General features: G+C 40.8%; 1 protein-coding gene across 1 annotated transcript; it reads right to left on the bottom strand.

Annotated features, from left to right (window-relative positions):
* Positions 1-38819: 38819 nt before the first annotated feature.
* On the bottom strand, positions 38820-67055 carry LOC309708638 (uncharacterized protein; the record flags this gene model as incomplete). The annotated part of the gene is made up of 3 exons (XM_082536866.1): positions 67038-67055; positions 38880-40066; positions 38820-38841 (listed from the first exon to the last, which is right to left on the bottom strand). Exons 2-3 carry the CDS (start codon positions 40028-40030, stop codon positions 38820-38822), a joined length of 1173 nt encoding a protein of 390 aa, XP_082392992.1. The 5' UTR covers positions 40031-40066; positions 67038-67055.
* Positions 67056-72089: the final 5034 nt, after the last annotated feature.

The raw sequence follows: 72089 nt of genomic DNA, 5'->3' as shown, positions 1-72089 counted from the left end.
GGCCCCGGGATGAACATCAGTGGAAGAAGCTGCACCCATCTCTCCCAGACATCCCTGATGGGAGCAAGTTTGTCAGACCTCGGTCTGGTCTCTCTGTTGTCAAATCTGAGGACTCTTGAATCAAAATGATATCAAATGTGTGAAGTGACATCGTTGCCCAGAAAATGTTTCTGCCTGTCGATGCATCCCATAGACGATCAGTGGCCTCATTGCAGCATCTGTACACTCCAGCAAGAACAATGAAAGCATCCAGGTATTCCTCATCATGTCGCCATTGACTTTTTTTCCTTCAAGGTTTATCATAGTAATGATGATTCTTTCTAGTGACAATGGCATAAATATCTCAAAACATCTCTTGATGTCACTGACTTTGGTCAGAGCAAACCTTGTGATTCCAGGGGTCATTTTGATGACATTTGCAGCAGCTGCCCTGCCATGTACATCATGAGGTACTGAGCTCCAAAAGATCTTACCATTTTTGGACTTGAATCTTTCAGCAGGAGTAGCTTCAGCACCAGCGACCTCCACCTCTGATCAGATGTGTCTGTGTCTTCTGGATGATAGTCCACATTGCCTTCCTCCGTAGAAACCTGCCCATCTGAATCGCTATGCTGCTCTGTGTCCTCTCCTTCATTTTCACCAAAAATATGATCCAGAACTTAGCTCACTGTGAATCTTCTTCTCATTTTTTGTATGCTGCAAATTGTAAATGTGCACTCTGGAAGTCAAATGGCCACTCAAATAGTGAATTCACCTCACATGCCCGTGTTTATTTTGTTTTGTTTTTGTGCAGGTATACTGCAAAAAACATGCAAAATAAGAATCCCCTAAAGCTCATATGATTAGGAGAGGCGCTTGCTGTAAGTGTTTTAGCTGACAGTGCACTTATGATTTCAGTTTTGGCTTTAATTATTGCTTTATACTCATAATATTATACCTGGGTCGAAACCGACCCTAACAACACAAAGGTCATAATTTCAACTAGGGCATTTTATAATTTAGTGAAAATAATTTTTTTTATTTTATTTTGTAGAAATAGAGGTTCCTGACAAAGTCAAAAAGCCTTGATACAATAAACAAATGTATGTGATTTTTTTATGCATTTGAAATTTAAAATGGGTCGGTGCCGACCTTAACACGAGAGGAGGGTTAAACTCTCTTGACATTCTTATGCTGTCCTCCGTAGCTCATAAAGTCTTTGTATGTAGATACACACAAAAACACACAGAAAATAGCAGCTCTGAAGTTTTAGAGTAAATTTACTTTAATACTCTAATATATGCGTGCACACATCTGCGCACACATGCCACACACATTGTTGGGTTACCATTAAGAGTGCTTACTGAAGCAGTACCCCGGTGGAGAGAGAATTCAGAAGGATTCTCTAGTGAATAGTGAGAGATTCTGGTCTCATTCAGCAGACAAATGAAGCGTGAGCAGTCTGAAGGGCACACATGCACACTTATACACACTTAGACACACATTCATTCCTACATTGAGCAGATAGACACACATACTTCTTGCAAAGCTGGATGTATATACACACACACAGGCCAGTGCTCAGTGCACTGTGACACCCAGCGAAGGAATGGAGCTGAAGAGAACTTCCTAATGGATATGAGGCAGCCAGCTGTGTTAGCTAAGGCATGAGAGGAAAGAAGACAAGGCAAGCGCATGGGCCTGATGCGATCTAACATGAACACACACACACACACACACAGGCCACACACACATTAAGCACCTGTTCACGTCTTGACAGCAAGCAGAAGTTGTTATGTCTTTCAAACTCTTCCAGAAAACGTTCACTGATTGATTGGGAATATACTTCACAAACACTTCAAGCTGCTAAAATAACAGCTGGGGGAGTGAGACCTGCTCCAGAAAGGAGGACGTATTAAAAAGAGATGAGAGATGAAAGTGAATGGAGACAGCTCTTTAATGCTTTTTTTTACATCCCTCCTGAGATCTGGGAGCGTGCGTGTGTGTGTCTGTTTGTGTGTGTAGGTGTGTGTGTGTGTGTGTATTTTTGTGAGAGTATAGAAAGTTCCCTGAAAGATAAAGAGCATTGTTTGAGATGTGCTCTTGTTATGCTGTGCGCTGTATTCTCAGACTTCTCACACTCACTGAAACTCCCACTGCTCTTTCAATATAATTGAAGCCTGCGCTCATAGACGCTGTGACGTGTGATGTTATCAACATGGAGTGGAAGAATGATATATTATTTTCAAATGGATTCAATATTGTGGTTTTTGTCATCTTTACAATTTCATCAGCATCATGAAAAGTATGAAACTAGCATATGAAGTTAAAATGAAGCTGGAGGCAATAAATAAAACATCTGTTGCTGCCAGGGATTTTTCTATACTACTGATCAGTCACTGTATGCTTTGGAATTGATCGGAGCATCCATAAAATCCACATAGGATCCACCTTTGAAGGTCTAGGTTGTTTTTTCCCCTTTTTGGGGATTTGTCTGTGTTTTTTTTTTTTTATTCCAGTCATAAAAAAGAACAACTGAGCATGTAGTTATTCATGAAAATCCTTTTTTTGATAGAAAATCTAAAGTTGAAAGATGAATGAAAAGATACAAGTACACTTTGTGATGAGTAATTAGAACCTGTTTTAATTTGGAGCAAGACTCTTCAGTACCAAACAAATTCACTTAATACACAAAATGCCCATGGTTTGAGACCAGGAGGAGACTTGTCATAAAGACATCTGCACTTAAAAAACATCATCTGTTGAATGAACGTACTTTTATCATGTCACCATCTAAAAGTTTGCTTGACATATTTTGATGATGTTCTATGAAGATGACATGCATTCATCAGTTAAATATCGTAAAATTACGTAGCTTTAATATATTAACCTTCAATTGAGTCCAAATATTTGGCTTTAATGAATCTAACAAAATATTTGTTAATGCACTCAGCATCAATCAAATACCTCAGAGCAACAAAACACTGCAACTCTTATATACTTTGTGTAACAAATGTCAGTCTTGTTGAATAAACTAATACATGGATAGAAAATATTCAAAATATCAATCTTGTCATTTCACTTAGATTCATTTATTTAGATAACAAAGTTTGCCACAGAGAAATTACATGATTAACACATTAAAAGTTAACACATTCAATTTCTGTAATTGGCAACTGTGCTGTCATAGATTTGTATAGACGATACATACTGGCAAAACAAAATACCCAGCTGTTTCCATTTTTGTTCTCTGTTCTGTGGAGAGGTGAAGTTAAGTGCTAAAAAGGGGTGAATCCAAATGAAATAACATGAACAACCTCTCTGTGTGCAGAAATCTGTATGACTTAAGTTTCAGGTAAAATCTCAATCAGTCTGATAAGAGTCAGAAGTAGGGAGGAAGAGTGAGAGAGAATGAGAAAGAATCCCCCTTGGCTTCAACAAACCTTTATCCTTTATCCTTTATTCTTTACCCTCAAATACTGTCTTTTTCAAAGTTCAAACACCTGGCAGTGATTCTTACATTCTGATTCATTCCTCCATCATATTCCCCCCTTGGTCTCATCCTCTTCCTTCTTTCCTTCCTTCCTCTCATCTGACCGCATTCTCTTTTCAATTTTACCTTCCTTATCCTGGTTGAGTCATTGTTTTTTCAACCTTTTTCTTTGTTCCCCTGCTCAGCAAGTCACTTTTTTCTGCTTTCCTTTTGTTTTTTTAACCTCAACCTTCACTTCATTTTTTTCTTTGACTCCTTTTTTCCCACTTAGCAAACCCAATATTGTTACATCAACTTCTGAACTCAACCCATCTTTATCATCCTCCTTTTCTCTGGTGATTTTTTTTTCATCTAAAGTTAGCATGTGCTAATCAGGATGAAGCAGTTTGAGTAGAAAACAGGGTGCACATGGGCACATGTATAAACACACATGCACGCACACAGATTTAGATACAATACTTGCACTCACACACTCACAAACATGAGATAAAGGAGTGAGAGTTAGAGCCTAGAGGTTGCCTGGAGCTGTTTCCCAATCAGCGCCACTGGGGAGAACAAGAGAGACCTTCGGTGTCTGCACTGGGAAGTCTGAGTGGGCTTCAGACAAACATACGAGCGTGCACACATATACAAACACACATGCATACCTCAACCTCTACAAATAGAGTCTTCTTCTGAAGAACACATTAAAAAAACGTATGACATCTGAGGGTGTCTCTGATCAAACAGGAAACAGTCTGTTGTGACTCATGCACATTCATACACATGGAACAGCCTCTAAATTCCTGTTTGAAATACAGATTTGCATTACACACAGTGCAATGAGGCTTTGAACTGAAGCAGCTAATTACATTTTCAAATAATATATTTTCATGTGCACAGTTTTCTTCTACTAAAAAGGATTGCAAAATGTAAAAACAGAGAAAATAGTCTTGACATCACTACAGAAAGGATGGCCAGGTTGTGAACCCACGTGAAATATTTTTTCAGAAATGTTAACTATGCTTTGATATATATGAAAGAAACTCATACTAAAACTTGCCATATAAAGTTTGCTCAGATTTTTGTTCCTTCTTCTTGACTGAGGTAGTTTGTGATCTATGCTAAAAAAACAAAACAAAAAACCCTAAATATAGATTTTAAGGTTACAGGCAACATTAAACACACATGTATACTGGACTTTGAATGTAAATCTATCTTGTGTACTGACAGTACACCTTGTGTGTCCATTGTAATTAAGAGAGTGGGTAATGGATAGACAATATCCATTTGATAGAGGAGGCCAAGTGGGTATGTCTGGTACGGTCGTAATGCACAGTTTCAAGATTGCTGAATACCAAACACAGCATATCAACACAAACACCTCATTCCAGCTGTCGAGCACGATGGTGCAGGGGTGAGAATCTGGGCTTGTTTTGGAGCCATAGAACTTGGGCACCTCATAGTCATTAAGTCAATGATAAACTCTTAAGCATTATAGAGTAAAATCTGAGGCCATCTCAGCAACAATTGGAAATAAATTATCTGAATTTCAGGAGTGGGACCACGCCTCCAAACAAGCCCCTTCTGGGTCTTTTCTCTATATGACCCCTAACCCAGCTCAATTCTTGATCAAGCCTTTCGCATCATGTTTTTATTATTATTGTCTGAAACTGTTGTCTGATGTTGTATTTTGCCAAGTTGTTTGCTGGAGATGTAAGAGGTTAGAATAAAAAAAGGTTTTAATGTCCAGTGTTCTTGATGTTATGACGCTACAGTGCAGGCAGTGCAGACTGTTCTGATAATGCAGGGACATTTCTGTGACTTCTGAAGTGTCTGTTTATTTGTATTTGTTCTGTAAATAGACATTAACAACATTAGCTAATGTAGGCTATTGGCATATCGCTAGGTTCCAACCAAGCTGATTTACTTACTTTATTCTTTTAGGTTTTTTTCCATGCCTATTCTGGTCTTATTGGGCTTCATTGTTTGTTTACAGTACAGCTCCAGTTCCAGGTGTGAGCACGCTAAAAGGATGTTACTTGTCAATGTCCAGCAGCAGCCTGTATTCAGTTAGAATATTGATATAAATTGATATGGATGAGTTTATGCCGTTATTAGGCTGTAGATTATGTTTCACTGTTATTTACTTTAACTTTCTGGTAACAGCACAAATACTGAGAGACGGGGACAGAGAGGGAGACAGAAAGAAACAAAGCAGGGTGACGGCAGCAAAAAGAGTAAGGTGTTATACTGATATCAAATGTTAATCCCCAACTCTTATAATATTCTTTTTTGTTATTTTCTAGTTGGATACAATGAGTTTGACTATGACTGTTAGAGCAAAGAAGGAGTGAGGAAGATGGAGAGAGACAGAGAGGACAGACAATTTGTACAAGAGCAGGAAGAGCAAGGTGAGCAAATGGGAACCTAGTAAAGGTAGGTGAATAAACAATTGTTTTTCAAAACAATTATTTTTCATGGATGCTTTATGCGTCTTTCTGTAACCCGCTGAAAAAAATGCCAGTGGATATTGTAAAGAACATATTAATATGAATGGCAGAATTTTACTGGATTCATATCACTCTAAAGACACATTGAAAAGGCCACTGCATTGATGTGACAGACTACAAATCTATTCCCCACTCTTGGATTTGGGTACATGATGCTGTGTGCTGAGTCTGCAGAGTAACAGGGTGGTTGTAAAGGCAACACTCTTACCAATTTGTTTCTTGTCCAGGTGTTTGAAGCAGTAGGGTGATTTTCCACCTTACATTACTTCATAAAATTCTAAGCAACATGACTGAGCCTTTGCTACAGGTTTGATAACCAAAGGCTCCACCAAAACAAATGTATCATATTTGCAAAAACAGCATATTCCTTTAATATTAATTACAAGATAGTGTACATATGACATTACAATGGGGGGGGTGAGCTCTACTCAAAATTTGAACCTAGATTAGGAACGTAAGGTATTAATAACATATATTTATTAATTAAAATCACTGATATTCCCAGTGCATAGTCCAAGTTACCACACATTAACCAAGCTAAAAGGCTGCCGGTAACTACTGCACAGATTACGAAAAGACACTGCAAGACACCAAGTACTTTACATTTGTATTTTACAGTGGCTGAACCTGGAATCAATGCCACAGAGTACAGACTACTCAGCATTAGTCATTGTGTGCATCCAAGCAGCATTTAATGCAGTACTGTTGCAGCTGTAAAGACAGATGGCGAGTGTGTAAGGGTTCACTGTAGCATTGCGCCATGAAGTAGTTCTACTGAGTAGGATCAGATAGAAAAATAAATCATGACCATTAAGGAGCATGAACTAAATCCCCAAGGTAAAAGTGGTGTAGTATTCAAACACAGGTTTTGCAGACTTTGCAAACAATGAAAAAAAATCACAAGGGGGATAAACTCGTTTAGTTATGTGCAGTATAGAAGTTTAATCTGCTGAGGTGAGGTGAGGTGAGGCAAGTCAACACATCCATCTAGAATTTTCAGAACCAAGTCACACCAGATTCTGACTATTAGCCACTAAGGAACCTGCTCCTTTAAAAATAATGTGTGCGGAAATGGGCCAAACTATAAATAAGATATAATTTGTATACATGCTGCAAAACAGCAAAGTGCGATTGAAACGAATTCAAACACCAGGTTCGTTTAAAGCAGAGTGAGTAATGTTTCAAATTTTTTTTACACTAACAGATGTCAGATGCTTACTGAAACATGAACTGCTGGTTGTAGGTCAAGAGCAGTCTGTTTAGGGAATGCTAAGAGTTATTTATTTATTTTTAAAGTACAGTATGAATATCCAGTATCCAATTTGATTTAGCTGCTTGACACACTACTAAGCATTGTGTCATGCTGTGGCAAAAGGATGTTTTTTAGTAAAAGCATCTGTTGTGATCTATGAGAATTAGACATGAAGTGGAACTAGCTTAGAAATAATGAAATTACAGGCAGCCAAATGACCAGTTAACCTCCTAGGACCTGGCGTCCACATATGTGGACATCACATTTTGGGTTATTTAGACTAAAATACTCAATTTTGCTCTACAAGGGCCTGATATCCACTTACGAGGACATTATACTGCCACTGTTCTATCAAACTTTTAAACGAATATCCTCATATGTGGCTCTCAGTTTTATTAGAAACAAAAATAAGGTTAAATAAAATCTGGTAATTCTTTGTTTTTACATTCATCGGGTCCCAATGTGTCCAAATATCAAAGAGAAATTAAAAATGCATGCTGTGAAAGAGTTCGGGTCCTAGGAGGTTAAAGCAGCCAGTTTGTGAGTATTACCTTGATTTATGATTACGAGACTGTTGGACATTCAAACCGAATGTGTGAGACCAAAAAAAAAGCATTTTATATTTTTTTTCAATAAACCCTAACCCTACACAACATGGTAACACCTGCAGCTGTTCATTAAAATGAAAATAAAAAGAAATTGCTGATTAAAAAAATAATAAATGCTCTTAGATTTCTTTTAAACTATAGGAAATCATAAAAAAAAAAAAATCAGAAGAATCAGCATAAAGCTCCGCCACTACAAATCTAATCAGAAAGATTCGACTTGTTTCCAAGGCCTTTCACAGTTTGAGAGTTTTAACACCTGCTGTTGCATTCTTTCAGAAATCAGTGAAATCCTTGAGTCAGCATTGATTTCTTTTTCCCAGGGAACAGGATGACAAAATGTAATATTCAGTTATAAAACATATTTGGTAAATTATTATGGATGAATCTAAAAAAATGTTTTAATACAACATTTCTATGAGGAATATAAACCATGCAATTTCACTCATTTTAGTAAGATGGCATTTTTAAAAGGCAGTGCTATAGGTAGCAAGTGAGTGTAAGTGAAATTGTAATACCCAGGTTGTTTTCAACTGGCTCCCTGTGCCAAATCTATTTTATATTATTTTTGTTATTCGGGTTTTTCTGTTGTTTAAATCCCCAAATAACAAAAAGGGCTGTTGTAGATATTGTAAAACTACATAAAGTGCAACTTAAGCAGAAAAAATTATAATGATATACTGCTTGAATCTTGAAAAATACTGTGATACAAATGTCTGACAATATAAATGCGCACATCCCTCCCTTTTATGTGCCTTTTTCCAAACAGATTCCGTGCTGCAGCAATTTCGGGCCATTCTGACTTTGAAAATGTGACCTTTAAAAATGTATTTGGACAATAAATGTAATCTCTCAAATGGCAGATCAGCATGTGAAGATGCATTGCTTCTCCAAGTTTCATCAAAAGTACACCAGAGTAAGATATCTCCTGAGATGTCATATATGATTGATGAGAACAATGAAAGACAGCTATCTTGGCCTTTTGTATTCTGCGCTATACAAATCTATTGTATGACGATGGAAAAATACTTGGATACAAGACCTTCTAGAAAGTATGTTAATGCCACTTGCATGATGGAATGAGAAAACTATGTTGACCTAAAAAAGAAAAAAGAAAAACACTTGTTAACACCAAAGTGCTGTGTCAGCACAGTGGGTTTTCTGGACAAAATGTTTAATTCATGTGTTGAGTTTGCCATTTCATTTCCCTGTACTCCCCTGAGTTACCTTACCTGCTGCCTACCTGGGATGTGGTTTTTCAGTGCACCATGAGCTGGTCGATGCCTCTATCACTGTTTTCACATTTTTGTTTGGTGCAGTGCTCTTGGGACTGTGTAGCCCAAGCAGTGGATTCCATAACTCACCTTTTTCTTTTTCAGAGCAAATTTACTACACACAAACATGCAAAGACCTAAATCTGCAAGTTATCTATGTCCTCTATTATATCCTTTTGAATGATTCCTCTTTTTCTTCTGATCTTACAGTGTGACTGCAATCATGTATTGCATTTCCAGAAATAAAATATTACAATATAGAAAAACACATAGCTAAGAAAGCAAAAAAGCTGCACTTCACTTGGGATTTGAGGACAGATTTAAAGTCTTAGCCAGTGTAAATCTTGCCGTAAAATTATGTTAATCTCCCTCCGAGAACAGAAAGAAGCTTGATCCTAAAAAATGCATTTCATTATTTCTATTTTTTTTCCTTTTTTTTTTTGGAGAGATGAAATATGAGATGGATGAAGTTTTTACTGAAAATGGAATAATGGCATCTCGAAAGGCCAATACACACAAAAGGTTGAATTTTTGTGAACAGAATACAGTACCAACTCCTGATTATGGGTTTTGGAGAAAGGATGATTTTCTGTAAAGTTTCAAAGTTCTGTTAGAGAGCCGTTCAAGCCAAGGCAAAAGTATTAACGGTACTATTCCTCTCTAAGCTTAAACTGATTTGGGCTGCTTGGAGAGTTTTCAGATAGATCTGTAAAGTGTGTAGGCATGCAGATCACAATATAGACTGATGCCATCTTGGAAGACTTGGCTTTTGCACTACATTTGCTCTTCTTTCATGGTATTGAAGACAGGCTTCACAGCTGTCAGGAGAGAACACCACTGATTTTGCCAGTGACAACAGGTGCTTTAAATATTAATTTATATATCTTACACAATTGTTCTTCCATGTCTGTCATAACTATGCCACTTTTATTGAGTGTCACTGAGTATCTTTTTCTCTTCACATTTGAATTGGATCCACTCATAACCATTCTGGCTGTTATTCCTAATACTTACAATATAATGCTTTTTTTACGATAAGACCGATCATTATTATTGTGCCCACTTGCAACCTCAATTAAATTTAGAGGCCGTTTTGTCCTGGCTTTAAAGAGCCTCTGACTTCCTCCAGAGGCTAAATCCCATAAACCACTATGACCCATTGACATCATAACATTAAGCCGCCAGGCAAAGCGATGTCAGACAATCCCTGTGAGGAGGCAAAATGAACGTATGTCTCTATGAATTTGTGTTTGGCTTCATGTAAGTTTCGTAAAGCTATCACCATCATCACTTGACACTGAGGTGTTATGATGACAGGCGATAATTGCATTTTGTATTTCTGTGAGAGGAACCCAAAAAGAGATTTAGATTTAGCATTTGCTGACATAAGGAGTATATCAGTGTTTGAAAGTAGGAAAGTAGGATACAGTTTATCACTGTAAGTCTCACCATTGTTCTATAATCACCAATGGGAGGAATATTGCAGCAGCGCTGCTGCTACTTTTTCACTTTTCCTCGACAATAAAGCACAGGTCTGACTAGGCAAGAGCAAAATCTGTTGTGACAATATAAAGTATATATTATAAAATATAGAGGCAATGAAATAAAGGACTTTTATTAATTTTCAAAAGCATACGTCCATTTACAAGGAGGTTTCAGCAAAGGTATGTGCAAAGGCAACAATGTCTCTCTCCTTCTCTCTCTCTGTCTCTCACACAGTATGCACACAGTACTGCACTTACTGGTAGTAAGTGTTACACATAGCACACAGATGTATTTAAAAATCATAAAAATCACTTAAAAATCAAGTTCTTTGTTCAACAGTAAGCTGGATTTGCATTTCCAGATTTTAAACCTTTAATAGTGGATCAAAAGCAATCAAATGGTTGAGTATAACAGAAAAAAATAGGAATAACAATTAAGTCCTCCCTTTCAGCTCAAACATTTCCAGGTTCCAGTCAAAAAATGCAAAGGCACATGTCACTGCTTTTAAGCTAGCTGTAGAGACTAAATAACCAACTTTATGACAGTAGATAGAAAGGTCAGCTCTGTGTGGTAAAACAGATTAACTACTATGATTAAAATAACCAGTACAGTGTGACTACGGGCACTGATTTTGATCCTTTTGGTGGTTCATAGTACAGCATTCAGGTCCAGTCATAACAATGCATCTTAACTGTCTTATGTGGTGCATAGATGAAACAGCTATTGCATATGAGAGCATACTTGATACAAAACAAGAGGAATATCTCTTATTTACCTACTTGTTGAACAGTTACTTTAGTATTTAAACAGATTTTTGAGGGTTTGAACTGCTATTTGCAATACTAAATTCATATGCTTTGGTATATTATCAGGGTTGACTTTCATAGCAAAGCACAAGCAAATATTTTCTGTTGCTGCAGTATAAGAAAATGTATTTATTTATTTCAGACTGGAAAAAATGAACAAAATAAAGCATCAACAATAGGGTTAAAACAAACTATGTGTCTTTCTCCGATTTGGGTGGATAATGGTTTGTAAAATATCATACATTTTCAGAAAGGTGCTCATTTTCAGGTACACAATCAACATTAGAGTAATCTTTTTCAAGACCTATCCACAAGGTTGTGTTGTCCAAAGCTATCTAAAGCGTATCAGGGAGAAAAAATAAGTGAAAACATAGAGAGAAAAACATTACAGTAAAGCCTGAAAATAACTGTCTGAACTAATACAAGCTCGACTAAAATAATTAGGTATCATATTTTTTGCAGTTGAAAATGTGGATTACAAAAAGAAAGACAAAGGTCTGTCTGCACAATGCTTTAAAGACATTATCTCATGGTTATTACTCTGTTGTGATAATATTTTAATCTTATTTTTCCTATATTTCTTACTACAGTAAAAACTATACTGTGCCAAAACCACCAATGTCTAGGATTCCCTGATGACATGTCAGGTCAGGGATTTTTGTGTGTGTTCTGTGCTTTGTGTAATGTATAGGCTGAAAAAAACCATGTCATCAATATACCACCCCAGACCTGGGGGCCAGCAAGCCAGGGATTAGCCCCAGGAACAAAAGACAAAAACACCAACGTGTTTCTGTGATGCTCACAGCAAGGGATTAGAAGGTTCCCACTGACAGGATTAAAACAATACCAACTGTTTTCTCTGTCCTTTTACACCAACCGTTTGCTTGTTACATTAACAGATATTGTTTTTCTGTGCTCTCCCTCTGTTTGAAGCTTTTTTTTCTGCTCGTTTTATCCCTTTCCTGCTTTTTAGTGGTTAACCTGTGTTTTGGCCTTTTCCCTCCTCTGGCAGGATTATGTCAATCCCACTTAATCCTGAAATTCTACCTTAATGCATCTGAATAGTCCCCTCACTTTATCATTTTATAGAAAGCATTTGTATCAAGCAGTACAAGTGGTTTTAATGAAACTAATGTTTTCAGTTGAACAGTTATTTTAAGTCTACCAAAACTCACAACTTATAATAAAACAGACCAGTGAACCAGGAAGCCCTGTGATAAAATTAAAGAAAGTGCATGGGTGTTAATCTGAATACTCCTCTCCCCATTCATTTTGTGAATGACAATGAAAGAATATGTTGAGGGCTTTGTATGACAGAACCAATATAATCAGCTGAATTCACCAGGCATACTGGAACTAATTGAGTCAGTCAAAACCGATTACCTTTCAACCCAGAACACCAAAGAAATGGCCAGAGAAAAATTGGACAATTACTGTCATGGAAGAGCTCAAACTGAAAGTATTAAGCACGGGGGAAAAAAAGAATAAAAATCTGTCATGAATCAGCTGCGGCCACGTCATGGAAATAAATGACTGATGGACTTCCTTCCCAAAATGTAGTATATATTATAAGATTTAAACAGTATGCCCTGGGCACACTTTAATGCAAAAGTAAAGTATAGACAAGAGCTTGGGCTTATTATTATTTTCTCACAGTAAGATCCAGATGTAATTAACCACTAAAAAGATTGAGTGATAGAGTTACAATCAGTGTGACAGCCAGAGATGATAGCGAATGTTGACACAGCTGATATGTGGAGATGAGACGACTGGGCTGTGACCACACTGATTGGTCTGATGTAATTGGAATGTTGACAAAAATAAACACCGGTTCTGGAGGGCACAAATTATTCTAAAACGCTAGCCTGCCAGGCAAAAGTAATCACACCCGAGCAAACCTCAGAGCTATCAATAATCACCCCCAACCCTAACAAAACATCCATCCTCTGAAAACTTCCAAACAGAGATGTTTACATACAGATAAGCCCGCATGAAAACCCCCCTGCCAAAAACAAAAACAACTTTATACAAGACTGCTATTATAAGAATAACCAAACAGTCAGTGTAATCAGACAAAGATCAACCTCCAAGGCAGGAGTAATCAAACATGGAATGCCTAGAGGGCTACAACGGCAATAATCAAAACGGATAATGCCATCCGAGTGTTTTCACTGTCAGGCCGGTGAGGTAATTATATGACGAGAATGAAGATATTCCACCTTTCAGGAGTTGTTGCAGAGTAGATACAAGTCAGCCACACTTTGGGGATTGGTTACTGAATGTGACAAAACTTTAAGTGACGCATCTTATTCTGTAGAAAATCCTAAATCTCCTAGCTACATTCATGAAAAAAGTTGCCTTTTGCACTGCAATAATCTTATCTAATGTATCTGTTCATCAAGCTGTCATTCAATTGCCTATTTTTTGACCTTCAAATCTATCATTCTTCAGATTGACACTTCTGATGAGCCATGGGGGGCATTCACTGGTGTCAGACAGATTCTTTCTGACAACCCAGCACTAGTGGGCATGTCCAATCTCTTGTTCCCAAAGAAGGGCAATGGAAATACAGAAGGAAACTGGTGTTGAAATGCTCCCACCTCTATTCCATTTTTTGTGATTAACTTTGTGCTTCATTGCTTTGATTATTAATGTAGATTTTTGTCATTTGTCTTGGCCTCCATTTCTCTCTGTTGGTTTGTGCGTGTGCATGTGTGTGTGTGTGTGTGTGTGTGTGTGTGTGTGTGTGTGTGTGTGTGTGTGTGTGTGTGTGTGTGTGTGTGTGTGTGTGTGTGTACGTGCGTGCCTAGAATTTATGTGCAAGTGTGTGTTTGTAGAAATGATGTGTGTGTGTTGTGAACTGTGCCATCACTTTCCTATCATCCCCATCAGCTACTCATGTCTTGTTCTTCTCCCAAATCTTCCTGACCTTCCTCAAATAAACCTATCAGCTGTAATCAAGAGATATCTCATCTGTTCTCCTACATTCGCTTTGACATATGCACACAAACTATCAAATACACACACGTACAGCAGTGTCAACTTTTCATGCAGGTCTTTTTCTCTCCCTTGTGGACTTAAGACAGAGGAGGCAGTCTGTGTCAAAGGGATTGGTGGATCCGTAGTCATCCAGGGCCATTTCACATAATGGACTGTCGATACAATGTATAATTACTTCTGTTGGAGAAATCTAATATTTCTATACTATAGGACACAAAGCATTTGGTTAAAGGTGATATATTTAAGGAAAAGGTAATCATCTTTGAAACTGCAAAATAAAGTGGGGAGACATTTAAAAAGAAATGTTACAGATCCAATATCACCTTATAAATATTCATCTCCTCGCTGTCTGTTGTGAACACACACATATTCACACATTCACATTGACTGTATCTCCCGAGAGCACTCTGTTCTCTGCACCCCCTCAGTCCCAAGGCTAGATTATCAGAGACAAAAAAGGAGAGAGCGAGCAAGGGAGAGAGCAAACAGGGGAGAGAGAGCAGAAGGAGCACAGTTTTTTGTCAGTGGGTCACACGGTGGTAGCATGGTTAACTAGCTAATATGATTAAATTTAGCAGAGGCACAAGCCACATTGTCAGCCCACATCAAAGTCTACCAGCTACTGTGAACGCAAATAGAGCCGTATTTGAAAACAGAGAGAGGGGCAGAGAGACAGGGAGAGAGTGCAGATGAGAGAGCAAGAGAGCAAGAGATTAGCACAAGAGCAGCAGAAAAAGTAAAGGGTGATGTTTCTAATATAAAACAGACACATAGTAAGGAAAGGTGAGGCAATAATGAGGAAAGGGAAGAGGAAGACGAGTTGTCTTACCCTATCAAGTGAACTGTGTGACCTGAAAAGTAGCTGTCAACAGGAAATCTCTTTCTGTTTTCATGTACAAATGAAGGGCCATTGACAAATACTTATGGTGTCAAGTATGAAACTAGCTTGCTGACCTTGTGGTTTGATTATGTGTCTTGAGACTGAGAGTTTAAGAGCTCACTTCTCAGATGGTTTATTGGGTGGCATGAAACATCTAAATTACTTTTAGAGCAGAGTGTACCAATTGACCAGTTGTTTGCCTCAGAAGTATACATGACATTTAATAGATATGTAGCACTAGGGGAAAAATGACGTAGAAATATACTGCAGGACCACAACAGACATTATCAATTAGCTGATTGTGTACTTTACATCACAGACATTCCTTCAAAGATATGGGCTCTTGATCTATTACGTTTTAATAGGAACTCTATTACCTAATGGCAGTTTAAAGTGTTAAAACACTGACTGACCATTGGAAAGGAAACTTTTACAATTACAGTAACAGGTGAAAAGTGAAAAAAAAAAACTTTCATCCAAAACCTTTCTATGCACATTTTTCGATTTAATGCATCTTCCATCCATCTGGTATCAACCTTCTTTGGCAACCGCACTTTTAGCAGCTACTTCACATCAGATGTAACACACATCTAATCACACCTTGTGTTATTAACACTGTAGATATTTTTTTATTATTTTATTGGCCTTTTTTTATATAGTTTGTTTACTCTGGTCTGAATCAGTTAATGAGTTTAATGATTTTTTCCCCCCCTGGGGTTTGGTTTCTTCTCACACAGAAACATCTGCTGTTTATTGGCTGGATGTGTCTGGGGCAGGACTAACAAATGTTAATACAGAAAGAAGGTGCTTTTTTGGACTACTGGAGAATATGGAGAATATACATTCATTTATTCATTTCATAGCAAGTTGGTGGTCTATATTGCTCTTTGGACATCTATGGTACTGTACCTCAACTCAGAATACAAAAACATATATGGCTAAAGGGAGGTGTGTAGCTCAAATTTACAAAGTACACCTGGTAGTTGGGTCAAGCTCAGACCATAAATGAACTTCAGTGGATTTTGTTTGGAACTGGACCAAGACCACCTCCTCCAAACGGTCTTGGTGTAGTTGTTTTGGTCTGCAACTGCACCAATTAGAGCATTATAAGTATTTTCAGGTTGTCTTAGTAGTCAATGCTAGAAGTCAAAATTTCCATTTCATATTGACATCACTTGACTTCTCCGTGAACTTTTCCATTGTTCTCAATGTTCAGTGGTAACCACTAACAGTGTGCTGCCCACCTATTTTTGGCAGCATTATTATTACTACCTCCTTTAACAGACTGAAGTTTAAAAAGGAGATAGAAGTATAGTGGCTCAGTTACATTGTTTGGATAAAATCCAATGCAAAATGCAAAAGAACGCTCTTCCACCTTGTGTTTTGTGCTAGTACCCAAACACAAAAATGACATCTTCACCAACAGTTTTAATGACAGTGTATAGAGCAAAACAAATTAATCTCCTTGTACTGCAATGTATTTCTCCTAATAATATTTGTGCTTTCTAGTTTGGTTTCAGAATTGTTCAGATAATGCCTGCACAGCTTCACACCTTCTTTATTTTGTCTTATAGAGCTTGCTTCATCATAAATAATTTTCTGGGAAGCTAAACTGATAATAAAGCTGAATCATAATTGTTACTGCTCCAGGAACATAATAAGACTACACACTCACAATAGTGCACTTAGTCCCCTGGTGCTTGATGGCAAACAAGGCTTTGAACACTTTTAGAATAATCTGGGCTAGAATCCACACTAAACGCTACGTGTACATTTTATTTTACCTGGAGATTTAGATGCTTTAAAAAATTATCAGAACAGAGTATCTTACATAAAAATCTGAACGTTAGCAGATTTCAAGTCAAATAAACAGCAAGGGGCAACAGTGCTATTTCAGTAATTGGGGCTCAGATAAATTGGATTTCAGCCAGGCAGTAATGTTTTGTTTGCTTTTCCTAATTTAAAATGACAGTGTATTTACAGTATTTGAGCACTGCCTGGAAGGTTCTCTACCAACATTACTTCTGTGAGGCTGGCTTTTTGTTCATGGCTCATTATCACGCCCCTGAGACTGCCAGCTATTGACATTAATTACATTTAAAACTTACTGTACATATTATGCAATTCAGGAGCTACATTGTGTCACTGGTGAATTCTACCTTGACTAAAATGTGTGTAGCTACTACTTAGTAGAGCAGTCGGTACTAGACATGCATTTTCAAATACATTCATTTGTTTTACAGGGTCTTAGCTGTGGAGCTCATTTGTTGATGTTTTGTTTTAGTTTGTGTTCCTGCGGATTCTGTTCTTGTGCCAATTTGGGCTGTGTAGACACAAATGCATACTAAATTGCCTATTGATATTCAAAGAGAGAGAGACTGGCAAGGAAATAAACATTTTATTTAATTAACAATAAAATTTCTTAGGATTAATCTTAAGCATGGCTTAAACAGTTGCTCAACCTGTTAAGGCCAGTGTGTGAAAGTGGACCCAAATGCAGATACAGATGGAAACACAAGAATCAGATTTCTAACAATTTTCAAACACAAGGAAAATAATAACTCAAGAGCATTGAACATGAGGTGTGAATCGGAGCGAGAGTCGGGGAGAGAATCGTAGTTCGTGGGGCGAGGATTGAGATCACTAAAACAGAGGAGTGCAGGTTGGGGAGACGGGAGGTAATGTGAACATATGATTTTCCAGACGCTAGCTTGCTCGCAGGTGGAGAGTAATGTGGGGCAAAGCAGAACAGTCAGGGTGAGGATCCAGATGAGGTGGGTGAGCAGGGAGTCCAGCCTGAGAGGTCCAGTGTTCCGGGATGGTTGTGGCAGGAGGGCATGGAGATAAAGAGAGACAGAAGACAGAGCATGAAATACTGGCTTGTGATTTCCAGGACTAACCAAGTAAGTCCAAGTAAGTGACAGAACTGCCAGGTTGGAGAATTGGAAATCCAAGAAATGTCTAAAACACAAGGTGACACAAAAGAACTAAGGCGACCAATCACTAAAGTGGGTTAGCAGACAAACTGACGAAGACTAGTTGCGTGCAGTGGTCTTAAATACTGCCAACTAGATCACCACCAGGTGTGGACAGCAGGTGCGATGATGAGGACTCCGCCCAGAGGTGGAGTCCACGACATTGAGGAAAAACACTGTCAGTCCCCCTGACCATGACACAACCAGTCACAAAATTATATTGCAACATGTGGTATCTGGTTGATTAGCAAGGGAGGAAAGTTGTAGGAGTGACAGCAGCGAAAGAGAGACAGAGTTGAGCTTTGCAATTTGAGAGAGAGCTTATTTTGAGTGTATGGTTAATGTGTAGTGTATTGTCTTCAGTATGTAGCCTAGTAATTTTTTTGTTTTCTGTGTCAAATGAAGCGACTACTGAATGTCACAGATGCTGGCTAAAATGACACCAAAGGCAGATTAAAATGTAATAAAAAGTAACTGCAAAGTCAGTCGTAAGATTTTGCTGGGAAAAAAAAAGAGGTAAACAGTTTTTAAAGGTGAAATATAAAGGTAAAATTAAAAGTAGTCAAAAACAGCCAATTAGACCCAGGACCTCAAAGGATTAAACACATTCATGGTGGTTTTCTTACACTTAACTTTCCTTACTCACAGTGAAAAACGATCACATTTTAACCTGTAACCTGTAAGCGTGTGAGCAATTATTTTCCTGTGCCACTGTGCATGTGTTGTGCATGCATGGAATGGACTGGCTCATATTGGGACATAAAGTGAGGGAAATAATTCTTTGAATCACTGTTAAATTTGTAAGTTAGTTTTTTTTATAACAGTTTTATTTCAATGATAATAGAATATGAACTAAAAACCCGGAAAAATAATAATAATTTGCGAGTTACTCAGTGAAATAAGCATTTAATCACCAAGCAAAACCCGCATTGGCAAGCACAGTGGTAAGATGCTTCTATCAGTTATCCAACAGGTTTGCACTCATTTCAAACCATTTTTAGCACACCCCTCTTTACAGAAACTCTAAATATTGGCAACTTAAAGATTTTCTATAGGATTGAGGCCTGTAAACTGGCTAAGCGACTCCATGATCTTGGCTAGGCCAGATGCCAAGGCACCTTTGGTGCAGTACGTTTTAAGTCATAGTCATGCCAGAAGACCCATCCAATCCAATCTGTGAGCCCATGTGGCACACAGATTATAATAAATCAATCAGTCAATCAGTTACAGACACTCCTGGCCTCATCGCATTATGTGTATAAAGGCTTGTTTGGGGTGTACATTTGCTGAAAACTGGTCAAACCAGTTGGTCGATTCGACACATATCTATGTGAACCAAATAATTGCAACATCAAGGCAAATGTCATGGCAAATGGTTTCCAGACTTTTTGTTAAGCTAAATGGTTGTGTGTTAGTAGCTCGTCTTGCACCTCAGAAACAATTTAACCTCTCTACCTTTATGTGTCAGTTTCTTCACCCATAATCATACAGTATTTCCCACTTAGCCTCCATTTACTTTTATACCACCAACGATAACACTCCATTTCCTTTCTCTGCCCCTATGTCTAATACTTCTTCATCCCCTCTGCTCTCCTAGCACAGAGTGAAGGGCACAGAGGACTGCCAGTCTGGTCCTCATTATAACAATATGTGCGATACCTTTTACAGTTGTCAGAGTGAGGGGGTAAGTCTGGCCACATCGCCCCCTCTGGCAAGAGCCCTGTCGCATCGATGACCAGTGCTTCTTTCTGATTTGCTGTCGCCAATGGTTACAGACTGATTCTAATCCGTGCCCATGCATCAAGATAATTAAAAAATACCACTTTTAAAAGTTTCAGGAGTCACTTTAAAAGATGTATGCTTCTCCTTTCCTTTTTTACTTCCCAAGTATCACAAATTTGACATGTACCCCCCTCAAAATGTGACATAATGATGTTTGCTACTCTAGCAAATGCAGAGAAAAGTGACAGTTTTTACTTCAGACCTTTAGAGATAATTACAGTGTTTACCAGTAAACTGTCAAATCATACATCTGACATTCCAGGACTTAGTGAGTTGAGGGACTCTTTAACAGTAGGGAAATCTTATTATTGTTTGTAGTAAGCCTCACTGATTATGAAATCACAGAGGATTATAGAAAAGTGTTCATTAGAATGTCAGTAAATGTTAATTGCATCCAGTGGGAAGAGGTATATTGGAGAGAGATAAAAAAAAATTCTATAAATACAGTCCATAAAAAAATGACATACACCTCAAGACAGAGCTCATAACCAACACTGTATATCAATTTATTGATCCATCAAAATCCCCATCCACATGCGCCTTCAATTTACTAGATTGTACATCACGCACAAAAGGTATCAGTCAGGTTCACAGGTGCAACACACACATACACACACACCCACACACACATACACAGATGAATTGAGTAGCATATTTCACCAGGAGAGAGGAGGAAAAATGCTCCATAACAAAAATGTCAAGGTGTTTTAAGGAAGAAATATGCTTTGGCACATAACAGCAATTGATGAAATGTGACCTTGAGCTCTACTTTTTCCATTTCTGTTGCATCATAATAATGAATGTTGCTGGGTCAGGAGAAAAAGAGGAATAGGGGGAAAAAAACCCAACAAATTGACAAACCAGGAGGAGCCATTTTTATGGTTATTAAAATGATCTTTCAGGAGAGAGGAAGAAGAAAAAGAGTTTTAAACTTGACAGCATATGCATGAGTCACTGCTTAATACTGAGGAGCACCCAACAACTGGCACAAATAATTGTCTTTTTATAATAACTCTTACTAATTACTTTTCAGGATCGATAAAATTTGGGCTTGTTCTTTTATATATACAATTCTTTAGTAAAATGTATTTGCAGGTCAGTGTGTTCTTGTGGTGGGAAGAGTAAATTGAATTCAGAAATGGAAGCAAATATTTGATAATTTGGCCAGGACATACAGCTATTTACATCTCATAAGACGTTTCAGAAAGTGAAATGAATTGTGGGAAAATTTAAAAAAAGCAAACATTTAAGTTAACTATGTGCGGATCCTCAGAGGAACATATCTACCGTAATTTTGTAATTACTTTGTTAAACCAAAGGGTGCACATATGCAACAGTTGAATATACAGATATAGGCCATGGATATAAGGAAATATGGTGGGATACTGCTTAAATAAGGCAACAAAATAAGGCTGTTATATCTCTGCATTGTGAAGTGGGTAGACAAGTTTGATACAAGTTTTAGAATCACTTAATCTACTTTATGATACAAGATCTTAACTCTATTCTCATTAGAGTGGTTAATATACTAGTGTTCGTACTTCTTTTTACTTTCAACATCTAATGCATCGTGTATCTCAAACAATGTTATTAATTAAGTCACAAAATGCTATTGTGAAATCAATATTCACTCTCTTAAAACTCTTTAGCTTCTAACAATTCCAGAGAAAAATATTGGATGTGTATTTTACTATGTCCACCAACAAGTTGCGATCCTTTCCATCTGCCGTTTGGTATTGAACAAATAGTTTGTTGAGTGCAAAATCTCCACAATAAGCTCAAACTTGAAGCTGAATAAAGCCAAACAGATTCAGGTGACCATTCTCTTAAAATCCAACAGTGTAAGCAGGCAGGGACAATCTATGTGTTTTCACACCATCACACGTTAACAGAGGTATACAGCCTATAGCAGTATTTTCTGTTTAAAGATAAAAGAATAATCAATTTTCATGTGCTTATTAAGAGTCGAGTGGGTCTGGAACCAATCCCAACTCGGGTGAGAGGGAGGGTACATCCTGGCAAAACACAGAGATTTTATACGCTTATAGTTAATTTAGAATCACCAAAAAACCTCCCATGCATGGTTTTGCGCTGTTAGAGGAAACCGGAATACCCATGCAGACATGGAGAAAACATACAAAATGAACATGAAAACTGGATACAAATCCAGGATCTTCTTGATGTCAGGCAATGGTGCTAACCACCACAACAGTGTGCCAGTGTGAAAATAATTACTGAGAAATTAAAACATAAAAGCTGAGTTTCTGGTCAGCCATCAGGGCCCTTCGGCTCTAAAACACCTGCCTGAGGAAATAAAGCTTGTAGAATTAAAATTAGTTCTGAAAACGCATTTTCAAATACCTGCTTTTATGTGCCTCTAAAAGTATTTTTATTGGTCTTTATAGTCTTTTAAATGTCTTGTTTATTTTTTCTTTTATTATTGCTCTTTTATTGGTATATATTATTTATATTGTCATTGATTTAACTTCATCTTAACTTTCACTTAAGGTCATTTTGTTTTGTTTGCCCTTAATTGTATTTCTTATGTGATAAAGCACATTCTTAACTCTACTGTTCTAAGGGTAAACATACGGTAGGTATTATGTATGTTTAACAGTTGGGTTCTTAGCTGACTCAGCTATTGTTATTTAAAAGGAAACAAATACTGAGGTAAAATACTGAGGTAAAAAAAAAAGAAAAGAAATCACCATAATTTGTTAAAACAATAACTAATCTAATTTCTCATTCAATGCCTGGACATGACCATTTTTTTTATTATTATTTAAAAAACAAAGTATAATGGTAACACCACTGCACAGTGCAAACAGTAGGAAACTAAGGTGAGGGCATTCAAGATTAACATCTGGCACTTTTCCATTAGTGCCTACTATGATAGACTTGGTCACAGTAACCGGTACCATCTAAAATAGTATCTGTTTGGCCGATGTGCCAAGCAGCCTGAGCAGGTACTAAGGTGTGATGTTGTTAGACTACATGCCACCGATTGGTTGGTTAGTAGTAGTATTGGTTGGTCACTCAATGACTTATGAGAGTGTTTCGTTCACATCGTGATTGTGGCTCAAAAGTTGGCAGTTCGTCTTGTAATTGTAAGGTTGCCGGTTTGAGCCCCGGCTCCGACAGTCAGTTGTTGTGTCCTTGGGCAAGACACTTCACCCGTTGCCTACTGGTGGTCAGAGGGCCCGGTGGCGCCATCCTCGCCTCTGTCAGTGCATCCAGGGCAGCTGTGGCTACAATGTAGCTTACCATCACCACTGTGTGAATGGGTGGATGACTGAATGTAGTGTAAAGCGCTTTGGGGTCCATAGGGACTAAGTAAAGTGCTATACAAATACAGGCCATTTACCATTTACGAAACTCAAATCTGCTATTTTTGAAACCCGGCAACAGCTACAACAAACACGGCGTGATCCCCAAGTCTGACACAAAGCCACAGAGCAAGCAGCAGGTATATTCCTGCCTCAATGTCCACCTTTGTTGTAGTGTTCATGGAACATACAGGACATTGTAGGATGCTCAAGTTGCTATGACAATGACTATGCACATTCGGAGTGTTAAGGTTCACATAATTGAGGAAGGAGAGTACAAACAACCATTGGTCCAGACGATCTTGGTCAAACAATTGATTTTAATGAATACACGCGTGGGAAGACCACTCTGTACGCAGACAGGGATTGATCTTCGACTTAATCAAATACTCAATTGTAAAGGAAAAGCAATCGATTCAAGTCGAGTTGGGGCGAGCCGCTCTGAGTAGGTACTAATGAAAAAATGACTTTAGTGCAATAGTACACATTAGTTGATTTTCTTATTGTTAAAAAAGGTAAACAACACTGAAATTCAATTTGCCATGATTACAGAGTTATTGAAGGAATAAGTTTGTTAACAGAAACAATACAAGAAGGTGATTGACAAATTTGAATATATAATCTCATCAAAGAATATCTCCCTCTGTCCTACTCATTAAAAGTTTAGGTTAAACAAAACAATGGCATGTTCTTGCATGTTTTACTTTTTCTATGAACAGTATTTTGATGCCCGATGCTTCCCATCTGCCAATATATTTAATCTGAATTCTATTTTTTACTTTTCCCATTCCAAAGTATGTCACTTATCTCAGGTTTTAAATTCCACCTATATACATCTTTCCAAACTTCATTCAGAACCTTAACATTGTCCCTTTTCGTTTACTTTAGCTTTGTCTTTGTTCGCTCGCTTCTACCTGACCAATTTGCCTACCTGTTCACCTGCAGTTTTTCTTTTTCTTCCACTTCTTTATGCATCCAGCCCCTCCCCTCTTTTCCCCTCAAATCTCTTTTCCCCACAGGACCAGGACCTTACCTCATGAAAGAGTCATCAGCGGTGCATAGCTCTTAATAACAGCTAATCTGTTTAAGCAGCTGCTAAAAAGGTCATGGCATCGGCTAGTGAGGAATAGAGGAAGGGAGAAAGAATGGTGTGGAATAGAGGATTTAGAAGTCGGAATAGACCATGAGAACATGCACAGAGGGAGGGACATAATGCAAGAGTGAAAATTCACAATACTGGACAATTACAATACTTTCTTATATAAAGTTATCTATATCTATATATATATCTATATATATATATATATAGATATATATACACACATACATATATATACACACATACATATATATACACACATACATACATACATATATATATACATACATACATACATACATATATATATATATATATACATATATATATATATATACATATATATATATATATATATATATACATATATATATATATATATATATATATATATATATATATATATATATATATATATATATATATATATATATATATATATAGCTGGATAGTGTAGTGGTTAGACTACACGCCTTTGGAACCCAGGATCGCAAGTTCAGTGGCTAGAGGATCTGAGGGCAGACCACAGCGACCTCCCTGAACAGGGTCCAGTAACCATCACAGTGGCAGATATCCAAGAAAGGGTCTCCAGTATGAAGAGTTGGACAGCACCAGGGCCTGACATGGTTCACGCCTACTGGCTAAAGAAGCTGACTGCACTCCACGAGCGTCTGGCAGCACAAATGAACCAGCTGCTAGTTAACGAGAGACACCCGGAATGGCTAACCGAAGGCCGGACGGTCCTGATCCCCAAGGACCCCAAGAAGGGACCGGTCCCCTCCAACTACCGACCAATAACCTGCCTCAGTACTACATGGAAGCTCCTGTCAGGCATCATATCGGCTAAGATGAACAGGCACATGGGTCAATACATGAGTGGGACACAGAAAGGAATTGGCAAGAATACCAGAGGCGCAAAACACCAGCTACTGGTAGACAGAACAATCAGCCGAGACTGCAAGACCAGACTGACCAACCTGTGCACTGCCTGGATTGATTACAAGAAGGCCTATGACTCAATGCCCCACAGCTGGATACTGGAATGCCTAGAATTGTACAAGATCAATGGGACCCTAAGAGCCTTCATCAGGAACTCAATGGGGATGTGGCGTACAACACTAGGCCAACTCCAAGCCCATAGCACAAGTCACCATCAAGCGCGGGATCTACCAAGGAGATGCTCTGTCCCCACTGCTGTTCTGCATAGGCCTGAACCCCCTCAGTGAGATCATTAACAAGACTGGCTACGGATACCGACTACGGAACGGAGCAGTTGTCAGCCACCTCCTGTACATGGATGACATCAAGCTGTATGCCAAGAGTGAACGAGACATCGATTCACTGATCCACACTACCAGGCTATACAGCAATGACATTGGAATGTCGTTCGGACTGGAGAAGTGTAGTCGGATGGTATCAAAGAGAGGGAAGGTAGTCAGAACTGAGGGGATTGAACTACCAGAAGGCAACATTGCAGATCAGGTCAGGCAAGTCCTGAGGAGTCAGCTGAATGGTAAGAACAAGATCCGGGCTATCAACACGTACGCCCTGCCCGTGATCAGGTACCCTGCTGGGGTAATAGGCTGGCCAAAGGAGGAGATAGAAGCCACTGACATAAAGACAAGAAAGCTCCTTACCATGCATGGAGGGTTTCACCCCAAGTCCAGCACCCTGAGGCTGTACGCTAAGCGGAAGGAAGGGGGCCGGGGACTGGTGAGTGTCAGCACCACAGTCCAGGATGAGACAACAAACATCCAAGAATACATTGGGAAGATGGCCCCAACTGACCGAGTGCTCAGTGAATACCTCAGGCAGCAAAAACCCAAGAAAGAGGAGGGAGACGAGGAACCATCATGGAAGGACAGGCCCCTGCACGGTATGTACCACCGGCAGATAGAGGAGGTGGCTGATATCCAGAAATCCTACCAGTGGCTGGACAAAGCTGGACTGAAAGACAGCACAGAGGCACTAATCATGGCAGCACAAGAACAAGCTCTGAGTACAAGATCCATAGAGGCTGGGGTCTATCACACCAGGCAAGACCCCAGGTGCAGGCTGTGTAAAGATGCCCCAGAGATAATCCAGCACATAACAGCAGGGTGCAAGATGCTAGCAGGCAAGGCATACATGGAACGCCATAACCAAGTGGCCGGCATAGTGTACAGGAACATCTGTGCCGAGTATAACCTGGAAGTCCCGAGGTCAAAATGGGAGATGCCCCCAAGGGTGGTGGAGAATGACCGAGCTAAGATCCTGTGGGACTTCCAGATACAGACGGAAAAAATGGTGGTGGCTAACCAACCAGACATAGTGGTGGTAGACAAACAGAAGAAGACGGCCGTAGTGATCGATGTAGCGGTTCCCAATGACAGCAATATCAGGAAGAAGGAACACGAGAAGCTGGAGAAATACCAAGGGCTCAGAGAAGAGCTCGAGAGGATGTGGAGGGTGAAGGTAATGGTGGTCCCCGTGGTAATCGGAGCACTAGGTGCGGTGACTCCCAAGCTAGGCGAGTGGCTCCAGCAGATCCCGGGAATAACATCGGAGATCTCTGTCCAGAAGAGCGCAGTCCTGGGAACAGCTAAGATACTGCGCAGGACCCTCAAGCTCCCAGGCCTCTGGTAGAGGACCCGAGCTTGAAGGATAAACCGCCCGCAGGGGCGTGCTGGGTGTTTTATATATATATATATATATATATATATATATATATATATATATGTATGTGTGTGTGTGTGGGTGTGTGTGTGAGAGAGAGCTACTCTATGATACAAGATCTTAACTGAATTCTCATGAATGTAGCTTCAGTTCAATGTGAAAGTGATTTGTGAACACTCACAGCCATCAGATCGTATTATAGCCCTTGCAAATTCTCTGATAATGACTGTAACGAGACATGCAATAGCAAAATCAATCATAGATCTATGCTCTTATTGAGAAGCCATCAGTGGCAAAGAGAAAAGTGGGGGCAGAAAATCAGTGCTCTCTTGCACAAATGAAAAACATGGTACAAGAAGATAGCAGAGGGCTGTTAGGTAGGCTCATCAAATTGCCAAAGGTGGAAATTAAGTATAATGCAACTAATGACATCAGGTAAACAAAAAACAAAAACACACAAAAAAACATTTACACTTTTTTTCTTTTTATATACTATACTAAACATTTGTACCCAGGGAAATAAACAATTAATTTTAAGAAATAGCTGCACAATTTTAAAGTCTACTTTCAAATTATGTCTAAAGAATACTTGTTTAGTTACAGCTGCATATCCATGATAAGAATCATCCAAAACATGCTGTGCTGGAATGAGATCTTGTGATTGTGGAGGCCATTTGTCACATTCAAGAGGCCAGTCTGACAAGATTTGAGCTTTACTGTATGGTGTGTTATCCTGCTGAAAGCGGCTATGAGAAGATAAAGGTAGTAGTCATAAAGGGGTGGACATGGTCAGTAACAATACTCTATGGCATGGCATTTATATGGGTTTTATATGTTGCTAAGTTGGTACTAAGGGACCTATCCCTCACACTATTAAACCAGTAGAATCATAGATACATTGCTCATTGAAGGTAGGATGGATACATCCTTTAAAATTTTGGCCAAATTCTAAATCCATCTTCTGAATGTTGCAGAACACATGGGTAAGCCCATGTCAAGTGTAACCTCAGTTTCCTGCTCATAGCAGACAGGGATGCCATCTATTATGGCCTTCTGTTGCTGTAGCCCATCTGCTTCAAGGTGTGATGTGCTGTTCACTGAGAGATGCTCTTCTGCATACCCTGGTTGTAACAAGTGACTATTTGAGTTGCATTCTTATCAGCTCAAAGCAGTCTGTCTATCTTCAAAGGAGAGTTCCTTTTTTCATGGTTTTGGGGAGGAAAATCTCAGCAGATCAGCAGTTTCTGGAATACCCAGACCAGCCAGTCTGGCACCAACAACCATGCCATGTTCAGAGTCAATTATATAACTCACCCTTGTGATAAGAAGAAGCTTCATGTATTTTCCTTGAAAACTGTATTCCTATACTTTAGGTCATTTTTATTTACAATTAAAACATCCAAACACAATTTCTATAAAGGCTAAACTTAAAGAGCTTGTTTGCCTGAAGTACTGTGGTCTAGAGATTGCATTACTACAAAGCTTCTGAATTGGGTACCGAACACATAAAAAGGAAAGTATAATTGCCTATTCTTAAATGAATAAAATGCTGTTACCACTGTGTTAGTTTAAATTAAAGAACACATCCCTTTGTAATATTGTAATCTGACTGCTTCAGCCAAAACTTCACCTGCCATTAAAAAGTCATTTGTATTCCTTCTTTATTAAACATGACAAATGACCATTCTTAATATAGTGATATTAAGAAATTAGGTTTATGCCAGTATAAGCATGGCTTGCATTCAATGCAAGAGCATGAAATCCATGGAAATTATGCTACCCCTGAAACTAAGTATGCCCACGTCACTGAATATTTCACTGGCTCAACTTTCCCACCTCTGAGACGTCCACTCACACTACCTTTTTGAAATTCTTCAAGGCAGGTGGACTCCCCACTTCCCAACACAAAACCAAAAAGACAAAGAGCCACTTGAGAACTCAACGACTTCTACCCCCCCATGGGACTTAGCGGATTAGTTAGGAGTGAGGGAGCTAGAACAGAGAAAGACTCAAAAGTGAAAGACATAAAGAGGGAAGTAAGAGGGAGAGCGATTGGCTCTCCCTTTCTATTCCCATTGTGGGCCATGGGCCGTGCCGTCTGAATAGCTATGCTAATAGGCAGCTGAAAGTACGAAGAGATAACACAAAACCCACTTGACTTCCTGACACCTACTTGAGTGGGGCCATAGCATTTTCCATGGCTACTTGTTATTCATGGGCCCTGAAAGTAGCCTGTCTGTCAGTCTTTGGGTGGACGGTTATTTTGTCTTTGGAGTAAAATAGTCAGGAATAGAGCAAGTTCTAGTTCCACTTGGTGGTTGAAGTGTTAATTAGAATTTAAATGCTTGTAAAGATGGAGAGGGTTCTCTTGAAGGTGGGAGAGCAGATTAGGGTCCTGGTGTGGTTATGGAAATTTAGTCTGATCTTTGGAAAGAGGTCAACAGCTGGTGAGATTTAATCATCTGCAGCAGCTGCAGTGTCTCAACAAATAGCAGAAATTAAAATTTCTCTATGTAACTTTTTTGCTACCCACACACTCATATAGAAAGTATTATTAGGGTAATAAAAAAATGAAAGCATAGCTTACAGAATTTTTTACTAACCACACTCTCAATAAAAAAGAATTAGGAAAAAAACAACAAAGAAAAAATAAAGTGTTCATCATGCAAAGATACAAAAAAATGACATCAAGGCCACTCTAAAAGTATATTTGATTTTAATGTAATACACACCATAAATATGGGCATATTTATTGGCTGTGCACTGTGACATATAACATAAATATTATGTATTTATTTATCAACACAAGGAAATGGTAATGCACTGCAGGGTGTTACTAATGTAAAAAGGAATTTCAATGAAATTTTAAAGGGAAAATAGACTTTAGAGATTATTCATAATAAATAATTTGTCCTTTTTTCTCCAAAAACACCCCTATCAGATTTGATTAATTTACAATCCAACACAGTAGAACTCTTTAGTATTCTCTGCAATTCTGTCATTCAAGAGGTCAGTGTGTGATGGTTTTCTATTATAGCTCCAGCAAATGCACTACAATTTAAATGAACTTGTTGTAGTTGAAAAACCATTTCTAAATTCTCTCAGTTAAAATACCAAACTCTGTTCAAAACCCAGGATGGTATTTTTAATGAGGAAGAGTTTTGATACATAGCAGACGAGGTAATCCTCATGTGTACATCGTGCACAGACAGTAAAGAGAGTGACATGGTGTGGACAGTTGGGTTGATTAAAGGGGATGTGATGGTTCCTGATTAAAGGGTAAGTTTTGTCCCATATCTTTTGGGCTATGACAGCTTAAGATGGCAGCTTACTGCCATGGAGGGGAAAGTCAAACCCATCACAGGGAGCAGTAATGAGAAGAGCCCCTTTCTTGGCACCGATTGAGGCTGGTGGAAATATATTTCTTTTCAGCTTCACAAGTCATACAGTAGAGTTGTGTTTGATCAACATTCAAACAGTTTCTTCCTTCTTCGTACATTAGACTTAAAATCAGTGATTTGTGTCACACAGCTTTTTTTTTCAACTCCAGAAAGGGGAAAAATTGCAAGGGTTTAAATTCCATGTGGCCAAGTTTGAGATCTTTCATTTGGCATTCAGTCACCAAAATGTTATTTCAATTTTGCTTTGCAGTGACAGTGTTTCGTTGCTTTGGGCATCATATTCAAAAACCCTCTGCAAATAAAAGAAACTGCATCAACCATTGCCTGAGATCACTTCACTAAAGAAGAGTCTCTTAAATGCTGTTGCACTTCAAGTCACAGATTGTGTTGTCATTTTGCCCTCAATCAGAGAATGACTTTGATTCTGGTCTTCTTGTTCAGAAGTCACATAGACAAAAAATAAAATTCAGCTAACTCCTTGAAAGTCCACATTTCAAATTCTCTCTTTTAATTGGGATTTGAGTACAAATCACTGTTTTGTTCCATGTTCTTGTGTAAATTGTGCTGATAATTACTAGCCTGAAAATCTGTGTCTGGGAGCACAAAGCTAGCTCATTGTATAATGGAACCAATTTGCATCTGCTTTCACTAGAGCTGCCGTGGCAGCCCCGTGAGAATCAAAGGTTGATTAATGCGTCCAACCACAATTTATTAGCAGCTGTTCAGGTGGCTTGTGATAGTGTGAGTGCATGTGTGTCTGAGAGATACTGAGACTGACAGTGTTAAGCCTGGTTCACATTTAGCATCACCACAGTGCAGGGTGGAGTGATGCCATTCCTGACTTCCCAAATTTGACTTGCTTTTGCAAAACTTGAAATAGTTTTAAATGTGACACTCCTGAATGAGATGAAGATTCTAGGAAGAGGCAAATAAAAAGCTGATATGGTAGTCAACAATGAGACAGCAGCTGGTTTCCTTGAAATTAACCTCCTAGGACCTGGCGTCCACATATGTGAACATCACATTTTGGGTTATTTAGACCAAAATACTCAATTTTGCTCTACAAGGGCCTGATATCCACTTACGAGGACATTATGCTGCTACTGTTCTATCAAAATTTTAAACGAATGTCCTCATATGTGGCTCTTATTTTTCTTAAAAACAAAAATAAGGTAAAAAAAAAATCTGGTAATTCTTTGTTTTTACATTCATCGGGCCCCAATATGCCCAAATATCAAAGAGAAATTAAAAATGCATGCCGTGGAAGAGTTCCGGTCCTAGGAGGTTAAGGGAAAAAATAAATATGCAGTAGTATTCACTAATTAGAACAATAACATCTTAATAAAATCAATAAAATCCAGTCTTTAGAATCACATAGACTATAAAGTTTTCTCATTATTTTATTTAAGTGGCTTTTCTTTTTTTTAAATTTGATTTTTTTTAATGTTTGATATCTGTAAGTTGTTAAGTGATACCTTACTAAAACCATTAAATTGATACATTTGTAAAATGTGTGTATTGTCATCATGGGAATATCCTTGTACTACTTTGGTGAATTTTTAGAAAATTCAGAAAATATATAGATATTATATGTAGCCGGGTGGAAGTTCGATATTATGGGACATGCCACTGGATGGCACTGTTTTTCTTTTGGGGTACCTCTGAGAGCGGAAGGAATCATGGGGATCTACGGAGACATGCACGAGTGCTAGCTTGCATTGCTGTTATGTGGGTGTGCAATGCCTTTTTTTGCTGCGTGATCTGTTTTGAACGCAAAGTGTGCAACAGTTAAGGCACCAGGAGTAGCTGCCACCAACTTCGCCGTTCGTCTCAGAGGGATCCATATTCCGTTTTCTGCTGGATTAATGCACTGAGAAGCCACTACAGTTATTTTTGCACTGCTAAGTTTTGTTTTATTTATGTTTGGGTTTATATCAGACACGAAATGACGCTAGATGTCCTTGAGTTCCAGATGCTGATAAAGTTGGGGAAATAACCTGCAGTAGCAGTGGGTTACCAGAGCACAAAGCTGTTACTGGATAGGAGCTGTCTGTAACAATTTTCAGGCACAAGACTGCTTTTACAACCCCATTTGGGTTGTTTGAATATACCAGATTGCCCTTTGGTGTGTGTAACGGTCCAGCCACTTTCCAAAGACTCATGCAGGCCACTATGAGTGACTTAATCCTTCAGATCATGCTCGTGTACCTAGATGACATATTAGTCTACTCATCAACTTTTGAAGACCATTTGACACGTCTTCAGACAGTGTTGCAGAGACTCAGGGAAACTGGGCTGAAGGTTAAGGTGGAGAAATGTAATTTTCTCCAATCTAGTGTACGCTTTTTGGGTCACCAGATCTCAGCTGAAGGGATAGGTACGGACCCAGACAAGATAGCTGCAGTGAGGCAGTGGCCAGTACCCACCACAGTTAAAGAGCTGAGATCCTTCCTGGGTTTTTGCAGTTATTACAGGAGATTTCTCCATGGATTTTCGCAGCTGGCAGGTCCTTTGCATGATCTGATTAATGCATGGGGCAAGGAGGACAGTCCAGCTAAATATAAAAACTTGCTGGAAAGTGTGTGGACGCCATCTTGTCAAGAGTCATTTGAACAGCTGAAAGAGAAGCTCACGAGTGCCCCCCTACTTGCTTATGCTGATTTCTCACTGCCATTTGTTGTTGAGACGGATGCCAGCAGTTTAGGACTGGGAGCAGTTCTTTATCAGGTGCAGGGTGGCAGGAAACGTGTTATAGCATACGCCAGCCGAAGGTTGAGAAATGCAGAGAGAAATGACAGAAACTATAGCAGCATGAAATTAGAGCTCCTCGCCCTTAAATGGGCTGTGTCTGAGAAGTTTAGGGGGTATCTCTTAGGCTCCAAATTCACAGTTGTGACAGATAACAACCCCCTCTGCCACCTGAACTCAGCAAAGCTGGGAGCCATTGAACAGCGCTGGGTTGCCCAGTTAGCGCCATTTGACTTTGAGGTGCAGTATCGTCCTGGTCGGTGTAACACAGCAGCCGATACCCTCTCTAGACAGCCATTAGCAGGGGAGCCCCAGCCTGCTGGGAGATGAGGAGGAGTTTGATGGATGCATATCCATCTGTAACCTTGTCAGCAGAGGGACAATGCTAGGCCTGGACTTAGTAAGTGCAGGTGTAAAATGTTGTCAGGTGAGGCAGGCCCGGGTCACAGCAGTTGAGCAAGACACCCATTTTACTGATTCCCAAGGGAATACACCCACTCTGCCAGGGTATTCTAAGGAAGAGTTGCGACAGTTTCAGTGCTCTGACCCTACTATCAAGTCCTTTAGGCAGTTTTGGGACAAAAAGAAGAAACCCACACACCAGCAGAGGAAAGGTTTGGCTAAGTCTGTGATTTCTCTGCTCCGGCAGTGGTCACGTATCATGGAGTTGGAGGGATTGTTGTATCGGGTCATTGAGGATGGACATTTGGGGAGGTGTCAGCAGCTCCTTTTGCCAGCTTGTTTAAAGGAAGCTGTACTGGGGAGTGTGCATGATCAGATGGGGCATCAGGGGGTGGAGCGGACCCAGAATCTGTTAAGACAGAGATGTTTTTGGGTTGGTATGTATGAAGAAGTGGACCAGTGGATTAAGAAATGCTACAGATGTGTGCTTACTAAGTTGCCACAGCCCAAGATTCATGCCCCTGTCAAGCCTTTTTTGGCCACTAGACCTCTTGAAGTGGTTGCAGTAGATTTTAGCATGTTGGAGCCAGCCTCAGATGGACGGGAAAATGTGTTGGTGGTTACAGATGTTTTCACCAAGTTCACACAAGCTTTCCCCACACGCGACCAGAAAGCTGATACAACTGCTAAGATTTTGCTTAGAGAGTGGTTCATGAGGTATGGCGTACCAGAGAGGTTACATTCTGATCAGGGCAGAAATTTTGAAAGTGATATGATTCAGGAACTGTGCAAGTTATATGGGGTTAAAAAAAAGCCGTACTACACCACATCATCCCCAAGGTAATGCACAATGTGAACGTTTCAATAGGACACTTCATGACCGATTGCGTACCCTCCCACCTGACAAGAAACGCCGTTGGCCTGAGTATTTGCCAGAATTGGTCTATGCGTACAATGTGACTCCCCATGCCACCACAGGGCACTCGCCGTATTACCTCATGTTTGGAGTGCACCCCCACCTTCCTGTAGATGCTTTACTGGGGCAGGAGCAGGTGCTTGATAAGAGACATGACTGGCTGGTTGTGCATCAGCAGCGCTTAAATGAAGCACATAACAGAGCAAGGCAGTACACGGAGCAGAAAGCAGCGGAAAGGCTTGAGCTGGACAAAACCCGAGTCTATTGCCCCCCTGTTGAAGTAGGTCAGTTAGTTTATCTGCGACACTGGCCCCAAGGCAGGAACAAAATTCAGGACGCCTGGAGCCCTGTGGTTTATAGGGTTGTCGAAGTCCAGGGCAGCACACATGCAGTGGAGCCGGTGGAGGGTGGGCCAGTAAAACGGGTTCACAGAGCTAACCTTAGACCTTGTATTGGCCCAATTCCTGCACCCAGGAAAAAGAAAAATAATGAATCCCCTGTGGTAGTGAGTCCTAGGACAGAAGAGAAAACAGGCTGTTCAGATCCAGATCCTGAGTATGTGTTGTTCGGAGAAACCTCACACCCAAGTGCAGAGCAGGGGTCTGATGAAGCAGTTCAAAACAGTGACATTTCTGAGTCTGTAAACACTGATGATGCTCGTGTTACTGTACCATCTGACTCTGAGCAGGTGTCCACACCAGAGACAGTTGCTACTGAAACTAACAGGGATATTGGGGTCATTCCACCAACACCAGTGCCCCGTCGGAGTAAAAGAGCTAATGCTGGAGTGCATTCAAACCCTTACCATGTCCCTGTATCAGCATGTCATGCCATCACCTTGAGCCCTGAGGTACTGTCTCAGTTGTTGACTAATTTGGGTACTGCTCTCTTTAAGGAAGCAGTGCATGAGTTGAGATATACCAATTGAGTCACCGGGGACGTTGACTCTTAAGCAGGGGAGTATGTAGCCGGGTGGAAGTTCGATATTATGGGACATGCCACTGGATGGCACTGTTTTTCTTTTGGGGTACCTCTGAGAGCGGAAGGAATCATGGGGATCTACGGAGACATGCACGAGTGCTAGCTTGCATTGCTGTTATGTGGGTGTGCAATGCCTTTTTTCGCTGCGTGATCTGTTTTGAACGCAAAGTGTGCAACAGTTAAGGCACCAGGAGTAGCTGCCACCAACTTCGCCGTTCGTCTCAGAGGGATCCATATTCCGTTTTCTGCTGGATTAATGCACTGAGAAGCCACTACAGTTATTTTTGCACTGCTAAGTTTTGTTTTATTTATGTTTGGGTTTATATCAGACACGAAATGACGCTAGATGTCCTTGAGTTCCAGATGCTGATAAAGTTGGGGAAATAACCTGCAGTAGCAGTGGGTTACCAGAGCACAAAGCTGTTACTGGATAGGAGCTGTCTGTAACAATTTTCTTTCTTTATTTTTACAACCTTGTTATTTTCTTCTGAGCACTTACTTTATCATTCAGATTAAAAGAACCCCAAAGATAATCTGTGTTCTGGGCTGGTTAATTTAGCCAGGCTACATATATATAATATTTTTATATAATATTATGTGATTCTAATGCTGTTAAATCTCTTTTACACTGCTGGATTTGAAACTATGACAACAGAGAAGACACACCAAGAATAACTGCTCAATCAGTCAAATTAACTTCACTTTGACCTACCAATAATCAAAAGTAATTCGGACAGTAACTTTAAATGTTAAATAGAAAGAGAGAAGATATTTCTCCCATACTGGTTTTTCTTACTGGCTCCCCGTTTAATCCAGAATCAAATTTAAAATCATTCTCATCAGATAGCTAGATAGCTAGCTAGATAGCTAGATAGATAGATAGCTAGATAGATAGCTAGATAGATAGCTAGATAGATAGATCCACATCACCCCATTAGAGCACTTTGCTCTCTGACTGCTGGTTTACTTGCATTTTCTCAAGTATTTAAAAGTAGAATGGGAGGAAGAGCCTTCAACTTCCAGGCCCCCATTCTGTGGAATCAGCTCCCAGTTTGGATTCAGGAGACAAACACCCTCTCTACTTTTAGGATTAGGCTTAAAACCTTACTTTTTGATAAAGCATATAGTTAAGGCTGGATCAGGTGACCCTGATTCCTCTTTTAATTGGGTTCCAATAGGCTTAGGCTGCTAGGCACTTCCCATGATGTACTGGGTGTTTCTGCTTCACTCACATTTTTTTACTCATTATGTATTTATAAAACTGGTCATGACAGATGGCTGCCCCTCCCCAAACTTGATTCTGATCAAGGTTTTTTCCTGTTAAAAATGAGTTTTTCTTTTCCACTCTCGTAAAATGCTTATCTGATTTTTGGGATTTTCTCTCCATTATTCTGAGGTCTTTACAACATAAAGCACTTTGAGGTGACTGTATTAGCAAATATAATTTTCTGAAGATAGAAAAGGACCCTAAATGGTTTCTTGAGGGATACCATGGTTAATGGGTGTAGAATGTGGAATAGTTTTCTACTTGCCAAGTGAAGGTTCTGTCTTTCTGACATGAGTAAAACCAGTGAAGAACTTGCAGACCAGCCTCATGCCCCAAACATGTTAAAAGACGGCCAATGGTGTTGAATTGTGACTGAGACCCAGTAACACTAGAATTGTACAGGAACTAAACTCAACGGATAAATATCTTTATATATATTTAACAGGGCAGAGAGAGACCATGACAGGACAGAATGTATGATGCACATGATTCTAAAACACGACTAACCTTTCTTAGGTATGTTAAAAAATACTTAAATAGGAGGAAATCTAGAATTAGACAACTTCTTTTTATAAAATCTTGGCAAGGAAAGGCAACTTTGATATGGGCCTGTAATTATGAAGGGCATTAGACTCAGGGTTTAAAACAGTTATATATTTTAGTCAGAATAATGAGGAACAGTGCACCAAAATCTTATTTTAAGAGGCATGTTGGCATTATATCTAGAGGACAATGGGTGAGCTTCATGTGTGAAATTAAATCAGACAGCTGGGTGAATGAAACTGGCTAAAAGTGATGTAGCTGTCTTTATTTTTACTTTTGCCTTGGCAGCTAGAATCCAGGGCTTCCCCCAGACAGACTTTACTTGGTTGCGCTGGTGTGATATATCTGGCAACCAACTCAATGAATTTTTTTCTCTTTTAAATTGTCTATGTTTAATCAAAAACTAGATTTAGTGAGATTTATTTTAAGTCATTAATATCCATGCTGAGTTACCATGGATTTCCCACACATCACTTTAAATTTGGTGGGCTGCAAAGGTATATTAATAAGCTCCTTAATTATATTTAGCTCATCATTCTCTATTTTGTATTTTTTCATTTTTTGATCAATGATCAAGACTTAGGCAGTGCTAACCAGCTAGTCCTGGCCTTTCTTATTATAAACTTTTCCTATTGGAAACAAAGCCACAAAAAGTCCATCAAAAGCACAGGAGTACAGGGAACAGTTCATAACTCCTCAGGGGGCCGATCCGGAGGGCGACGGCACAGGAGTCCATAGTCCAAAGGTTCAGGGGGCCGGCCATGTGGAAGGTGGCAGTGGCGAAGCAAGCATGGCTGGCCACACTCGGGTGGCTTGGCCCGTGGCCGGCGGCGACGTGGACAAGACCCGTCGGGTGGCTTGGCTGGCGGCCGGCGGTAGTGTGGATGTGGACGTGACCCGTCGGGTGGCTTGGCTGGCGGCCGGCGGTAGTGTGGATGTGGACGTGACCCCTCGGGTGGCTTGGCTGGCGGCCGGCGGTAGTGTGGATGTGGACGTGACCCCTCGGGTGGCTTGGCTGGCGGCCGGCGGTAGTGTGGATGTGGACGTGACCCCTCGGGTGGCTTGGCTGGCGGGACGAGCAGAGGCGTGGCGTCGACCACTGGCTGGGTCGTGGCGGGCGAGACGAGCAGGGTCGTGGCATCGACCTCTGGCTGGGTCGTGGCAGGACCAGGCGAGGCAGGACCAGATAATGGCGCTGCAGGCGATGGCGTGGAGGGATGCTGGACTGGCTTGGCTGAACCTCCAGCTGGCGCAACAGGACCAGGCGAGGCAGAAGCAGAGGCTGAAGACTCTGACGAAGCTGGACCAGACGAGGCTGAAGACTCTGACGAAGCTGGACCAGGTGACGACGAGGCGGCCGCAGGTGGCGGCTGAACGGTCCCCTCGGACCCTCCAGCTGACGAGGCATGAGGCTGGACGGGCTCCTCGGGCCCTCCAGCTGATGAGGCAGGTTGCTTTTCAAGTTGCAGCAACACACAGTCTATAGTGGGTGAAATGAGTTCGTATGAGTTCTCAGACTGAGGTGTGGCAGAACCAGGTGAGGCGTCGTCCTCAGGCTGAGGCGTCGAAGCAGCAAGCAGTAGCGCAGCAGGTGGTGGTCCTGCAGGCGGCGGCACGGGAGCCGCAGGGGGTGGCGCTGCAGCCACAGGTGGTGAAGCAGAAGGTGGCCAGAAGGGCTCCTCGGGCCCGCCAGCTGACGAGGCGTGAGGCTGGACGGGCTCCTCGGGCCCGCCAGCTGACGAGGCGTGAAGCTGGACGGGCTCCTCGGGCCCCCCAGCTGACGAGGCGTGAGGCTGGACGGGCTCCTCGGGCCCTCCAGCAGACACAGGAAAAGGCTGCACAAACTCCAACTTAGCCCCTGGCTCCAACCTGGCCCGGATCTCGGTCCCACAGTGGCTTAGCTGAGCCTCATGGCTAGCACTTCCAGTGCAAACAGTCTTATAATTTGGCTTCTTGGAAGCAAAGTTCATAGCATGATCAATACACTGGGATGCTAGGTAATTGTGCAGAGGGATAAGATATTCCGTGGAAGACTTGGCTGGTGATTTTTCAGTCTTAGTCATTTCATAAACATGCCCATGAACCTTTAAGGCAGTGTTTGTTCCAATATTGTCCTTAGAAAAAACGCGTGGATTCAGAATATAATCACCCACCTCATGTTGCTGTGAGCCGTGGTGACGACCTGGACGCCGCCTCCTCCTGGAAGCGGTGGTTGTGGGGGCCGGCGCCGCTACAGCTGAGATGAATGTAGCACTGGAAGCAGCCACCGGTTGAGGTGAGGGAAACGCAGCACTTGTCTGCTGCCGTGGCGACATGGACATGGAGACAGGTGAGAGACTGAATAAGCCGACTCTTACTCCTGTAGCCGGTGAAGGAAGAGCTGCATCACCGCAGGGCTGGTGTGATTCAGCCTGCACACTGGGCACCTGCTCAGACGATGATGGTGAGGCAGAGGAGTTCGTGGCTGTAGCAAACTTCTTTAAATCTGCAGGCAGGCAGTCCATAAAACCTGGGTTAGCCGTGGCTATCCGGGTCAACTGAGCCCGAATAGCCTCCTTCTCCTCCCCCTGCTTCCCTGCACAGGAGATAATCCAAAGTCCACGAAGCTGTGTAACACGAATCTTGAATTCAAAAAAGTCACTGAAATAAATGTCCGCTGGGTCCAGCATGGTCAGGTCGTTCTGTCACAGTCTGGCGAGGGCAGACTGTATGAATTGAAAAAGGACCCAAAACGCAGATGCCAAGGAACAGGGAACAGAACTTGAAATGTTAACAAAAGGCGAGCCGTTTAATAAGGCTAGTAGAAGAGGTACAAACAAAGGGCAAGGCAAACTGAAGCAAAATTAACACAAACCTAAACTGGGGAATCTAAACAAGCAATAAGAAAAACCTAGGCAAGAAACTTGGAAGCATGGCATGGGAAGCATGGCGTGGACAACAGACGACCTGACAATCACACACTGAAAACAGAGGACTTAAATACACAGGAGGTGATTAGGGGAAGTGGGAACACATGGAGGAACAGCTGAGGGTAATAAAGCAGGACGAGGCAAGGGAAGCAAAACTAGAAACACTCACATGAGACATGGACCTTCAAAGTAAAACAGGAAACACACTGACTGAATTCTAAACATGCAAACTTAACAGCAACTGGGGAGACAGAATATAGGAACCTGAAATATGGTACAAAACCATCACAGTGGACATAACATGGAACACAGGGAAGCCATATGACGAAGCCAAAGAGCAAAACCTAAGATAACCATAACTGAGATCTAGGGAAACACGAAACAGTACCACAAAGGACTCAAAACATAATCCATAATATAAAAACACGAGATCTCTCCAAAATGAAACAGGAACATGAGAGGCAGACATAACAACATAAGACAACAGACATGAAACACACGAAGGGCAAGGGAGATTTAACATAGTTGGAACACGAGGGGGAAATAATAAGAACTAGAAACACTTAGGCATGATAACAAATAAACTTAGGAAACCTGATAAGCTTAAACATACACTATGAACATCAAAAGAACTGAAACTCAAAACACTGGGTCATAAGACCCAGGACCGTGACACTTAGACTCTGCTTTCACTTCTGCAAACTCTCTGCAACTTCCTGTCAACTGCAACTTAGTCTTTCTGAAAGACACACACACTGTTTAAACCTCTGAATGCAATATCAATGCTGCAGATTATATTATTAATGCAATGGTAATGATGATGATTATTTAACAATAGCAGTAAAATAATTTCCCTGCTCCACACAAACCATCTGAACGATTCTTTGAAGAAAAGTATATATGTTGATGTTACGGCCCTAGCAGGGCCTCCTCCTGAAGGTGCCTGTGTGGGCGTGTCCCACCACCTCTTCTGCCTGAGGTGCCACCTTTCCCTGTTACACAACTGACTCACATCAGTAATTAAAAGTATTTAAGCCCAGGGAAAGGTGAGCTCTGGGCCAGAGAGCCAGTAGTGTGGTTACAGCTTGTGAGCTGAGTGGTTGTTGTGTTTGCAGCTAGTGAGCTGTGTTTTTGGTGGTTTTCAGCTAGTGAGCTGCTCTTTCTTTTTGGCTTACATTTTACTTTATTGACCAACGCCTGAGTTTTGTTTGTTTTCTTAAATGGTGATAGCGGCTTGTCCGTCTCTTTTAGTTAGTATAAATTGAAACTTTAATAAAACTCTTTAATTTAACCCTTTTGCCTCCTTGACTCCTTTTTCTGACCCGGTCACTTTTGTTACTTCCCCCTCCCCACCTAGACCCCTCAGGGGAAGGTAACAGTTGATATGACACACAAGGTCAACACAACACAAGAATATATGTTAATAATATGTTTCCAATGAGGATCAAATGTTTTCATTATGGTATTCAGCAGACACTTGAAAGTAAATTGAAAATTTTGACAAGTACAAGTTGTTTGTAGTGTAGCTCAGTTGGGATATCAAAGTATGAAAAAATTAGAGCAATCAAAAAGAAAAACAAGAAACGAATAGTTTGCTTTGCAATTGCAAATGAAACTTTAAGTGAAGTATATGCCTTTTGATATCAGAGATCACAGTGGCTCTGTTTTCAAAAGAGGTTTGCACTCACATACTGGAGTACAGATTTAGAAAACCCTCCAACAAAAATGAATTCTCTTCATCTAATTTTCATTCTCTATGCTAATGTCTGCACAATATTCCTCTAAAACAGAACAATTTTGTATAAGATCTCTGAACATGTTTTCATTTCTAAAAATCCAAACAAACTTTATTGGCTCACATGTAATTCATTGACAAATTGGAGGGTTTATTTATTTATTTTTTTTAAAAGAGATGATTCTTGCAAATTACCTTATTTTTATGCTGTAATAGTGACAAGAGAGATGTTAAGACTGTTCTGCTTGACCATCTATCACACAGTATCTGGTAAAAGAAAAAAGATGACTGGGAGAGAACCAGTGTGCCCACTACCTACCATCCTGCCAAATGCCATTTTCAAACAGCTAAGAAGTCTGAATATTTCTGCGTCTTGTACAGAAATGCATATGATTACTTGATGAACCACAGCGTGAGAGAGATGCACGATGACAGAAAAATGAAGGAAGAAATAGAGAGCACAGGAGGAGAGGTCGGAAAAGGAGGAGGGGTAAATGGAAACGTCGCAGAGGCACAATGGAACTATATAAATCTAAGCAAGTGCATTTGATCATTGGCATTTGACAGAAACAGGGATGGAAGAATGTGGCCAAGGGAGGGGAATGCGGCAGTGAAGAAGTGTAATACCATGATGTGACTAGCTACAGACGTTTTGTGATTTTGTGCACGTCCAAAGTGCTGGCTCTTTGTCATGCCAAAGTACAGGAGTGGCAAGGGTATAGCACCGTGATATTTCGGGCCCGCTGCGGTGACACATGTAGTGGCTTCAGGCCATGCAGGTTTAGTTAGAGTCTGACTCATGGTCATGATGTAGTGCCTTATGCAGTGATAGCTTTGAGACATATGAGCTGGTATTTCCAGTGCCAGGCAGAGGCTGCCATTTCCTTGGCTGGATTAAAAAATATTCCCAAAGGAGAACTCCGGATTGATTGTCTTCTTAGGTTAGGAGCGGGCCTAAGCCGGTGCTTTCACGCCAATATCTAACATGTAGCGTGATAAGGAATACAACTTGGAGAACATATTAGATTGATTTATTTATTATTTGTTCTGGCTATTAACGCACCACACTGGCTTAGGTCTACATGTAACCAAGATCAGCAATAGCAACAGGAACATCAGACTTTAAACAGGTAAACTCTATTTTAAATCAGAACACAGACCCAACACTTAGTGCTTTTAATTAATGCTTACCACCACAGTAGCCTTCTAACTATTTAATTTAGAATTTTATGTGCATGAAGTTTGTGAACTCTCCCATCACAATCTAGCAAAACTAATGTGCCCGCTGTAATTTTCGTTTTGTTTTTGAGAAATCACTCATAACCACTTTGTCTGTTTTTTCATATTTGTCCACTAATATGTTTCAGATCATCAAACAAATGTTAATGTTCAATAAAGATTATCAAAGTGAATACAATATGGAGTTTTTAAGTGATAATTTTAAAAATGAAAGGCAAAAAAGAGTAGCTAAACTTATCTGACCCTATTTAATTGTCCCCTAAACCTGATAACTGGTTGTGCCACCCTTGGAGCAAGAACTCCATTTGCGGGTGAGTGGCAATGAATCTTTCACATCACTACAGAGGATTTTCAATCCACTCTTCTTCAGAATTGTTTTAATTCAACTACACTGTGGAGCTTTAGAGCATGAACATCATTTTCAAGGTCATGCCAAAGCGTCTCAATCTAATTTAAGTCCAGACTTCCATTCAGAGGTGGACTGGTGTGTTTCAGTTCATTGTCCTGGTACATAACCCAAGTGCACTTGAGCTTCAGGACATGAACTGATAGTTGGACAATCTCATTTAGGATTTTCTGGAAGAGATCAGATTCCATAGTTCCACCAATTATCACAAGTCATCCAGGTCCTGAAGCAGCAAAGCAGCCATAGAACATCACACTACCACAATCATGTTTGACTGTACACGGTTCTTTTTTATAAAATGGTGTTACTTTTACACAAGATTTCATGGGACACAAATCATATAAAAAGTTCAAATCACTTTTATTTTCACGTCACATGTGCACGTACATGCGAGTGAAATTCTTGTATGCGAGCTTCACAAGCAACAGTTGTGCAAAAATACAATAACATAAAACAAGCAAAATATAAGAATAGCTAAATCTGAGAGTAATAAATATATGTACAATATAAGAGTGTATGCATTACTGGATGTGTATACTAAATGTTTTTCTACGTGTGTGTGTGTGTGTGTGTGTGTGTGTGTATACATATTTTAGAAATTAAATAGAGTCAACAATAAATAAAAATATATAAAATATACAGTGGTTGGTAGTTGGACATGTGCAAAACAGTGGCATTTATATACAGTGTGGAGTGCATAATGTTGAAGTTCCAGTAGTAAGGGTGAGGTGTCTATGAAGTGTTCAGCAGTCTGATGGCCTGGTGGAAAAAGCTGTCTCTCAGTCTGCTGGTACGAGACTGGATACTGCAGAACCTCCTTCCTGATGGAAGTAGCCTGAACAGTTTATGGCTGGGGTGACTGGAGTCCTTGATGATCCTTCCCGCTTTCCTCAGGCACCGCTTCCTGTATATGTCCTGGAGGGAGGGAAGCTCACCTCCAATTATCCATTCAGAACACCGCACTACTCTCTGGAGAGCTTTGCGGTTGTAAGCGGTGCTGTTGCCGTACCAGGTGGTGATGCATCCAGTGAGGATGCTCTCAATGGCACAGCGATAGAAGGTCCTGAGGATGCGGGGGCTCATGCAAAATCTTTTCAGTCTCCTGAGAAAGAAGAGGCGCTGCTGCGCCTTCTTCACTGTTTTGTTTATGTGTACTGACCACGTAAGATCCTCAGCCAGATGTACACCAAGGAACCGGAAGCTGCTCACTCTCTCCACAGCAGCGCCGTTGATGGTGATGGGGGTGTGTACTTCTCTGCACCTCCGGAAGTCCACTATTAACTCCTTTGTCTTTGCGACGTTGAGGGTGAGATGGTTGTCTTGACACCAGTGGGTCAGGGTGCTGACCTCCTCCCTGTAGGCCGTCTCATCACCGTTGGTGATAAGACCCACCACTGTAGTGTCGTCCGCAAACTTCACAATGATGTTGGAGTTGTTAGTGGCCGTGCAGTCGTAGGTGTAGAGTGAGTACAGGAGAGGGCTCAATACACACCCCTGTGGAGCACCAGTGTTCAGTGTGATGGGGATGAGGTGATGCTGCCCAGTCTGACCACTTGGTGTCTGTCAGACAGGAAGCTAAGGATCCAGCTCCAGAAGGAGCTGCTCAGTCCTAGATCCTGCAATTTCCTGTCCAGCTTTGAGGGAAAAATGGTGTTGAATGCTGAGCTGTAATCTACAAACCGCATTCTCACATACGTGTCTCTCTTCTCCAGCTGTGACAGGGCAGTATGTAGTGTCAGGGCTATGGCATCATCAGTGTTGTGGCGGTATGCAAATTGTAGAGGGTCCAGTGAGTCGGGTAGTGAAGAGAAAACGAAGTCCCTGACCAGCTTCTCGAAGCATTTGCTCACGATGGGGGTCAGGGCTACAGGTTCGTTCAATGAGGAGATGGTGGCGGATTTGGGTACAGGGACAATGGTGGCTTTTTTGAAGCAGGCTGGGACTACAGACAGAGAGAGGGAAAGGTTGAAGATGTGTGTAAACACTCCAGCCAGCTGATCCGTGCATGACTTGAGGACGCGGCCGGGAATCCCATCCGGACCAGTAGCTTTGCACGCGTTCACTTTCCTGAAGCACTTCCGCACATCCTCCTCAGACACAGTGTGCACACTGACGTCATCCGTGGTGCGCACACTGTCTGGTCTCATGGTGTTCGCTGTGTCGAATCTAGGGTAGAATACGTTTAGATCCTCACATAGAGAGGCCGTGGTCTGCGGTGTGCTGGTTTTCCCTCTAAAGTCTGCGATTGTGTTTAGTCCGAGGGTTGTCAAACTGTTGCTCCACCCTGTCCCTGTACTCACGTTTTATTTTATTTTCACTTGCTACACACGGGACAGACATGACTGGGGAAAGAAAAGGGGGAAAGAAAAGCAGCGGGGAAGAGGAACGGTGATAAAGGGCAAAAAACAAAAACCAACAAAACAAACAGACAAAAAATACATATATCAATCACCTGGATCACCTGTTGAGAAAGAAAAAAGAGAAAACAAGCAACAAAAAAAAAATGAGAGCAATATAACGTTCATTCTCTGAAATGTCATTGTCTAATTTTTCAGTAGCTGCCATCTGTTGTCACATTCAACATTCACAAATAGCTTGTAATGTGCGTTGGGTGCTCTTAGTAATGCTGACTGATAAAAGTGAGAAGTAAAAGATGATGCAGGTTCTTTGGGTGACACAGGTGGTGAGAATCAGATGTGCTCCTGGCAAAGCTGTCTGTGCAGAAGCTGGGCTGAAATTTCATTGTTCTTCTAAAACAAACAAACACGGACGCACACACGCACGCACAGACATACACTCTCACACACTCTCTCTCGCTCTCTCTCACACACACACACACACACACACACACACACACACACACACACACACACACCTTTGTGCATGCCAATTTAGATACAATGTACGGATGTCCTCTACATTTCATCATCAAAGCTCTATCAGGCTGTGCAGGGTCTGAAGGGGAGAATATGAACCGGATAAAACAAATCGTTTGATGTGTGAAAGACAGACACTCCAGCTCCAAAGTACTTAAGCTTCTCCTCCCAGTGGACTGACAAGGGAGGAGGGTAGAAGCGAGAAATGAGTGCTCCTCTCTTTTATTCCCTCCCCTCTTCCGTTCATCATGAGGAGTTTCCAAAGCATTGCGTCATTGTTTATGCAAGGTCCCAATGTCAGCACAAGCGATGTCAATTAAATAAATAAAGTCAATATTGACAGGCATTTCAAAGGCATGGTAGAGCTGTGAGAGAATGAAACACAGACTGAGCAGGAGTTTCTAAGAGAATGAATTGAGCAAACATGAAATCTGATGAGAGAGTAAGTGTACACTTGAGCATTTGTGTGTGTTGAATCATGGTGGGATGAGGTGCAAATTGTATGATGTTTCATGTCTGCCACTGCTTTGATATCAGTTCAACATCACAAAATGTGTCTTAGTTTTTATTTTCCATCTTTTTCAAGTTACTTTATAAATCTTTTGATATGCTCTGCCATATTATCTGCTGTGAAAATCACCCATTGCAACCAAATTCATCCTCTTGTTGAAATATAGATTTCCATGGTCATTATTCACTATCTTATAAAGTGTAACAGATGGCAGATCCAGTTTCTTTGTAGATATTAAAATATTCATCAAGCTGCCATTAATTCTTTGATTGTCTGGCTTGACAAAGGCCTTTTAACTTTGGTTAATTTCCCTTCAAAGCAGTAGGAGAGTCTCAATGAGTTATGACCATGAATACAGCTCTTTTCCTAAGTCTTTTAAGATGAAAGGCACCCTTTGCTCCAGTGTCAAATGCACCTGACCCTTTTTGCAGAAAGGCTTTTTAATATTAAATTGAATTTTTTTTTTTGCAGATGATCTGGATTTAAATATTCAAATGTAAAGGGTATAAACATATTTATTTGATGATCACAAAATGATTTGAAACACTGATCAACACCCACATCAAGGCTTTTGCCTTATTCAGTTTTACAAACTGAATTGCAGTTAGCATTTTACTCACCCAGATATGCCAAGACTTACCATGAATCCAATTATCAGGGTGTCAAGAACTGAGGTTTTGTCAAAGAAACTAGTATCACTGGAGGTGGGAAGTAATGAAGTACCAACTTTGTACTGTTCAGTATAATGACAATATAAACAGTTTACTGTCAGTGGGATGGAAATTAGCTAAGATAGCTTATGAAACATCTGCTTACATCTTCTTGAAATCAGTTGCGTAAATCCACAAGGACCAGTAAACCTCAGCAGCAGCAGGGGTCAGCTGATCACAGTCTGTGCATTAAGAAAATGTACTGGAGCTCAAAATGGAAGTTATTGTTGAGATTCTTTTGCCCATGTTTTGCCACTAAACTGATTTTAGGGTTTCCCCACCTGGTGAATCTCACTTTAACCCCTGATTGTATTCATTTTCATGTTTAGGTGTAGAGGCAAAGCCATCTTCTATAATATATGCAACAGAAAGAAGAGCTATTTGTTTCCTTATTGTATGCTCATGTTCTACATAACTAATTCAAGCTGAGTACATTCATTAAAATTCAAATTTAGACTGAAATAAAGTTTGTATGTTGTATATACTAATATAATTGATTATAATTTTATTACATTAATATAGCATGAGTTTCACAAAAATAGCTACTTTCGAACTTTCTTACTTTGAGTACATTTCAGAGCCGTTACGTTTTAACTTTTACTTGAGTAAAGAAGTTGACTGAGTACGTCAACATTTACTGGAGTATTTTCTAACACTTCCTGTAGGCCCACCTGTAGGCAGGAGGCGCCATAGGGGTTGGGTGCAATGTGTGTCTGGCGGCAGCCAGGAGCAGAGGCAGAGGTGGACCAATCCCCGGCTACCAAGACTGACAAGTGGGACATGGAACGTCACCTCTGTGGTGAGGAAGGAGCCCAAGTTAGTCCGTGAGGTTGAGAGGTACTGGCTAGATATAGTTGGGCTCACCTCAACGCATGGTTTGGGCTGTGGAACCAGTCTTAGGGGGAGATGGTGGACTTGGGTGGGTATCCTAGCATACCCTCGGCTTGATGCCCGTACCTTGGGGTTTTTCCCTGTGGATGCGAGGGTTTGTTCCCTGCACCTTTGGTTCGGGAAACAGGTCCTGACTGTTGTCTGGTCTTATGCACCAAATGAGGGTTTGCCTTCTTGGAGTCCCTGGGCAGGGTGTCCACCTGGGGACTCTGTTGTCCTACTGGGTGACTTCAATGCTCATGTGGGCAATGACTGTGAGACCTGGAGGGGCGTGATTGGGAGGTAATGCCTCCCGGATCTGAACCCGAGCGGTGTTTTGTTATTGGGCTTCTGTGCAAATCACAGTTTGTCATAACAAGCACCATGTTTGAACATAGGGGTGTCCAGAAGTGCACGTGGCACCAGGACACCCGAGGTTGCAGGTGGATGACTGATTTTGTAATCGTATCACAAGACAGGAGGCCATAAGCTCTGGAAACAGGTGTTTGTGGTGGGTACCTAAACTTTTAGTGAGGGTGCGCTGGGAATGCCTGGCGTGCAGACAAAAACATTCTAACTCAACAAACACAGTTTGTTGCAGGAAAAGGCTGAACATTATGAAAATTAAGTGTCTCTCACACATTCTTAATTTTAAGACTTAAAATGTATGTACACTTATATAAATGGCAAAACAGGCCATGATGATCTGGGATGTAACTGTGTAAACTAAGAGATTAATCTTAGTTGTTCAACAAATAGTGATTCTTGTCATTAATTAACTGTTTTATATATGTAAGGCTCTATAAACCTGCTTCATCATTGTCTCCTTGATGTCAAATCTTGAACTTCAAGCTTGAGCAGTTCCTTAAGCAATCACCTGGAATTCATGAAGGCTTTATGGATTGATATCTGAAAATGCTAAGGGAGAAGGGCAGGTACATGGATGATCCATTTTATAATCTGTTGTGTTCCACAGTGTCATAATGTGATAAAATAATGATGAATTATTACCTAGCTAATGGAATCAAAATTCCTAATTTGATTTCTAAATATAAAATGTTTTCTTTCCAAAACATACTGCCTTGACTAATGGATGGGCAAGTCGGAAAGGCAAAGTAAAGTGTTTACAGACCATTCAAGTTCTATACATAACTACATTTTTTTTAAATCAAAAAATCAACAGGAATCAATTCAGTTGCATGTTTGGGAAAATTTTAATAACAGTTTAATTTCTATTTTTTTGCCATACTTTTTATAATTTTGCCTCTATACAGAACCACAGTGGATTTCATAATTCCTCATTTTCAGAGGCTCAAAAGTAATCTGACTATTGACTAACTTGGTTTAGCTATGCATTTCTTGCTCATGTTTCAACAAATGGATGGCTGGTAGCATGTAGGGCCTAGCTCAGAGAGCCTTACTTGGATGCCTGCTCTGGGCAGGATTCAGTTAAAACAGGGAATTTCTAACAAACCTTTCACCAGCAAAGAGACCCCAGGCACTTCTAAAAGTAAAATAGAAAGAATAATAAGCATAGTTTATTTACAGGATAAACTGGATAGAGGTCAAGATCATTAGGTTAGTGTTGAACAAACTCATTGGACATTTGACCATTCCAGAGTGGAAGCCAGTGCCACTACACAATCAATTTAGCTAGCTTTGTGTCATGATAGAACAGTCTTCATATCAAAATATGTGTAAAAAATATCTTCTGCTAGGCACCAGGTATACAATATTTGTAAAACACTGTATGTTACATTGATTTGTTATAGGGTCAAAATAAATGCCCTGCACACCCCAAAATTCACTATAATATCAATTAACCCATTTTAGGAAAAATCATGAAATTTGAGATGTTGGTGTGTTATTTTAATAACATCATTTTTAAAATGCCAAGCAGTCAGAATGGTAAAAAAAAACAAAACAAAAACAAAATTGACTGGTTCTTTTATATAGCGCTTTTTTTACTCTACCTGAGTAGACAAAACACTTTATACAACTTTTCTTATTCATTATGGCATTGTACATTTTTCAATGTAAGTGCTTTCTAACATTCACACATGTTCAACATATTCAACTCTGATGAACACACCAGAGAACAACTTGGGGTTAGTATCTTGCCCAAAGATATCTGACATTTGACTGGAGCAGCCAGAGATAAAACCACAAACCTTCCAATTAATAGAAGACCTGCTCTAACTTCTGAGCTACCGTCACCCCAACAAAATAGCAGAATCCTTAGTTATTCTGTTATTCAGTGAAGGAATAAAGAAGGAATGCACTGGCCAGCTCACCAAAAGGTGTAGAAAGTCATGGAAGACCTCTAACGTGGATGATCACAGGTGTCGTTTTAAGGACTTATTACTGGTTAAGTCTATGACCCACATGGTGCAAGGCCACTGCAGAAGCCTAGGTTCGATTTTGCCCTGGGCTATTTCCTGCATGTCTTTCTCATTAGTTGGTATCCCTTTCCTTTTTGCTTTACTGTCCTATTCAGTGTTAAAGCACAAAGAAAAAGAAAATGTGTGACTGCAGAATTCCCAATATCTTACCAAGTCTAGAATACTCTTGATGAGATACAGATATCATTGTCAAACTCTATAATAAAGAGACAACATCATGAATCCAAATACGGACAGTTTGTCCAAAAATTTTGTGCCTTTGAAAAATGAGTGGCTATAAAATGGCTATAATCCCTAAATAATGATATAATGATAAATACCTGTATATATAGTAGAGGTGCAACAATACACAAAGTTCACGGTTCGATACTTTGGTGTCATGGTTCGATATTTTTTCGATACAAAAACATGTTCATGCCTTTTTAATTTGTCATTTATTAAAATTATAAATATATATTTTAACTCAAAAGTACAGTTTTTAAATGTAATGTTGCTGAAACAACAAAACTATCTGATCAAGAAATCACTCATCTTTGGAAAAGAGAGTTTATTACAGAGAAATGGCTCTTTCCAAAATAAAAGCTATACTACAGTGGGGCAAAAAAGTATTTAGTCAGCCACCGATTGTGCAAGTACCCCCACTTAAAATGATGACAGAGGTCAGTAATTTGCACCAGAGGTACACTTCAACTGTGAGAGACAGAATGTGAAAAAAAATCCATGAATCCACATGGTAGGATTTGTAAAGAATTTATTCGTAAATTAGGGTGGAAAATAAGTATTTGGTCACCTCAAACAAGGAAAATCTCTGGCTCTCACAGACCTGTAACGTCTTCTGTAAGACGCTTTTCTGTCCCCCACTCGTTACCTGTATGAATGGCACCTGTTTGAACTCATCTGTATAAAAGACACCTGTCCACAGCCTCAAACAGTCAGACTCCAAACTCCGCCATGGCCAAGACCAAAGAGCTTTCGAAGGACACCAGGAAAAGTATTGTAGACCTGCACCAGACTGGGAAGAGTGAATCTACAACAGGCAAGCAGCTTGGTGTGAAAAAATCAACTGTGGGAGCAATCATCAGAAAATGGAAGACATACAAGACCACTGATAATCTCCCTCGATCTGGGGCTCCACGCAAGATCTCATCCCGTGGGGTCAAAATGATCATGAGAACGGTGAGCAAAGATCCCAGAACCACACGGGGGGACCTGGTGAATGACCTGCAGAGAGCTGGGACCAAAGTAACAAAGGTCACCATCAGTAACACACTACAACGGCAGGGAATCAAATCCCGCAGTGCCAGACGTGTTCCGCTGCTGAAGCCAGTGCATGTCCAGGCCCGTCTGAAGTTTGCCAGAGAGCACATGGATGATACAGCAGAGGATTGGGAGAATGTCATGTGGTCAGATGAAACCAAAGTAGAACTTTTTGGTATAAACTCAACTCGTCGTGTTTGGAGGAAGAAGAATACTGAGTTGCATCCCAAGAACACCATACCTACTGTGAAGCATGGGGGTGGAAACATCATGCTATGGGGCTGTTTTTCTGCCAAGGGGACAGGACGACTGATCCGTGTTAAGGACAGAATAAATGGGGCCATGTATCGTGAGATTTTGAGCCAAAACCTCCTTCCATCAGTGAGAACTTTGAAGATGAAACGAGGTTGGGTCTTCCAACATGACAATGATCCAAAACACACCGCCCGGGCAACAAAGGAGTGGCTCCGTAAGAAGCATTTGAAAGTCCTGGAGTGGCCTAGCCAGTCTCCAGACCTCAACCCCATAGAAAATCTGTGGCGGGAGTTGAAAGTCCGTGTTGCTCGGCGACAGCCCCATAACATCACTGCTCTCGAGAAGATCTGCATGGAGGAATGGGCCAAAATACCAGCTACTGTGTGTGCAAACCTGGGGCCCGTTCTTCGTACGTCGCTTACTACATCCAAGATCAAATGACACATCCAAGATCAAATCATCGCGCTAACCGTGAGCTCGCTAATCCGGTTCCCCGAACACACCTGTTGTTGACGATTACTACAGCTGGACGCAGGAATGTGACATCACTGGGTGTCGTAAAAGGGGCTACGCATCGATAGTAGAAACATTGATCGGCAACCCGCTGATTGGTCGGCGAAAATGTCGAAGGGGCGTGCTCGGTATTTTCCGGCAGCAGAGCAAGAACTCATGAGTGAGGGATTACAGGAGTTTCAGAGTTTAATTAAAACGCAAGAGAACACTGCAAAGGCTGCAAAAGCAAGGAGAGAGGGCTGGCAGAAAGTTGCTGACAAATCAAACTCGTAGGTAATTTAATAATAATAATAATAATGGATTGGATTTATATAGCGCTTTCCAAGGCACCCAAAGCGCTTTACGATACCACTATTCATTCACTCCCACATTCACACACTGGTGGAGGCAGCTACGGTTGTAGCCAGGCTGCCATATCGCGCCATCGGCCCCTCTGGCCAACACCAGTAGGCGGTAGGGTAGATCTATCATATGACACTATATTGTCCAATATCATATGGCATTATATTATATTATAATATGTTATATTATATCCCCTTTCACATTAGAGCCACAACAGGACCCACAAGAACATGGGAACAAGTAAAAGTGGAATACAGGAGTATTCTACAGAATGGTAATATTTATCTCTTAGATTGCTTTGCGTCTCTTGGCAAGGTAATACTGGCCTGTAATACTCTGTTAGTTTGTTCATAACAGCAACCAAGAAAAGGGCAGAGGAAAAAAAGACAGGTGGTGGTCCTGCACCCCCTCGTCAACAAGTTGGTTAAGTAAATAATACCCTCACGGGAATATCGATATCTCTCTATGAGCACACTGTCGCGCTGAGCTAAAGGATCCTGTCTATCCCGCAATATACGCTGAATTCTGAGGACTCTCCTTATCAATCTTGCACCTTCCGCAATGGGTTGGTCGCGTATACGGACAGGACATGGCTGCGACAGGCTTCCCAAATCCACCTTCGCTTTTATAGCCGTGGTCTCTCATCTTGATTACACGAAGTAATTTACAATTACTACTCTGAAATATGAATTACATCTGTAATAATCACATACATGTAATAGAATGTTAATAGTTCATTTCCCTTTTTTAGGAAATGACCTGTATGTATCTGTGTGACATCAATAAAAGGATCAAGTGCTGCATTATCTTTAGTTGCATTGATAATATTTATTTATGGTGAAACAGTGGAAAAATATCGCTGTTGCTTTCGTATAAATGAAGCGGACATACCTGCGTGGCCGCGATCTAATCCTGTTTACATAAAGTAAACCTGCTCCCGAGCAGGTTTACGCTTACGGCTCTGTTGCTATGACAGCAAGTCCCGGATGAGCTTCGGGGAACCGACTGATCCAGGATCACGCGAAATCGTCAACAATCTAATCCGGCTAACCTACTTAGCGAGGTACGAAGAACGGGCCCCTGGTAAAGACCTATAGTAAACGTTTGACCTCTGTTATTGCCAACAAAGGTTATGTTACAAAGTATTGAGTTGTATTTTTGTTATTGACCAAATACTTATTTTCCACCCTGATTTACGAATAAATTCTTTACAAATCCTACCATGTGGATTCATGGATTTTTTTTTCACATTCTGTCTCTCACAGTTGAAGTGTACCTCTGGTGCAAATTACTGACCTTTGTCATAATTTTAGGTGGGGGAACTTGCACAATCGGTGGCTGACTAAATACTTTTTTGCCCCACTGTATACCCTTCTTCTGGGGTATATTCTCAGCAGCATATTAAACATATCAGGTCCCCATAAGGAGAATCATGTGGGCTGTCTAAATGACTCGGGTAAAGTTTGTAGCATGCGTGCTTGTTTTTTTTTGTCTGCTTCCACTTGTCTTTGCACTAGGATGATGTCGGCGTAAATGTGCAGTCATATTCATTGTGTTCCCACTAGTGCTGTCAGCGTTAATCTCGTTAAAATGACATTAACGCCACAACGCGGCAAATCTCTGTTAACGAGTGCGTGCGTGCGGCTGGACGGCGTCAACACGTTAACGAGCAAACTGCGCTGACGCACTAGTTCCCACCAATGTAGTTGAGCATTGCGTGGCACATCCGACATACTGTTTTACTTTTGTCCATGACGCGCTTACCATCAGGGTCATACTTCACATAAAAACCAAAATAGTTCCAAACGCCAGATCTGAATGAGGGTGGGGGAGGTTCAATTTCGGCTAGCGTTGAGGCAGTTGCCATGTTGCAACGAGCTTAACTTCTGTCTCGCTAGCTTGCGCTGCGCTCAGAAAAGTTGATAAAATAAATTAAAAAGTTTGTATTGTTCGATACACACACACGCACACACACACATATATTATATATATATTTTTAAAAAATCCCCACTCGCCCCTGTGGGCGGTCAATCCTCTGGTCCTCTACCAGACGCCTGGGAGCTTGAGGGTCCTGCGCAGTATCTTAGCTGTTCCTAGGACTGCTCTCTTCTGGACAGAGATCGCCGCTGTTCCCGGGATCTGCTGGAGCCACTCGCCTAGCTTGGGAGTCACTGCACCTAGTGCTCAGATTACTACTGGGACCACCGTCACCTTCACCCTCCACATCTTCTCGAGCTCTTCTCTGAGCCCTTGGTATTTCTCAAGCTTCTCGTGTTCCTTCTTCCTGATGTTGCTGTCATTCGGAACCGCTACATCGATCACTACGGCCGTCTTCTTCTGTTTGTCTACCACCACTATGTCCGGTTGGTTAGCCACCAACATTTTGTCCGTCTGTATCTGGATGTCCCACAGGATCTTAGCTCGGTCATTCTCCACCACCCTTGGGGGCATCTCCCATTTTGACCTCGGCACTTCCAGGCCATATTCGGCACAGATGTTTCTGTATACTATGCCGGCCACTTGGTTATGGCGTTCCATGTATGCCCTGCCTGCTAGCATCTTGCACCCTGCTGTTATGTGCTGGATTGTCTCTGGGGCATCTTTACACAGCCTCCACCTGGGGTCTTGCCTGGTGTGATAGATCCCAGCCTCTATGGATCTTGTACTCAGAGCTTGTTCTTGTGCTGCCATGATTAGTGCCTCTGTGCTGTCTTTCAGTCCAGTTTTGTCCAGCCACTGGTAGGATTTCTGGATATCAGCCACCTCCTCTATCTGCTGGTGGTAAATACCGTGCAGGGGCCTGTTCTTCCATGATGGTTCCTCGCCTTCCTCCACTTTCTTGGGTTTCTGCTGCCTGAGGTATTCACTGAGCACGCTGTCAGTTGGGGCCATCTTTGTGATGTATTCGTGGATGTTCGTTGTCTCATCCTGGACTGTGGTGCTGACACTCACCAGTCCCCGGCCCCCTTCCTTCCGCTTAGCGTACAGCCTCAGGGTGCTGGACTTGGGGTGAAACCCTCCATGCATGGTAAGGAGCTTTCTTGTCTTTATGTCAGTGGCTTCTATCTCCTCCTTTGGCCAACTTATTATACCAGCAGGGTGCCTGATCACGGGCAGGGCGTAGGTGTTGATAGCCCGGATCTTGTTCTTACCGTTCAGCTGACTCCTCAGGACTTGCCTGACCCTCTGCAGGTACCTGGTGGTTGCAGCTTTCCTAGCGGCCTCTTCATGGTTCCCATTCGCCTGCGGGATCCCCAGGTACTTGTAACTGGCGTCTTGTAACTGACCTGCCGTCCTGGCTCCCGTTGCCATAGCATTTTTTATGTTGTACCTCGTCAATCTCTAGCTGTGAGAGCAGTCCCTTCTTTCGAATGTTGGAACACCGAGCTACTAGTTGTTTCGCCGTCATTGTGGATGTTGGGTATCGAAGAATCCATAGGTCCCTCATCTTATTCATGTAACCCCTTCCGCCAGGGTTACTTGAGTAGTAGCATTCCCCTTGCTCATCTTCTTTCTCAGGTTTCTGTTGCCTGATGTATTGACTAAGCACACTGTCAGTTGTTTCCACCTTCCTGATGTACTCGTGGATGTTTGTTGTCTTATCCTGCACACTTACCAGTCCTCAGCCTCCTTTCTTCTGTTTAAGGTATACTCTGGGTGCAAAATTTGGGTGAAACCCTCCATGCACTGTCTTGATGGCTTCTTTCTCCTCCTTTGTCCAGATTATTATCCCAGCAGGGTATCTGATCACAGGCTGGGTACAAATAGCCTGGATCGTGTTCTTTCCATTCAGCTGACTCCTCAGGACTTGCCTGACCATCTGCATGTATATGGTGGTTGCAGTTTTCCTAGCGGCCCCTTCGTGGTTCCCATGTGACTGTGGGATTCTAGTCACAATTACAGTCCAGTTACAGTTCTAGGCATTCCATGTGTGGGGGGTTGATTTGTAGGCTTTCTTTTAATTATTCCAGACGGTGCAAGCATTGGACAGTCTGGTCTTGCAGTCTCGGGCTACTGCTCTGTCTACCAGGAAAACCAGCTCCTCTGGTTTTCCTCTTTGCTTTGCAGTTTTTAAGGTGTCAAGTACGTTCTCATATTGTTCCCCTGCCACTGAGAGTATACCTTGGATGGTTCTATGGAGTAGAGCTGGTTTATTCTCCAGCCTTCTAGCTCTGCGGTATACCTCTTCAAGTGGCTAGCCAAGGCTGTATCTTTGCTGTGCAGCTTCTAAGGCATCAGGTATGGGCAGCTTGCTGTACTTCTTCGGCACTGTTTTAAAGTCAAGTCAAGTCAAGTGGCTGTATTGTTATTTCAACCATGTGCAGTGGAACACACAGTGAAAAGAGGCAGCTTTATTCCAAGATCATGGCATTACATATAACAGACAATCAACACAGGACTACATAAGGTGCAATTGTGCAAAAATTGCAAAAAGCAGTGCAAAAAAACACAAAAAACAAAACAGACAGTGCAGACACAACAGTGCAATAGAAAAGCGCAACAATGACAGTGGGTTGTGCAAAAAGACTGAGCATTGTGCAAAAAATAACTTGATGTATCAAGGTGTGCAGGTGTGTGTGTGTGTCTGAGATTGTGCAGATTCCTGTATGAAGGTATGTGTGTGTGGGTGCCCAAATACTTATGTACCTTACTCTTTATAAAACCATTTCACAACAACATTAATTTTAAGTTTTTTTTAAATTTTTTTTTTTATTGTAAGATAAGGACCCTATATTAAAGAGAAAATCCCAATGATCTGGTGATGGCCTAATAGCAGATGACAACAGAAAACACCAGAGGCAATAGTCAGTATTGGGAAGGTTACTTTTAAAATGTATTCCACTACAGATTACTGAATACATGTCCCAAAATGTATTTTGTAACGTATTCCGTTACGTTACTTACTGAGAGTAACATATTCTGAATACTTTGGATTACTTAATATATTATCATGCTTTTTAAAACTACACGAATGTACTATTGCTGTGTGATTTATTACTATTACTGAAGGTCCGCGGCTTCGAACCGTGGTAAAGGGCTAATACGGTGGGTTCTGTTTCGGGCTCGTAGCCGAAAAATAGCTTTACTTTGTTGTCTGGGTCAACCTTGCTTGTGAGAGACAGAGAGAGGCGTTGAAAGACTGCTCCAACGGAACTTATTGTTTCGGAGGAAAACACGAACACAGTGTACAGTCGAGTCTTAATAGCGTACTTACAACTGGGCTCGTCAGGCACTCTTTGTGGCTGCAGTGGTTATTATTATATTTACATGCTTCCAGCTCCCGTTTCTTCTCAATGACAACTCACACTTTTCCACTCGCCTTTTTCTCCCTCCTCTTGCTCACAGACACATAACGTGTAGGCAGTCGATTCCCCCTGCAGCACGGACTACACTGCCCATGAGGCTACGTTCCTTAGAGCTATGCCTGTAGCATTCTGCCTATTAGCTTAGCACAACAATAAGAACAACAAAAAGGCGCTCTGTCACCCAGGAAACACATAGTCGCAGACAGAGCGCGTCACCCTATAACCATGGCAACCATAACGCTGCCGCCCGGAACAACAGAACGTAGCTGTCAAACAAAACCCAAACAGTCCTGAACCGCCACAACATGAAACAGGAAAATACTGCCGTGTAATCCATTTATTTCAATAAAGCAACTGTATTCAATGGTAACTGTAACGGAATACAGTTACTCATATTTTGTATTTTAAATACGTAACGGCGGTACATGTATTCCGTTACTCCCCAACACTGGCAATAGTTAATGACAGGCCATAGTAGCTGGTTTGGCCAATGGGAAAGAAGGCAGTGCAGGAGAAGCGCTTTGTGAATCATGGTAGGTCCTCCAATAGCCAAAACCTACAGCAGCATAACTAACTATAGCCTTTATCAAAAAGGAATGTTTAAAGCCTAATCCTAATAATGGAGAGGCTGTTTAACTTTTGAAGAAAGAAAAAATTGGAGCTGGCTCAACAGGAGAGGAACCTGACAGCTGAAGGCTCTGGCTCCAATTCTAGTTTTGGAAACTCTAGGAAGAATAAGTAAACCTACCCTTAGAAAGCAAAGTGCTTTTGGGGGTTATAAGGTACTATGATTATTTATGACACAATGTGCTCTGATCAGTTAGGAAAGGTTTTTAGTTTAAACCTCTTTCCACACTAGAGAACCAGTATACACAATACAGGAAGGAGATAGTGTCTGTGTCCAAGCAGGCTGTCTGGTAAGATTTTTCTGATAAATATCGTTTCAAAGACTAATTAAAATTAATATCACTTAGACAAATTGTGCTCAGTTTCCTTTTCGCTAATTAGAAATCTGCACTCCATAGAGAATCATTGATAAAACTGTTCTCTGAGAGGTGTTCACATTGAATCCTCAATTTAAGAATAAACTGGAGGATGATGGCACACTCTTGGACTGGGTCAAGGACAAACACTGGCAGCAGCATAGAAACAGAGCAGGTATTCATTATGCATGGGAATTGAATTTAGACTTTTATCAAATACTCATCTCCTGCCTCATGTTCGTCTTTTGTCTAGTCTAATTGCTTATTACACTTGCAGCTGACAGAGCATGGTGATGGTGTGAGGGACATGGGGACAGTCCAGCAAGATGAAGAGGAGAGGGAGGGGTTATGACTAGGGCTGGGTATCGTCACTGATTTCTAGAATCGATTCAATTCCGATTCACAAGGTCCCGAATCGATTCGATCCACGATTTAATTCGATTCGATTTGAATCTGGGAAATTTTGACAGTCAGAAATATTATAATTCAGATCAGTACATTTACATATTTTTGTATCTATTAAAAGCAAGCTGACACACGCAAGACTTTATCCAAGGTGTGAGCATCACAGCAGAGGCCTTTGTGTCAAAGTAGCTGAAGATAAAACACAGAAAAACATGAAGGTGATTTTCCTGGCCTGGGATTTTATAAAAATATTCTGCAGTACATCAAAAACGAAAGAAAACCATTAATCAACACATGAACATTACCTCTGAAGTTACAGCGGTTTTATTAGAGACATGGCTAAGCGTTTTGCATTTTGCTTAATTTTAAAAAGTTTAAATTTGTTCAATATTGAACAGCAGAAATTAGGTTTACTTTTCGGAAGTAAGTAAAAGGGAAAAAAAAAACGTTCGCAGACAGCGCTGTAAAAAACGGTAGACTTGTGCGTAACAAGCAAGCGACTAATGCAGAAAAGAGAGAGAGAGAGAGAGAGAGAGAGAGAGAGAGAGCTGTGCATGAAGTGTGATTTTTATCCTGAAAAGTCAGCAAAAGTCAGAGGGAATTCATGACGATGTTTATGTGAAGCGCAGTTTGGATCTTCTTTTGCTGCTGGTTCGGTCAATATTGTTTGGAGAGAGATCAAACTAACAGTCATATGATCAGCGCAAAAAGGGTGTAAACACACAGCGCGGACCCGCGGATCAGAATCAGCGAGCTGTCGGCTTTCAGCCCCGACTGTGAGAAAGGCGACATCTCACTGATTCTGATCCGCGGGTCCCGCTGTGTGTTTACGTCTTTGTGCAGAAGCCGTGTACCTGCTCTCATTTACTGTCTTAGCTGTTTGGTGGTTGTTGAAATTTTGTGATCTTTCACCTGAGATTCTGGCATTTCGGGCAAAATAAATTAATATTAAAAAATCGATTCAGGATTTTAATGAATCGATTTTACGTTATCCAAGCCAGAATCGATTTTAATCGATAAATCGATTATAAAAACCCACCCCTAGTTATGACCACCAAGGTTATGACAGTTAACCCTTTAAGACCTACCATAGAACCAAGTCCGCCAGAGCTTATATTATATTTTTACATGCTGTGGAGCCATTTTTGGGAGCATTTCAAGTTGCTATACATCAATACAACCATTATAGCCCAGATTTTAATAATATGTATTCATTAAGTGCATAGTAATTACATAAATTGCAAAAAAGTGCAATAAACTACAAAAAAATTGAAAATCGTTTTTGATTTTTTAACATATATTTGTAGTTAGAGAAATTTAAGAGGCTTATCCCTCAAAACTGTAAATACAAAAAAGTTGCACAAAATAGTTTCCCACCACAGGAAATTTATTTTGAGTGTCTTCATAGTTTTATTTTTGAAATACACCAATTTTTATACACTGCAGGAAAAACGAAAATAAATATTATACTGCAAATTTGCAAAAAAGCAGCATATGCATCAAAATAAACTATTTCCAGCAGTGCAATATGAGTCCTAAGCATCCCAGAAACGACACAGAAAGTCATAAAGTCAAAGATAACTTTTAAAAAGAGCAGTATAGGCCCTGAGGCCCTGATCGCAAAAAAGACTACATTTCCGCGAAAATGACGTCACTTCCGGTTTCGGCCAGGTAATGGCGGAAATGCAAAAGTTCGCGCTGACGTCTATTCCAACGTAGGAAGTGTTTTGAACAGCTGATCGGACCGGCAAAGCGTGTTTCTGGAATATTATGTTTTTGTTCCTGCAAGCGCTTTTTATTCAGTTTTTGCAAAGCTTTATGTGGAAGGAAACCGTGACCTAGGACAAGCTGATGGCACAATATGTAAGTACAACTCCTCCGGTTTCATATGCAAAAAAAATTTTTGCGCTAGCTTACGTGGTTGCAGTGCTACCGGGATTTAAAAATAGTTACGCATAACAGAGCGTTCCCGCTCCGATCGGCTCTAAAGGGTTAATGAACACTAAAATGGAAAATAAAGAGAACAAAACTTTTGTAACTAAATATATATAAATTACTAAACTGATAATAGGAAAAAAAAAAAAGGAAATTTATTTGGTTTCAATATTTGTAAATTTTGGTCAAATTTGGTGCATATGTGGTTTTGTTTTTATTAGATCAAGATATATAAGCATTGTGTTTGTGTTGCACTCAAACGAATACTTAAATGAATAAAATTCAAAGTGCTGTAAACACAGACATGCCCAACTCTGAATACGCATGGAGACTTTCCATACATATTGATGAGGATACACTAAGCCCAAAAAGGTCACACATCCTCCCAGAGGTGAACATTGTACATTTTTTCTTCAAAAGTGGCACGGTTGAGGCAGTAGTTGGGTGGTGGAGTGAATGAGGACCAGAGTTGCAGACTGCGGTGGAGATGTGAGTGAGGTTTATTTGCAGTGCTCAATAACAAAAGGCGTTGGGCAGAACTAAACATGAACCTAAACTGGGGAAAACTAATAATAACTAAACACAAAACCATAACTCACAAAGTCACACGCAGGGAAAACATAAGGAGGTATATGGGGGATGAAGAGCTGGGAATGGAGATCAGAGTGAGGAGCAGAGAGACGTAGAGATGACAAAAGACGCAGGATAACACAGATTTACACTAAGTAACATGTCAACGAACCGACAAGGAGCACAGACTGACACCCACTATATATATACACACACAAGATAATCAGGTAATGGTACACAGGAGGGGAGCACAGGTGATCCTAATTCACAAGACGACAGGAAGACACAAGCTGACACAGTGATAACAGACACAGACCTTCAAAGTAAAATAAGAAATTCACAAAGACAAACTCAGGGACACAAACAGAGCACAGGAGGGAGAACACTGAAGCGCTAAATACAAGAACCAAACCCTAAGCACTGATACAAAATAAGAATTAAACACAAAACATAAGATGACACCAAAATGAAACACAAACGCTGGGTCAACGACCCAGGACCATGACAAAAAGAAGAGCAATGAAAATAAGCCTGTGCTGTAATTTAAACTCCTATAATGAAAGCACACTACAGAGTACCAAATGTTTAGCCAGATTTATTAAGGCTCTTTTTTGTGTGTTAAAAAGCTACTGTTGGTGTTTATTAAATAAGCTCAGCGTGAATTTTGTGACTGAAAGTTCTGGACAGGAGTTTCCCTTTCGGGGAATAATTTACACTGACATTAGCATGTCTTTTTTTTTTAAGAGTCTGATGTTTTTGTAATAGATTGTGCTAGGAGTGTTAATTCATTTTGAAGGAGAGGAGGAGATGTTATCAGAACAACTGTTTAACTGGACAGCTCAAAGCTGTGAGCTCACTGCCAAAACTTTTGCTCTGTCCTGCAGCTCTTCACTCAGTTCTCAACCTGCATATTTAGAACTGAGCCTCAAACATTTCGGCTCCTCAGTAATAGTGGTATTTTTACAAAACAGAGGTGAGGTTAATGGAAATAAATTTAAAATGGAGCACTGGATGGAAGAGGAGAAACCCAATACCTGTGTGCCTCAGGTTTTAGAGGCAACCGAGTTTTTTACAGTGAGCAGTGGTTTGCAGTGTTCCAGGCTTTTAGTCACATTTCTACACAGAGATTGATACATAATGAAAGTGTGACTCAGTGCCTCCCATTGATTTTCTTTTCTAAATACAATATGCACCTATTAATGAGGTTGATTTAGTATTACAGATTAATGCTTCTCCCCAGCCACCCCCTCCAACCTTTCCGGGGGAACACCAAGGTGTTCCCAGGCCAGCTGAGAGACACAGTGTCTTTAGCGCGTCCTGGGTCTGCCCCGGGTCCTCCTCCCAGAGAGACATGCCCAGAATATATCACCCTGGAGATGCCCAGAAGGCAACCTAGCCCAAACGATCTCAACTGGCTCATTTCAATGTCGCTACCCAAAGCTTATGTCCATACATGAGGGTAGGGACGTAGACCTTTCTCTTTTACGTTAAGCTCTCTCTTCACCACGACAGACTGGTACAACGTCCGCATCACTGCAGCCACAGTACCAATTAGTCTGACGATCTTCCGCTCCCTTTTCCCCTCACTCATGAACAGTGTTGGTCAAGTTACTTGAAAAAAGTAATCAGTAACTAATTACTGATTACTTCCCCAAAAAAGTAATCCCATTACTTTACTGATTACTTATTTTCAAAAGTAATTAATTACTTAGTTACTTTTTAAAAACACGATTTACAACCTGAATAGGTAATAAATCGATAGATCTTTCAGCACAATTCTACTTTTTCTACAATCCATCATACAAAATGTAATCAACTGGAAAAGTCTCTTTTTAAAACTTGTTTTGTTAGTTTTAATCTTTTAACTTTATGCATCAAGCAAAAATTTAATTATATGCAACATTCACTGACTGGAAGAAATTAGTTTAACATTTAAACCTATTTTCTGCACATTCCAGCACATAAAATAAAATATTTTTTGTGTTTACACTCACTCTTTCAAATAGATGCAAGTAAAACACAGCAGAAAATAAATAAAGTCACAGACTAGCGGTCCTGTTGCTCTATTTTCACCTGTAAAGCAGGAGTGGCGAAGGCGTAGGTTTACCCTGGTGCAGGTGTGCCGCAGCGGTCAGTGGAAGAATCCGCGAGTTTCTCTGTGAGTTTCCCATTACGTCATAGCGCACTCGGTGCTTGCTTGGAAGTTTAGGGGTTTTTTTTCGCTGTAAAAGGAAGTTTTCTTCCCACGCACAACGAACACTAATGTTTTTGTCACTTTTTATGGAATCAAACTCAAAGTAAGGTCAGTACTTCCACACTTTAAATGCTGCACGCTCATACTCTCTCCCGTACTCCATATATGATCCATTGTTGATCTGCACACAGCTTTTGCCACGAATGTCGCACTTGCTTACGTCACTGTCATGAGACATTCTTGCAAAAAAAATCACGGTTTTAGTAACGCAGTAACGCAGCGTTCCTACAGGAAAGTAACGGTAATCTAATTACCGATTTTGCAATAGTAATTCCTTACTTTACTCGTTACTTGAAAAAAAGTAATCTCTCTGCTCATGAACAAGACTTACTTAAACTCCTCTGCTTTAGGCAGGAATTCGTCCTTGACCCGGAGTGGGCACTCGACCCTTTTCCGGCTGAGGACCATGGCCTCAGACTTGGAGGTGCTGATTCTCTTTCCCGCTTTACACTCAGCTGCAAACCACTCTAGCTCGAGTTGGAGGCTGTCACTGGATGAAGCCAACAGAAACACATCATCTGCAAAAAGCAGAGATGACATTCTGAGATCACCCAAGTAGAAGCCCTCCGCCACTTGGCCACACCTAGAAATTAAGTCCATAAAAATTATGAAAAGAATCACAGTTTCCAGTCCCCCTTGGAATGTTGTTGAAACTCTGCCAGAGGTGGGAGTTGCAGATCTTGCAGACCAGGGCCTCTGCAAGGCATTCCAAGTGCACCCTCACTATATGTTTAGCCATGCCAGGTCTGTTCAACATCCTTCTCCTGCACCTGATCCAACTCACCACCAGGTGGTGATCAGTCGACAGTTCAGGACTTCTCTTCACCTGAGTGTCCATAACATAGGGCTGCAGATCTAACGAGAATTAGAAAATCGATCTGCGACCTGTGGCCTACAGTGTCCTGGTGCCATGTGCATGTATGAATACCCTTATGTTCAAACATGGTGATCGTTATGGACAAACTGTTGTTTGCATAGGAATCCAGTAACAGAACACGACTTGGGTTCAGATCCGGCAGGCCACTCCTCGCATGCCCCTCGAGGTCTTACAGTCGTTGCCCACATGAGTGTTAAAGTCTCTCAGTAGGACAACAGAGTCCCCAGGTGGAGCACCCTCAAATATCCTGCCCGTATTTGGCACATAAGTGAAATCGACAGTCAGGACCAATTCCCCGACCCAAAGACGCAGGGAACAAACCCTCTCATCGACTAGGAAAATCCCCAACGTACAGGCATCAAGCTGAGTGGATACTAGGACACCCACCCTAGCCTGCCAACACTTACCAAGGGCAACTCCAAGCTGAGACATAGTCCAGCCCCTCTCCAGGAGACTGGTTCCAAGCCCTGTGTTGAGGTGTAGGTTTTGATGACTTTAATAAGTACCTACAGGCTCTCTAATTTGCTAAAATAAAACAGAAGTGCATTTAAACACATGGCACGGTAACAGTATTTTCATTAGCACACAAAAAGCTTAGGATTTGACAGTGAACAATGTTTTATGTTCTATGACGTACACATCATAAAGTTAGCTGTTACACATAGATTTCAGTTTTCAGTGGAACAGTTTGTAATAACACAGCTCTACTCTGGATAGATCCTGCATTCCATCAATAAATTACTGGGGACTGCATGTGGTCTTGAGGATGAACAGAAGCATTTGCTCTTACATCAAAAAAAATATTGAGTCTCTTTCAGCTACCTAACATTGATCTTAATTACCAGGCTGCGTTCAAAGAGAAAGACATCATAGTATCTTTGCAATTGCAACCTTAGTCTAATTTGCCCTTGTTATTCATTCCACATTTGTTTAATGTGACCATATGCAATTCCAGTTGTCTTTAATCATCAGCTTATTTGGTACATATATCTAATATACTGTATTTATAAGTAGAAGGAAACTCTGGAGAAACTCTCGGACGCTAAGCTACTTCTACTACTAGAGAAATAAATTTACATTAAAAACTACAAAGACTCACAAACGTCAACCAGTTTACCTTCCACTAACTTGCCTAGTATTTTCATGTAACCTTGAAATAACACAAAGTTAGTATACCTCACTTTATTTTGCAGGACATTTTATAATACGAAAAAAATTTAACTTCACATCATATACAGATCCAATATATGATTAAAGAAATGAGGGCATTAGTGTAAACTTTAAATTTCCAGTTTATCAAATGCCACTAAGCAGTCCTTACCTTTAAATAGAACCTCTCTTCTTTTTCTCTTGCCCTGTCTTTGTAAGTGGTCACCAGGTATTACTCTAAGGAGGGAAACCCTCCAAAAAATGGACAGAATAGTGGAACAGCCAAGGGAATAGAACAATATAAAACTGTAACTACTAGATATCATATATTGTTCAAAAAAGTTTAAAAGCAATTAAAACAGCCCTGGCCAGGGAGAACACACAGTAAAAACCAAAAAACATAAACACTAAAAGTCCGGCAGCGTCAGCCACAACGTTAAAATCCAGTAAATTCAGAGCGGGGCAAGGAAAGCCCGGTGGCATCCCCAGCCGTCACGTCTCTCCGCTCCGGAGTACCCGGATGGGCAGAGCTCTCAACTCCGCCTGCCGCTTTTCTGTGTCACACCAGCACTGTGGTCTCGCCGTAGCAGATAGGGCGCTGTCCTACGGTGGCCCCTAGAGACAAAGCACGTACAAACTCCAAAATACTTGCAAACTCCAAAGCACATGCAAACTCCAGAACACATGCAAATTCCAAAACACTTGCAAACTAAAAAACACATGCAAACTCCAAAACACTTGCAAAATCCAAAACACTTGCAAACTAAAAAACACGGACAAACTCCAAAACACGTACAAACTCCAAAACACTTGCAAAATCCAAAACACTTGCAAACTCCAAAACACGTACAAACTCCAAAACACGTACAAACTCCAAAACACGTACAAACTCCAAAACACTTGCAAAATCCAAAACACTTGCAAACTCCAAAACACGTACAAACTCCAAAACACATGCAAAATCCAAAACACGTACAAACTAAAAAACACTTGCAAAATCCAAAACACTTGCAAACTAAAAAACACATGCAAATTCCAAAACGCAACGGAAGTGCTCCAGGACGCTAGGGGCAGTGTTGAGCTTTTGTTACCTAGTAACTACACAAGCCAGGAAGTACCAATGACCGGAAAGCCCGGTGGCATCCCCAGCCGTCACGTCTCTCCGCTCCGGAGTACCCGGATGGGCAGAGCTCTCAACTCCGCCTGCCGCTTTTCTGTGTCACACCAGCACTGTGGTCTCGCCGTAGCAGATAGGGCGCTGTCCTACGGTGGCCCCTAGAGACAAAGCACGTACAAACTCCAAAATACTTGCAAACTCCAAAGCACATGCAAACTCCAGAACACATGCAAATTCCAAAACACTTGCAAACTAAAAAACACTTGCAAAATCCAAAACACTTGCAAACTAAAAAACACGTACAAACTCCAAAACACGTACAAACTCCAAAACACGTACAAACTCCAAAACACTTGCAAAATCCAAAACACTTGCAAACTCCAAAACACGTACAAACTCCAAAACACATGCAAAATCCAAAACACGTACAAACTAAAAAACACTTGCAAAATCCAAAACACTTGCAAACTCCAAAACACATGCAAATTCCAAAACGCAATGGAAGTGCTCCAGGACGCTAGGGGCAGTGTTGAGCTTTTGTTACCTAGTAACTACACAAGCCAGGAAGTACCAATGACCGGATTTGGGGTTTGCAGCCTTAAAGGCCGCATTTTAAGGCCGATTATGTCACAGCGACAAGAGAAGGCTTTCCCAATTCAAAGGCTGCTCGAAATGCGGCCCTCAAATGCGTCCTTAATTTCCCTGAATTTTAAGGATGGGTCGGTGTAGCCTTCATGGCCCAACATATCCCAGACTTCATAGTGCGGTGGTGGTGTGGATAATTTTGCCGGAAAAAAAACGGTGGAAGCGGAGCGGAGGAAGAGTAAACTTTCAGAAGTAAGTACTGAATATTATGTCACTTATTTATGCACAAATATTTTTTTAATAAACAACATTAAACCATTATTGTTGGCCACATGTCGGGAAAGTTATGTGACATTAGTGATGTCTGTACTTTCAGAATTAACTTGGTTTTAAAGCCTTTACTTTAAAAAATATATATATAGTCGACCTTAATCTTACAGAGATTGTGATGATTTTGTGGATAATTAAAGTCAGTCATATATCCACAAACACAACAAGCTGAAAGTCAGTGATGCTGCTCGGTTTGCAGTCCTTAATATCACGGCACAAGCAGGATCCACTGCACTGTTTAACGTGTGTTTGAACGAGCTGACGGTTCACTCGTTAAGCTGAAAGAAAGATGCTTTAATCACAGGAGTCACACATGTGTCCACTGTACCATCTGGGAACTCTTCTTGTTTCGTAATAACACAAACACTAAATCCTCCTTCTTTTGTGCTGTTTTGTAGCAGTGTATACACCTGAGACTGCCACCTGTCTGTCTGTCCTGCACTCTCTCTCTTTTTCTTTCTCTCTGATTGTGTAATAAAAGTATGAACATGTGTTTATAAGTTACACTTGTGTTTGAATCCTGCAGCTTATCACACATTTGATTTCCATGTGTGACAACTGCAAGTGTCCAGAGTGAGGACAGACTGAGGGACCCACTGCTGCACATCATCTGTGAGGCTTTGCCCCCCTGATAATCCACCAGGACAAACTCAACAATGTGTGAGGAAGAGGAGGAGGAAGAGCCAGCAGCAGCTGACAGATGGAGAGAATAGACAGACTGTTTCCTGTTTGTGAAGGACTGCTAGGAAAGTTTAAAATAACTAATTGTCTGTCCTGAATCAGTCTTATTAGGTAATTTTCAAATAATTTGATCATTCCAGTGTTTTCAGTGTGGGAGAAAGTACTCAGGGCCTTCAAGTTACACACTATGAAAGGCAGCAACAAGTGTAATATTCAGAAACCTAAAGTATGTATCAGCAGCAGAATGGACCTAAAAATAAATGTTTGTTCCAGTTCTATGAAGCTTTGAGTATTTTGGATTAGTAGCACTGCTGTGTTTGTTGCATCATATTGCTGTAATTGTTTATATGCTTTATATATTCTGAGGTAAGTTGATCTATAGTGTTACATCATATTCTATAAGGATGTTATGTGTTTGTATACTTTCTGCCCAGTTTGACCCATTTAGCAGAAGTCAGCCTGTTTAAGGCTCTGATATCTATTCTGTATGACTTAAAGCAGTTATGACATGGTCTGATTTTCTCACCCAATAAAGGAATATTTCATATATCAGTGTACTCTTCATTTTATCAGAAACAGTTATCACAGCTTGTACATTTTCTTTTTATAAATATATGTAAGCAATGAGCCAAATTTAGTAATGCCAACATACTGAAGGAACAACATTTGTCTCTTATATATGATACACCTATATATGCACTGTCAAAGATACTTGTCTTTGAGTGAAGATTTAAGGTGATAGGACATATAAATAACTGCAACTTGAATCTGTACTGAAGCTCAGTATTTGACACAGAGTTCATGTTCACTGCTGTAATAGCTAATAATGATTAATATAATAACTATAATATTGGCCATATTATATTTACATTACCAAAGTGATATGACTTTAGTCTCATGAACAACATCAGCTAATTCTTATTTACTAACTAATCTTGAAATAACTGTTCAGTACAGAAATGAAGCCCAAAAATCATGTTTTACTGTCCTGTGGTCTCAGCCTCAGATACTTATCAAATCACACAAAGCTCTTGTAGAAACAAACAAACAAATGAACAAAATATGTTCTCCCTCATTTCTGTCAAACAAAGTTGTATGACACGTTTCCAGCGGTTAGTATCATGGTTGCTAGGCAACCTGGGAAGCGCGACGGAGACTAGACCGTCCCATACAGACAAACTTGCCGTTTATTTTGCAAATCGAGCTCAACACTGCCCCTAGCGTCCTGGAGCACTTCAGTTGTGTTTTGGAATTTGCATGTGTTTTGGAGTTTGCAAGTGTTTTTGAGTTTGCAAGTGTTTTGGATTTTGCAAGTATTTTGGAGTTTGTACGTGTTTTGGAGTTTGCATGTGTTTTTTAGTTTGCAAGTGTTTTGGATTTTGCAAGTGTTTTGGAGTTTGTACGTGTTTTGGAGTTTGCATGTGTTTTTTAGTTTGCAAGTGTTTTGGAGTTTGCATGTGTTTTGGAATTTGCAAGTGTTTTGGAGTTTGTACGTGTTTTGGAGTTTGCATGTGTTTTTTAGTTTGCAAGTGTTTTGGAATTTGCATGTGTTTTGGAGTTTGCATGTGCTTTGGAGTTTGCAAGTGTTTTGGAGTTTGTACGTGCTTTGTCTCTAGGGGCCACCGTACTGTCCCGCTGCCACTTAATCCCCCACCGTAGCATCCTCCGGCATCAAGCCACTTCTTCAGCACCAGCACAACTCCCTCTACCTCTCTGCACACTGGCTGTCGCCACTCCGATATACCAAAACCCGCACCAATGCCGGCCACCGCCTGCCACCGCCTGCCACCAACTACTTCTCCATCTCTGCTGTCCCCTTCTCCTGGCCTGCCAGACCCTCTTATTGGGCCTCTGTGACCTCCCAGGTGTGCCAAGTTAGTAATCAGGGAGGGGCGGAGTCTCTCCAGGACAAGTCAACAATAAATGTACAATATTAAAAATAGTAAAACACAGCAACTCATGCAAGATAAAAAAAAAAAAAAAAACCTAGTTAACTTGTCCATTTCCACCCCGTGACATCTTTCTTACATTTCTCTCCATCTCTGAGGGAAGTTAGTGCTCACACGTTTTTTATCCCTGGAAAGGAATGGCAGGTGCATCTTTAGCTAGCAAAAAATACTGTGAACAAACTGCACATAAACAGTTTGTGTGTTTGCTGTTAACAAGGTTGCATTTGAAATTACCCAATTACCTGCCAAAGCACATTGCTCAATTTATGCCTTCTCCACTTCTATAGTACTAGCTAGATGCAAAAAGAATTGACCAACTTTTAGAATTCTGAACTACACATGCCATTCCAGATCATTCTGAACCAAATTACCCTTATTCTACTGCTATAAATGATGCATAAACTAAATGGTTTTGCCTTTCTTGTCTCTTTTTATGTAATACACCCTGGTGATGGCTACACCACCTAGGATTGTCTTTGTGTGTTATTGTTCCCTTCATTTACTCTTAGTAGTTTGATATTTTTAGGTGTACATTGTTGTAAAAATATTATCTTCCCACAAA

This window comes from Aulonocara stuartgranti (assembly GCF_965226115.1).
Source record: "Aulonocara stuartgranti genome assembly, chromosome: 6".
Taxonomy (NCBI): domain Eukaryota; kingdom Metazoa; phylum Chordata; class Actinopteri; order Cichliformes; family Cichlidae; genus Aulonocara; species Aulonocara stuartgranti.
Note: the sequence above shows the minus strand (reverse complement) of the source record. Positions and strands in the feature narration are given on the sequence as shown.